This window comes from Poromitra crassiceps, assembly GCF_964638095.1.
Source record: "Poromitra crassiceps genome assembly, chromosome: 5".
NCBI lineage: Eukaryota > Metazoa > Chordata > Actinopteri > Beryciformes > Melamphaidae > Poromitra > Poromitra crassiceps.
In genome coordinates, this window is record NC_139642.1 from 58,155,797 (window position 1) to 58,227,885 (window position 72,089).

The following is a 72,089-nucleotide window of genomic DNA, read 5'->3' on the forward strand; positions in this document are numbered from 1 at the left end:
TGAGGCTATAATGTAGCGTTAGAAATAATGACAAATATTTGAATAGGTGTTGATGCGACAGCCATACGGTGGCAAAATGAGTGTTTTTGCGATAACATATTCCAGTAGAACCAGTAGATCGGGATCTACTGGTAGATCTCAGAGTGCTTACCCGTAGATGCCAAAATAATTTTTGGATGAGTGTAACTTTGTAGTGTCAGTGTCTCGCATTCAACCAGTCAGTCTGTGCATGTTTATTGCAAACAGACAATTTATTAGAAAATATTGCTTATTGTTAGATATTCATTCCATATTGCTTATCATTGAAATTATAAACCGCATCTCATTTATGCTCATGTCTACCCACACTTAATAGTTATGAAGTATGTATGGAATACGAGTTTATGATTTCTTTGATCATCGTTATGATTATGATTATGATTATTATTAGTATTATTATTATTATTGTTGTTGTTGTTGTTGTTGTTGTTGTGTCTAGAAAGTCTAATTATCAGGTTTACTGTTACAGTAAGGTGGGGTGGGTGGACAGGTAGATCTTGTGCTGTTGAAAAAAAAGATCTGAAGTTAAAAACGTTGGGCACACCTGTTACATTCCCTTTCCTTCATTACTGGAGAAGTGCCTGAATGGACGTTCATCTCAAGCGTTTGTATTTCCATACCAAGATGGCCGCCGCCTCCATCGGGGACAGAGAAAACACAGCTTTCATTGAAGTGTGTGTTGTTGTGTCAGACCTTTGAGCATTCACGGTGTGTCAGAGCCAGCAGCCCGAGCACCAAATCGGCAGGGAAAGCGGCACTCTGAGTGTTTCCTCGCAGCGGCCCTGAACGGCAGCGGTTTGTGAGGGAATGTGTGCAGCTTTGCCCACAGAGATAACGGACAGATCAGACGTGAGACAGACGACTGGATGAGCAGTGCTGTTTGACTGACAGTTTAGCAAAAGGCCACAGATTGTGCATCAGCCTGGCAGCTGTCTGAGACGCATCATTATTATTCTGCACTAACCTTTTCACGAAACGCCACAGCGGCTGAAAACAGGACTAGAAACGCTGCAGGTACCAGAGGTTTTTCTGCCTGCCAGGTGTGTTGCAGAGTCCTGCATACAGATGACGTCACAACATCGCGCATTATGATTGGCTGTACTGTACGTCTGAGAACAGCCATCAGCGCGAGCGAGCAGCGGCCAATGTGACGTTAGCTAGATATAGCATTCGCATTAGCAAGCAAGCTAAGTTTACAGTATCTAATATTAGCTAATCCTGACAAGAAAACGTTTTGAGCTTTTATACTCTGTGTGGTTTCTCCTCACGAATGTGACCGTTATTTTTGAAAACTTTTGTATTTTGTCCATCCAGCCGCTAACCTGGCATTGCCAGATGGGGGCGGTATTGTTTTTACAAACCGTGTGTCTCGTGAACACAATACCGCCCCCGTCTGGCAGAGTCAGTCTACCCACCGGCGTCCGCGTAGTAGAGCCTCGCGAAGAGACGTGTCTGCTGGTGTGAAGTCACTTGGCCGCACAGACACTCGCGGTCCTCGTGGATGCGTCAGGTATAATAGAGAGCCAAAGTGAAACGTCACTTCCTGCTTTCTCCTGTACCAGCGCTGCATAAAATATGAATGGCGGTGGACGGAGAATAAGGTTACTTTTTTTTTATCCCGTTTGAATTGTGCCACGGGGTGCCAACGCTAATTTTGTCAATTTAAAACATAACTTTGCATGTCAAGAAAGTCACAGTTTGTCATCAAACTGAAACGTAGGGGTTAGTTTCGTATAAAAACTACATGGCTCGTGGAAGCTCGTGGCATGTCGCCGGTCTTCAGCTTTGCCGGTAGATAAAGTGACGTCACTTAGGCGACAGTGTATGTAGTCTTTATGATTTATAACTTCTAGTGCAACCGTATGGCAACAGTATGGCGACAAACTCGAACGTACCGTTCCCTCCGCTCCTCCACCAGCGCAGGACGCCTCGCCCCTCCTTCACTACGGGGGCTCAAAATCCCGTTCGCGACTCTTCTCGTCCCTGGCACCTCAATGGTGGAACGAGCTTCCACCTTCGGTCAGGACGGCCGAATCACTGCCGATCTTTCGGAAAAGACTAAAGACACACCTTTTCAGGCTCCATCTGGGCCCTTCTTGATCTAACTTCTTTCTCTCTCTTAAAAAAATAAAAAATAAATCTAAACTAACCTTAACATGTACCACTGTTCCTTCAGAAGTTGTAGCTGTCATAGACTGTGTTACATAGTGGATTGCTCTATTGCTGACAAAAATGTGTTATTGTAAGTCGCTTTGGATAAAAGCGTCTGCCAAATGACGTAATGTAATGTAATGTAAACTGCGACTTTCTTGACATGCAAAGTTACTTTTTAAATTGACAAAATTAGCGTTGGCACCCCGTGGCACAATTCAAATGGGATCAGGAATGTAACCTTATTCTCCGTCCACCGCCATTCATATTTCTTGCAGCGCTGGTACAGGAGAAAGCAGGAAGTGACGTTTCACTTTGGCTCTAGGGGTAAGCTACCAGGAGTGAGATATATCTGGCGTCAGCCCTTGTTTTTATACACTACCTCTAATTCAACCAAGTGCTCCTGTTGTACTGCACTGATATTATTTATGAGGCCTGCATATTTAAATGTTTTATTTGTTTATTGATCTGTTGGAGTTCAGCAGTTAAACCCCTCTGTGAGTTGTCAGTTCGATTTTCTTCTTTTCCTCATTAAAAATCACTATAATGATCTAACACAGTGGTTCAACATGGGGTCCGGAGACCACCAGGGGTTCCCAGCAAAATGAATTGTTAAACTTCAGCAGTATTTCATTTTCAGGAAATTAATACAATTGGCGAATGTAACTGTTTTGATCATAATTCCATTGTTATCTCTAGAATACAGATAGTCTTGGAATTCTGGACAAAATCATAATAAAAAAAATATTCTCACATTTGAGTCCGAGAAGCAAAGTCTCATCAAACCAAGGTGGAACCAACTCCCAGGAACTGTTCGGGCCTCTAAATCCCTCGCTGTTTTTAAAACGAGCCTTAAAACCCACCTGTTCCGCTCTGCTTTTTATTAGCTCGGAGCTTTTAGCTGTTTTTAGCTTGTTTTTATTTTATTTTATTTTTATTGATTTATTTTACTATTTTAGCTACTGTAAAGCACCTTGAGATTTGTTTTACATTTTAAAGTGTGCTATATAAATTAAAGCCATTATTATTATTATTTAAATGGGTTAATGAGGACTAAATTAGGGGTCCTTGATATCAAAAAGTTCGATGGTCACTGATTTAACATAATATTGTTTGCATCTTGAAATCATATTTACATTATAATCCATATAAATCCATATATTATATGGATTTCTTGAAAGTCATTTTGTATTTAAATTAAGTTATAGAGTGGCATTGTACCCAAAGTATCAGATTTGAATGCTAACTTCCATGTCTCCTTAAATATCGCATAGCGTTGCGTACCAGAAACGCCAGGAAAAGGGCAAACGTCCAGACCAAATTCTGCATGTACTGAAATAGTTGCGGCGGCAGAGAGGCTCCTTAGAGTCAGGCCAAGTACAGTAGCAAATATGCACATTTCTTGAGTTGCGTGACCTCTCAGTAACTTTGAAATGTGGTGTGGAAAGATGGCTGCTGACCTTCTCGGGGCAGAGCTGTAGCTCGGAGCCCTTTTTTTTCCATCGACTCCTACACACAAGCCCAGAGATGAGCCTGACACCGGGGTCACTCACAGCGCTCCACAGCACCCCGGGCTCCGGTTCACCTGGCTTCGGGATAAACTGGATCCAGGGCGTTCTCTCTCTCTCAGCCAAGACTTTTACAGAGTCAGCTGACCTGGACCTCTCGTGCAGCTCGGCGCCAGGCGAGATGCAATCCAAGAGCCAATAGGTCACCTGAACATTAAGAAACACTTGAAAGTAAAAGAGACACCTCAACCAGAAAGAGCACAAAGTCATCTGTGAAATGGATGGCATTCAAGGTATCACACGAGGAGAGAAATGAGGGAACTTGCCGAGATCTTTACCGGAAGTGTTTTTTGCCGGACGGCGAGCTACAGGGTGACAAGTTCGGCGGCGTCAAACCCAAACCAACAGTTTCACAATATGAAATTAGGCTACAGGCAAAAAGCTGATATGAAAACAGCTTTGGAAACTGAAGTGATTTCAGAGAGTATGGGAATGTGCTGTAGCAAGTACACATGTAGACACATTGAGAAGATGTTGACACGTGCACCAGTGATGAAATCCTGTGATAATGAAAGTTGGCACGATGTCCGTACAGTAGCTGCTAATGGCATCGTTTGCGAAATTGGGACCTATAACTGGCATCAGTTCAAAACAGTTTCCTAAACCGTGCTTAATAGGAAGTTGAATAGTTATACTGTAGGCTAGATAAGATGGTACATTGTTGAAATTCAGGTACCATACAGACAGTAGCACTTGGCTAACCTGATGCTGCCAGATGGTTTGTTACACAGGAACTCGTCCTTGAAAAACAGGCAGGCGTGTTAAAAAAATACCTGGCAGATCACCTCGTCTATCAGCGTCTATCACGGAGCTCGCTTCTCACTGTCGTCACACCTAAGCCCCGCCCGTAGATGCCTCCGGATGCTGATTGGTCTGGCCCACTGCTGGGACGGAGTTAAACCAATAGCTCGGGAGCGCGGAAAGATGGAACAGTGCCAGGAAGGTATTACTTACCTGAACACTCAGTAACACCTAGTAATAATTAGTATGGGATTTACACATGTTTGGGTTGGCAGTGAGCTTGGCCAATTCCCCCTTCTGTCCCGGTCGTTGCCCCGCCCCCTCTGCCGATCTGGGGAAAGTTGTAGACTAGCACACGCTTCCTCCAATACATGTGCGAGGCGTTTCACCGGCAGGATGCAGTGTGTGGGAGGATCATGCTAATCCCCCCAGTTCCCCTCCCCCCGAATAGGCGACCAACCAGAGGAGGCACTAGTGCAGCGACCAGGACACCCACCCTTAATCCACACGGCCTGTATGGACGCCAGACCAAGCCGAAGGTAATGCGGGGGCTTGAACCTATGACCTTCGTGTGGGCAGGCAGAGAATCTACCGCTACCCGGACGGCCGCCCCAAAACACTGCTTCATCTGAATAGATTCTGATCTAAGCTTCGGGCTACATATGTCGTTTGAGTCTCTCTATAATTGAGGGATAACTGTTGTTTCAACATTTTAACGTTACAGCAGAGGTGGTTGTGAAAAATACACACCAAGTCGGCCTCTCTAAGAATAGAAAGAATTTCCTTCATCGAGGGGTGACTGTGAGCCTTATATCCCTTATTGATGGTGCGAAATGCTGAATAACCGCAGAAACGACGGGGACGGAATTACAACAAACCTTCAACAACCGCAGGTTGAACGGTGACCTCAGTAATCCGGGCCGCCACGGCTGCCTTCTCACCGCCTCCTCCCTGTGGCGGAGAGACAAACGTTATCGAGCGGCTCGCCCCGTCCTTCCCGAGCCGATGACAGTTCAAGCGGCCCGTCTGCCGGTGGCTTTTTACGCGACACGAGGTCAGAGGCGGCGGCCGGCGAGCGTCCAAAAACAAGAAGACGGGCTGCCTGTCAGGCCAGGAGCCCGAGGGGAGAGAGGGAGACAGCCCAGGAGCCCGAGGGGAGAGAGGGAGACAGCTCGGCATTTGGAAGGGTAATGAGCTGGGTGGCACAGCCGCGGGGCAGGAAAACACCCGAGGCATGGCGTGTTTTTACAGCATCTTCTTGTCACTCTCTCTCACTCCCGGGGGGGGGGGGGGGGGGGAGGCGACGCCGGCGTTCCCGACGCCGCTCCCTCCCTCCTTCCATCATCCCAATCTCTCGCTCTCCTTCCCCCGGCAGCCCAGACGCGTTAGCGGCTGAAAGGGCAAATCTCCATCATTGGGCTCATGAATACTGAACGGCCCTCCAGTAGTTTTGATTAAGAGGGTTCAAAGGTCGCAGACGGTAATCTCCAGCCGGGGAGGGATTTCGAGGAAAACAGGCCACAGGAACGAGAGGAGAGATTGGAATAATTCATGTTTCATTTTGGAAACTAATTCAAACAGGGCCGGGCCGTGGCTGCTTAATATGGGAGATGTGAGGTATTCACTCCAGGCAGAAGTGAGATGTGAGGTATTAACACCCCAGAGAATTTCCTCAAAAATGCCATTCCCCGATCCTGTCAGAAGTGCTGAGGCAGCAGCACGCAGCATGCAGACATCCTCTCCAGCTGACGCCGTGTGAGAGGCAGAGCGGCTGCCTGGACCCCGCCCCACCTGGGAGATGTTCCCCCCTGTAGAACCGGTGTTGTGCCAAAAAGTGATTTGCTGGCAGAAACTGATTTCGCTCCGCGGGACCGCGCACAGCGCTGCCTACTACCCACCCTGTGAGCCCCATGGTCGGCCCCAGACACCCAGGGCACGGACCCACCCCCACCACCCAGCCTGCCTACCCGGCCCAGCTCCCACCTTCTCTGGGGAGACCATCTCCTGGGGAGACCCCCCTCCAGGACCCGGCGCACTAGCCGAACCAGCACACCCCACACACTAGCCGAACCTGCGCACCCCACACTTAAGCACCCCTCCCCGGGCTACACACAGACTCCCGCCCCTCCAGACCCTCGTTCCCCTGGTAATCCAATTCAAAACGCAAATCACCTTTTGGCACAGGGGGGTCTCCCCCGGCGAATGTGGGCTCACAGGGTGGGTAGAGGCAGCGCTGTGCACTGTCCCACAGAGGGAATTTTTTTGGCAGCAAATCACTTTTTGGCACAACACCGGTTCTACAAGGGTGCAAAAGCATGCACCCTCAGTTTAAATTTGTATAGGCCTAAATAATCTACCTGCTAAAGACGAGACAGTGAGTGAGGAGTGAGTGAGTGAGTGAGTGAGTGAGTGAGTGAGTGAGTGAGTGAATGAGTGAGTATACAAGTATGTTTTTTGCATATCTGAAGAACCGTTTGTCAAATCGACTTCAAACTTGTGTCTGGGACACTGACTTAGTACAATCTCGAATTTGGTGCAATTTGGTCACACCCGACCCCAGATACACTGTGCACAGCCCCACTGGGACACTCCGGAGGTTTAAACAAGTGGACCTCCCATCAGTGCTACAGTCATCGACAAAGCAGATGAAGAAATCTGTGTCTGCTGCATCTGTCTGCTTCAAAATGACAGAGTGCCTCTACTCTGCCTTGTGCTCATAAGCTGAAAATGTTTGAACTTTTAACACAGCCTATCACACCTTAAAGAGTGAGCAGCCCTTTACTGCCTATGAAGGTGCTCACTCTTCTAAAGAAGAACCGAGGTGGACGTGAGATTCCAATATATCACTCTGTTGTGACATGTCAAAGGTAGAGCAAGAGAGAGACACAAGTGTTTGTTTGTGTGTGTGTGTGTGTGTGTGTGTGTGTGTGTGTGTGTGTGTGTGTGTGTGTGTGTGTGTGTGTGTGTGTGTGTGTGTGTGTGTGTGTGTGTGTGAGAGAGAGAGAGAGTGTCATGTGAGTGAGTGAGTGAGAAACAGCAATAATTAGTCTTTAGCATTTGCAGGCCATTAAGTTTATTATGGTCATCCATACTCTCATCATCCATCCACAAATTCTATCTTCTCCCTCATATTACACAAAATATGGAGAAACCTACTGTATACCACATTCATTTATTGATCCAATATGTGCCAACTTTTTTGCATAACTAAAGGAAAACAACCAAATCTAAAGGGAACTTCACCGTTGTAAATATTATGTATAATAAATCACTAAAATTATAAAAACAAATAATTATCTTCATTTTTTCCTGCTGCCGGGCCAGTGAAAATATACAAGGGGCCAGTAAAACTCTGATCTACTGGCCAAGTGGGCCAGTGAGAGAAAAAAAGTCACGTTGAACAATGTGAAGTCTTTTTTCATTCACCATGCACGTGCTTCAATCAGAGTGAACAATGAACATACTCAGTGTTCATTAAACTAATTCAGATCAGCTGTTCTGGAACCGAAAACTCTGAGTTTCCTATCTCAGGGTTAATCAAGTCAGAGCTCAGGGTTAGACTCAACCTGCTTTATGGAATGGAGCAGGTTCCAAACACACATGTTTTGAACGGGCACTGCACTAGTTCAGTTATAATAAAGAGGAGACTTCTACTGCTGCTCTATTAAGGCCCAGGCAGTGGGTCAGAAACAGCAGAAAATATTACAGCTAAAAATATATACAGTAAATATAAGAACTATATAGACCACACAACAGTATATGTTTTCATATACAGCTTATTGACATTCAACTGTTTAATTGGACACAAACAGAATCTGTTTGTTGAATCTCAACTAATAAGCTATTAAATCAACATCTACTGACAATGTGAAACAGTTGAATTGTTGAATGTCAACTAATAAGCTGTACAGATGTTACAAATACCTTAGAGTCTCTGTAGGCGGACGATCTAAATAAAGTACAATGTGTGAGTTTAGATACTCTCTGTCACAGACTCATAGAACACAAAGAAAAGGAAAGTCAAAGAACTCAAACTTCATGAACAGAAAATTCAAGGAAAAATGTGTCATAGTCCCGCCCACACTGTTTGATTGACAGGTGATGTCTGGGAAGTGCAGTGCAGAAACACCACAGCAATGAGGCTCTGAGCAGCAAAGATGGAGACAACAAAGGTCACATGTTGCTGCTTTAACAACTTCCTGTTTACTTGAGCTCACACAACTCAGCAGTGTCTCCAAAATGATTAAACTCAAATCCAGGATAGAGAGGCTGAGTGAAGGTGGTTTGGACTCTGTGAAGGAGAGTCATGCTTTCAGAGACGCTGTAGAAGGACAGAACACCTGCTCTGTGATCCAGGTACACTCCTACTCTGGAGGCCTGAGGGCCTGAGATGGCAGTTTTGACATTGTTATGTATGAATTGATAACTATTGTTGTAATAATCTAATGCCCAAGACTTGTCATTGTATCCAAATAGACTTTCATTATATCCTGTTCTGCTAATATCTTTATATGCGACTGCTATTGAACCTCTCTTCACACTCCACTTCACCTCCCAGTAACAACGTCCAGTCAGACCCTCTCTACTCAGGACCTGCACCCAGCTAGTGAATCTGTCTGGGTGACTAGAATATGACTGATCTTTAGTCAAACTTGTTGCTTTTCTGTTCCCATCAGATAATAACAGCCGTGTGAATGCTGTGTTTGGATCCAGTGTGATCTGACGTGAATATTGTAAGAAGTCAGCTCTGGTCTTGGGCTCTCTTGGTTGTGACAGTAAAACATCCACTTCAGTCACTGTCAGTGAGATCTTAGTCCATTCCTCTGTAAGAACGTCCTGTAGTTTCTCTCTGGCCTCTGACACAGCTGCAGTCACATCCTCAAAGTAGCGCAGAGGACGGATATTGGTGCTGGGTGAGTCTGTAGATTGACTGAGACATGACAGCGAGGGGTAACTGTGTAGAAAGTGGATGTGATCCTCTGTGTGTGAGAGCTGCTCCAGCTCAGCGTCTGTCCTCCTCAGCTCAGAGATGTCCTGCTTCAGCTTCTCCTGAAGTTCTTCGGCCCGACTCACTTCCTCTTTCTGCTGGGATCTGATCTGCTGCTTCACCTCAGAGCTTCTCTTCTCAATGAGATGGACCAGCTCAGTGAAGATCTTCTCACTGTGCTCCACTGCTTTATCAGCAGAGAGATTGATAGCCTTCACATCCTGTTGAAGCACATTCACGTCTTTCTCTCTGACCTGGATTCTCTGCTGGATTTTCTGCCGACTCACCCCAAGCTTGTTCTGCCTCTCAGTCCATTCTGCTGCAGCTGAGACTGTGTCATGGCCTTTATGTTCCTCCATGGAGCAGAGATAACAGATACACTGCTGATCAGTACGACAGAACACCTTCATCACCTCATCATGACGAGAGCAGATGTTCTCCTGAAGCTTCACCGTGGCTTCCACCAGCTTGTGTTTCTTTAATGGAGCTGCATCATAGTGAGGCTGGAGGTGCTGCTCACAGTAAGAGGCCAGACACATCATGCAGGACTTGAGGGCTTTCAGCTTCCTCCCAGTGCAGACATCACAGGCCACATCTCCAGGTCCAGCAAAGCAGCGATCAGGAGGAGCAGCTTGGAGTCCTGTCTTCCTCAGGTCCTCCACCAACTCTGCTAACATGGTACTTCTCACCAGGACAGGCCTTGGTATGAAGGTCTGTCTGCACTGCGGGCAGCTGTGGATTTTCTTCTGATCCTCTTCATCCCAGCAGCTTTGAATACAGCTCATGCAGTAGCTGTGCCCACAGGGAATAGTCACCGGATCCTTCAGTAGATCCAGACAGATCGAACAGCAGAATTTTGCTCCGTCCAGCTGGATTCCTTGCTGCGCCATTTCACTTCTCAGTAACCGTGTGTCAGATAGTTTCACTTGCTGTCAACAGAAAGAAGTTGGGCTCTGATCCAAGCCAAACCTCTGTTATTCATGTTGCTGATCTGCAGTGAATGGGCTGGTCAGCTCTGTCACTTCACAACATGCTGTTTACACCCATCTTTAAACTGGCAGATCTGTGAAAGGGGAGGAAACAGGAAATAAGACTGTGGGCTGTGTTTGGGTCCAGGAAGAAGAGGGAGGGGTTATCAAGCTTTGCTTGATTCCAGGAAGAGGAGCGGTTTTGAAGAGGCTGTGTGTGTGTGCGTGTGTGTGTGTGTGTGTGTGTGTGTGTGTGTGTGTGTGTGTGTGTGTGTGTGTGTGTGTGTGTGTGTGTGTGTGTGTGTGTGTGTGTGTGTGTGTGTGTGTGTAGGTGTGTGTGTGTGTGTGTGTGTGTGTGTGTGTGTGTGTGTGTGTGTGTGTGTGTGTGTGTGTGTGTGCGTGCGCGTGCGTGTGTGCGTGCGTGCGTGCGTGCGTGCCTGCCTGCCTTCCATTATTATACAGGAAATGAAAGTAACATTACAGTCAGATGAACATTAAAAGCAATATTACAGATGTTAAATGTGTTACATCTAAACTATTTAACACCTGTCTCTGAAACTACAGTTCACTTTGTTCTGTAATTCCTCATCGTTTTTCCAATAAAGTCCATTCAGTGTTACTGAGCTGAGGCTTACTATCATGCTGTTATCATCTTACCTTCATCTACTCAAAGATATTAATGATTTATCAAGTTTTACAAGTCTTCATGTTAGAATGACTAGCTGACAGCAACTGCCAACATTTACTGCCATAAGCTAGACTATAACTTTTATTATCTCAACCAGTGGGTCTCAACTTGTGGGTCGTGACCCAAAAGTGGGTCCCTTTTGAGTGGGTTGTGGATGTGTGCATGGAAAAAAGTTCCCCTGAAACTAGAAGATCTAAGGCATCCATTTTTATCAATATGTCATGCTAGCTTGTCAGTAAGGGGCTAAATCACAATCCAAGTTTAGGCTAAATTTTGGTGAGGGAAAAACTGGCATGGCCATTTTCAAAGGGGTCCCTTGACCCTATGGGTACCCACAAGTCTCCCGTTAACAGACATGCCCACCTTATGCTAATCCCATGTCATCTTTGGCAAAAACAATGCTGTATTTTGCACATATTATAAAATGACCTATTGTGACCTCTGGGAAAATCACAGCCTCATGAAACTTTACAACCACAAACTAGAGACCTAGAGCATTCAGAAAAGAGCATCAAATCTGCCTTTTGATTTCATATTTCATACTGTTCCATTTAGATTCTTGAAACTTGATGAGCATCACCAGTCTAAACTTGTTTAAAATGCATATAGGGAAAAAATAAAATAAAAATAAAATTGGGTCGTGACTTAATGACTCAGGAAAAATGTGGGTCGTCGTGAGGCTAGACCAGTTGAGAACCACGATTAGCCATGAAACATTTTATGGTAACTTTAGCTAGTCGACAGAGCACATGAAGAAATCTGTCTGCTGCTGTGTCTGTCTGCTTCAAAATGACAGAGTGCCCCTACCGCACCTTATGCTCATGAGCTGAAAATGTTTAAACTTTTAACACAGCCTATCACACCTTAAAGAGTGAGCAGCCCTTTACTGCCTATGAAAAGGTGCTCACTCTTCTAAAGAAGAACCGAGGTGGACGTGAGATCCCAATATATCACTGTTGTGACATGTCAAAGGTAGAGCAAGAGAGAGACACAAGTGTTTTTGTGTGTGTGTGTGTGTGTGTGTGTGTGTGTGTGTGTGTGTGTGTGTGTGTGTGTGAGAGTGAGTGAGTGAGTGAGTGAGAAACAGCAATAATTAGCCTGTTAGCATTTGCAGGCCATTAAGTTTATTATGGTCATCCATACTCTCATCATCCATCCATAAATTCTGTCTTCTCCTTCATATTACACAAAATATGGAGAAACCTGCTGTATACCACATTCATTTATTCATCCAATATGTGCCAACTTTTATATTTTGCATAAGGTTCATATCCATAACTAAAAGAAAACAACCAAATCTAAAGGGAACTTCACCATTGTGCATATTATGTATAATAAAGCACTAAAATTATGGAAACAAATGATTATTTAAATTATTTTTCTGCTGCCGGGCCAGTGAAAATATACAAGGGGCCAGTAAAACTCTGATCTACTGGCCAAGTGGGCCAGTGAGAGAAAAAAAAGTCACGTTGAACAATGTGAAGTATTTTTTCATTCACCATGCATGTGCTTAAATCAGAGTGAACAATGAACATACTCAGTGTTCATTAAACTAATTCAGATCAGCTGTTCTGGAACCGAAAACTCTGAGTTTCCTATCTCAGGGTTAATCAAGTCAGAGCTCAGGGTTAGACTCAACCTGCTTTATGGAATGGAGCAGGTTCCAAACACACATGTTTTGAACGGGCACTGCACTAGTTCAGTCATAATAAAGAGGAGACTTCTACTGCTGCTCTATTAAGGCCCAGGCAGTGGATCAGAAATAGCAGAAAATATTACAGCGAAAAATATGTACAGTAAATATAAGAACTATATAGACCACACAACAGTTTATGTTTTCATATACAGCTAATCTGTTTGTTGAATCTCAACTAATAAGCTATTAAATCAACATCTACTGACAATGTGAAGCAGTTGAATTGTTGAATGTCAAGTTTTAAGCTGTAGAGATGTGACAAATACCTTAGAGTCTCTGTAGGCGGACGATCTAAATAAAGTACAATGTGTGAGTTTAGATACTCTCTGTCACTGACTCATATAACACAAAGAAAAGTGTTAGCTAAAATGTGTGAGTTTAGATACTCTGTCACTGACTCATATAACACAAAGAAAAGGAAAGTCAAAGAAATCAAACTTAAATTCAAGGAAGTGTGTCATAGTCCCGCCCACACTGTTTGATTGACAGGTGATGTCTGTGAAGTGCAGTGCAGAAACACCACAGCAATGAGGCTCTGAGGAGCAAAGATGGAGACAACAAAGGTCACATGTTGCTGCTTTAACAACTTCCTGTTTACTTGAGCTCACACAACTCAGCATGTTCTCCATGATTTTCAAACCTAAATCCAGGATAGAGAGGCTGAGTGAAGGTGGTCTGGACTCTGTGAAGGAGAGTCATGCTTTCAGAGATGCTGTAGAAGCACAGAACACCTGCTCTGTGATCCAGGTACACTCCTACTCTGGAGGCCTGAGGGCCTGAGATGGCAGTTTTGACCTTGTTATGTATGAATTGATAACTATTGTTGTCATACACTAATGCCCAAGACTTGTCATTGTATCCAAATAGACTTCCATCACCCATTCTGCTAATATCTTTATATGCGACTGCTGTTGAACCTCCCTTCACACTCCACTCCACCTCCCAGTAACAACGTCCAGTCAGACCCTCTCTACTCAGGACCTGACATGTTGTAGTGAATCTGTCTGGGTGACTAGGATATGACTGAGCTTTATACACATATTTTGCTTTTCTGTTCCCCTCAGATAATAACAGCCATGCGTATGCTGTGTTTGGATCCAGTGTGATCTGACGTGAATATTGTAAGAAGTCAACTCTGGTCTTGGGCTCTCTTGGTGGTGACAGTAAAACATCCACTTCAGTCACTGTCAGTGAGATCTTAGTCCATTCCTCTGTAAGAACGTCCTGTAGTTTCTCTCTGGCCTCTGACACAGCTGCAGTCACATCCTCAAAGTAGCGCAGAGGACGGATATTGGTGCTGGGTGAGTCTGTAGACTGACTGAGACATGACAGCGAGGGGTAACTGTGTAGAAAGTGGATGTGATCCTCTGTGTGTGAGAGCTGCTCCAGCTCAGCGTCTGTCCTACTCAGCTCAGAGATGTCCTGCTTCAGCTTCTCCTGATGTTCTTCGGCCCGACTCACTTCCTCTTTCTGCTGGGATCTGATCTGCTGCTTCACCTCAGAGCTTCTCTTCTCAATGAGACGGACCAGCTCAGTGAAGATCTTCTCACTGTGCTCCACTGCTTTATCAGCAGAGAGATTGATAGCCTTCACATCCTGTTGAAGCACATTCACGTCTTTCTCTCTGACCTGGATTCTCTGCTGGATTTTCTGCCGACTCACCCCGAGCTCTTTCTGCCTCTCAGTCCATTCTGCTGCAGCTGAGACTTTGTCGTGTCCCTTATGTTCCTCCATGGAACAGAGATAACAGATACACTGCTGATCAGTACGACAGAACACCTTCATCACCTCGTCATGACGAGAGCAGATGTTCTCCTGAAGCTTCACCGTGGCTTCCACCAGCTTGTGTTTCTTTAATGGAGCTGCATCGTAGTGAGGCTGGAGGTGCTGCTCACAGTAAGAGGCCAAACACATCATGCAGGACTTGAAGGCTTTCAGCTTCCTCCCAGTGCAGACATCACAGGCCACATCTCCAGGGCCAGCATAGCAGCGATCAGGAGGAACAGCTTGGAGTCCTGTCTTCCTCAGGTCCTCCACCAACTCTGCTAACATGGTGTTTTTCACCAGGACAGGCCTTGGTATGAAGGTCTGTCTGCACTGTGGGCAGCTGTGGATTTTCTTCTGATCCTCTTCATCCCAGCAGCTTTGAATACAGCTCATGCAGTAGCTGTGCCCACAGGGAATAGCCACCGGATCCTTCAGTAGATCCAGACAGATCGAACAGCAGAATTTTGCTCCGTCCAGCTGGATTCCTTGCTGCGCCATTTCACTTCTCAGTAACCGTGTGTCAGATAGTTTCACTTGCTGTCAACAGAAAGAAGTTGGGCTCTGATCCAAGCCACACCTCTGTTCTTCATGTTGCTGATCTGCAGTGAATAGGCTGGTCAGCTCTGTCACTTCACAACATGCTGTTTACACCCATCTTTAAACTGGCAGATCTGTGAAAGGGGAGGGAACAGGAAACAAGACTGTGGGCTGTGTTTGGCTCCAGGAAGAAGAGGGAGGGGTTATCAAGCTTTGCTTGATTCCAGGAAGAGGAGCGGTTTTAAAGAGAGTGTGTGTGTGTGTGTGTGTGTGTGTGTGTGTGTGTGTGTGTGTGTGTGTGTGTGTGTGTGTGTGTGTGTGTGTGTGTGTGTGTGTGTGTGTGTGTGTGTGTGTGTGTGTGTGCGTGCCTGCATGCGTGCCTGCGTGCCTTCCATTATTATCCAGGAAATGAAAGTAACATTACAGTCAGATGAACATTAAAAGCAATATTACTGATGTTAAAATGTGTTACATCTAAACTATTTAACACCTGTCTCTGAAACTACAGTTCACTTTGTTCTGTGATTCATCATCGTTTTTCCAATAAAGTCCATTCAGTGTTGCTGAGCTGAGGCTTACTATCATGCTGTTATAATCTTACCTTCATCTATTCAAAGATATTAATGATTTATCAAGTTTTAAAAGTCTTCATGTTAGAGTGACTATAGCTGACAGTAACTGCCAACATTTTACTGCCATAAGCTAGACTATAACTTTTATTATCTCAACCAGCGGTTCTCAACTGGTGGGTCGTGACCATTGACAGTACATAATATCTGGACCACCTTAGCTATATGATTTTGACACGGCAAAATGAAGCTCACTTCCCGATATTGTTTGATTTCGTTTGATTGGATGAATGGATTTTCCTGTTGCATTGTGGGAAATCTGTTCAAACCTGGAGCCGGGAAAACAGGAAAGGGCGTGAGCGTGGACGGGACTCGGGGGAGGGTTTCCTCCGCCACGGCATCCATCTTGTTCATGTTATTTTCCCTGCTAGCCGTTAGCTTGGCTAACAAATGTTGCTAACGTTAGTTGCTATTGCTAGCCTTGCTCCATTGCTCTCACATTGAATACAATAGCCCGAAGAAAAACCAGAGTATTATTTCCTCCAGACCTCGCGCGGCGTCACCAGCCTGCCGCTTGCATCTTCCACAAAATCGAGGTAATCTTATTTTCTAACGTAACGCTAATTACATAGCATGACATTAACGCTAGCTACGTTAGACTAGAGTAGCATAAGTTAACGTTATACAACGTTAAACAGTATTGCATGCTGCACAGATTCGGACGTAGACAGAAAACAAACGCAGTTCTGTTTACCTAGGTTACCTCTTTGAGATGAGGCAGACTCAAAGCATACTCATGATCTACCAGCTATAGCGTTATATATCTAGCTAACGTTAGATCAACTATCAATCAATGAGAGGGAACAAGGGGGTTAAACTCCTCTGGATAGTTTATCCACCTCTGCATTTACAGTATTTACCAATTGCACGTAGTGTTGGGTAAGCAAACGTTAACGTTATACAGTGATTAACAGTGTCTAGTATTGCATGCTGCACAGATTCGGACGTAGACAGAAAACAAACGCAGTTCTGTTTACCTAGGTTACCTCTTTGAGATGAGGCAGACTCAAAGCATACTCATATGATCTACCAGCTATAGCGTTATATATCTAGCTAACGTTAGATCAACTATCAATCAATGAGGGGGAACAAGGGGGTTAAACTCCTCTGGATACTTTATCCACCTCTGCATTTACAGTATTTACCAATCGCACGTAGTGTTGGGTAAGCAGACATTAACGTTATACAGTGATTAACAGTGTCTAATTCGTTTCTTCCAGGGGTAGGCGCCGTCCAGTACCGATGGGACACACAACAGAGGATTATGATTTGTGACGATCAAAGCTATAATATTCTGTTCTCCTGAGATTAACGCTAAACTACATGTTACTGCTGATCAGTTGTTTCAACATAGGAAATTGCCATAACACACAAGCCAAATGCTGACATGAGAGATTTGCTTTGAACAAGTTGTAGCCTAGCTAGTATCTGCCAGTGACCGGAGAATATTGTTATATTTGCTTGTTTTAATGCTTTTGTCAATAAACATTGTCAACAAAGATAGCCTTGTTGTATATTATCATGTATCTGAATGTCGCAAATATGATCGCGCAGAACGATCCATTAGTTGTCTGGTCAGAGGCAGGTTGGATAAAATGATCAGATGTGATATAAAGATTGTTGATGTCGAGTGAACACGAACTACGAACCGAAGATTGGACCATGAGGACATGACGACGGAGAAACAAGCGATCAGCAGTCTGCTTCAATCAACGAATGCTTTATATTTATTGAAATGAAATATGGTGATATCTGGTGGTCTGAAATTACTCTCTCTAGCTAGGCTAACTGGCTCATATTATGTCATATTATTGTAACGTCTGAATCAGCGTTTCATAACTTTATAATAGCCCAACGTTACTGTATAGCCTGGATGACAAATGCTACCATCCTTCCATTGGTGTATGCTGCCTTTAGCTTGTGGTATTATGGTACAGTAATATTGTCTAGCTACTAGACAGACAAGTTTATCTGAAATCAGGGTGACAAGATCCCTGCTGCTAGCTCGTCTGCCTTTCTGTGTCACAGAGTATCTAGCATGTTTACAGTATCTTAACAGACTGCATTACATGCTACACCATGCAAATATATTTCGATATAATTCAAACAATGGTTCCAATCCTTAACCATACCATGGTGGGCTGGACTGTGTATTGCTGTGAAAAAGTTAAATTTGATTGTTTCAAGTGTTACACGTGGTTACACGTTAGGCTATATTTTTAATTGAGCTTTGCGGAATACCTCAACACAATTGTGTATCAGCTTTAAATGTCCAATATATACAGCATTAAACAAACGACCAGCAGCATTCAAATGTGCAAAAACGTTATATTTATTGAAATGTGGTGATCATGTCACAAGTCACATTACATAACGATATAGCGTTAGGTGTTCTTTTGATCAACAGACCTCGGGGGCTCTATACTGTTGCTACGTTGCTAGCTAGCTAGCCGCAGATCAGCTCTGAAGCCCCAACTTCAGAGCTGCCCGTCCACTAAAACCCGATTTCGATATAGCGTTTTAGGTGTTCTTTTGATCAACATACCTCATAACGGGGATCTATACTATTACGTGTGTCTACTAACATCATTAAAATATCATAAGGGTAACGCTGTTTCTGTTATTTTACTTTTAATCTCTGGCTACGTTGCTAGCTAGCTAGCTAGCCTGCCTTGGCAACTGGTTGGAATCATCTGGTTTCCTGTGGCTGGTGTAAATCAAAGAAAATCCCGCCCCCAAAGTTATAATTTTTATCGGCTCTTTTACTCGAAATGGGACCATAATTTAGAAAACGGAGCCCAGGAGAGCATGAAAAAGACTTGAAATTGTTTATTCAGACCATAAGCTCATTCGGAAAATGTTTATTTAAGACACAGAACGAGAGAGAAGTCGGCTCATTTTTACATTGGAGCCAATGTACGTGTCGTCACTTCCGGACCTGACGTGCGCCCCCCTGCGGACTTTTCGAATTAATGGAATTTCACGACTGGCTTCATACATTCCCTAATTCTGTTGCCCACTGGTCGTGACCCAAAAGTGGGTCCCTTTTGAGTGGGGTTGTGGATGTGTGCATGGAAAAAAGTTCCCCTGAAACTAGAAGATCTAAGGCATCCACTTTTATCAAAATGTCATGATAGCTTGTCAGTAAGGGGCTAAATCACAATCCAAGTTTAGGCTAAATTTTGGTGAGGGAAAAACTGGCATGGCCATTTTCAAAGGGGTCCCTTGACCCTATGGGTACCCACAAGTCTCCCGTTAACAGACATGCCCACCTTATGCTAATCTCTTTGGCAAAAACAAAGCTGTATTTTACACACATTATAAAATGAGCTATTGTGAGCTCTGGGAAAATCACAGCCTCATGAAACTTTACAAACACAAACTAGAGACCTAGAGCATTCACAAAAGAGCATCACCAGTTAGTCTGTCTTTTGATTTCATATTTCATACTGTTTCATTTAGATTCTTGAAACTTGATGAGCATCACCAGTTTCAACTTGTTTAAAATGCATATAGGGAAAAAATAAAATAAAAATAAAATTGGGTCGTGACTTAATGACTCAGGAACAATGTGGGTCGTTGTGAGGCTAGACCAGTTGATAACCACGATTAGCCATGCTACATGTTATGGTAACTTTAGCTAACTGCCATGTATGGCTGGTTTCATTGTACCTCCAACTGAACTTCACATTGTCGCTCTGATATTATTGCTTTGATCATTTGTTTGTGTTCTGCTTGGTGGTTCAGATTGATGCTATGTGGCTTCATGGAAGAGAGAATGGAGCACATGTATGTGTCCATGTGGGGGAGTGAACTTAAAATCTTAAATGTTACAATTATCGGACTAGTAAATAAAAAAATAAATAAAAAAATAAAAAAATAAAAAAATTAAAAAAATTAAAAAAATAAAAAAATAAAAAAATACTGAAACTAGTGAAAGGAACTACTGAAAAGATGAAACCATCTGTGAGTGAGTATGTGAATGTTGTCCTTTGCATATCTGGAAAAGCATTCGTCAAATCGACTTCAAACTTGTGTCTCAGACACTGACTTATACAGTCTCGAATTTGGTGCAATTTGGTCACACCGGACCCCAGATACACTGTGCACAGCCCCACTGGGACGCTCCGGACGTTTAAACAAGCACATGAAGAAATCTGTGTCTGCTGCATCTGTCTGCTTCAAAATGACAGAGTGCCCCTACTGTGCCTTGTGCTCATAAGCTGAAAATGTTTAAACCTTTAACACAGCCTATCACACCTTAAAGAGTGAGCAGCCCTTTACTGCCTATGAAAAGGTGCTCACTCTTCTAAAGAAGAACCGAGGTGGACGTGAGATCCCAATATATCACTGTTGTGACATGTCAAAGGTAGAGCAAGAGAGAGACACAAGTGTTTTTGTGTGTGTGTGTGTGTGTGTGTGTGTGTGTGTGTGTGTGTGTGTGTGTGTGTGTGTGTGTGTGTGTGTGTGTGAGAGTCATGTGAGTGAGTGAGTGAGTGAGTGAGTGAGTGAGTGAGTGAGTGAGAAACAAGATTAGTCTGTTAGCATTTGCAGGCTATTGAGTTTATTATAGTCATCCATACTCTCATCATCCATCCATAAATTCTGTCTTCTCCCTCATATTACACAAAATATGGAGAAACCTACTGTATACCACATTCATTTATTGATCCAATATGTGCCAACTTTTATATTTTGCATAACGTTACATATCCATAACTAAAGGAAAACAACACAATCTAAAGGGAACTTCCCCGTTGTAAATATTATGTATAATAAAGCACTAAAACTATGGAAACAAATAATTATCTTCATTTTTTCTGCTGCCGGGCCAGTGAAAAGATACAAGGGGCCAGTAAAACTCTGATCTACTGGCCAGGTGGGCCAATGAGAGAAAAAAAAGTCACTTTGAACAATGTGAAGTCTTTTTTCATTCACCATGCACGTGCTTAAATCAGAGTGAACAATGAACATACTCAGTGTTCATTAAACTAATTCAGATCAGCTGTTCTGGAACCGAAAAATCTGAGTTTCCTATCTCAGGGTTAATCAAGTCAGAGCTCAGGGTTAGACTCAAGCTGCTTTATGGAATGGAGCAGGTTCCAAACACACATGTTTTGAACGGGCACTGCACTAGTTCAGTTATAATAAAGAGGAGACTTCTACTGCTGCTCTATAGACTACATGCACAACTTCTTTACTTCCTGAAATTAGTACAGCTTCTTTATTTCCTGTCCTACACTATTGGATGAACTGATTAATCAGGTGTGCCTGATCATTGTTGTGACTGCAGCACACCTGACATTAATCAGTTCATCCAATAGTGATGACAGGAAATAAAGAAGCTGTACTAATTTCAGGAAGTATTGGAGTTGTGCATGTAGCCCATTAAGGCCTAGGCAGTGGATCAGAATAGCAGAAAATATTACAGCTCAAAATATATACAGTAAATATAAGAACTATATAGACCACACAACAGTTTATGTTTTCATATACAGCTTATTGACATTCAACTGTTTAATTGGACACAAACAGAATCTGTTTGTTGAATCTCAACTAATAAGCTATTAAATCAACATCTACTGACAATGTGAAACAGTTGAATTGATGAATGTCAACTAATAAGCTGTACAGATGTTACAAATACCTCAGAGTCTCTGTAGGCGGACGATCTAAATAAAGTACAATGTGTGAGTTTAGATACTCTGTCACTGACTCATATAACACAAAGAAAAGTGTTAGCTAAAATGTGTGAGTTTAGATACTCTCTGTCACTGACTCATATAACACAAAGAAAAGGAAAGTCAAAGAAAACTCAAACTTCATGAACAGAAAATTCAACGGAAAAATGTGTCATAGTCCCGCCCACACTGTTTGATTGACAGGTGATGTCTGGGAAGTGCAGTGCAGAAACACCACAGCAATGAGGCGCTGAGCAGCAAAGATGGAGACAACAAAGGTCACATGTTGCTGCTTTAACAACTTCCTGTTTACTTGAGCTCACACAACTCAGCACTGTCATAATCATAAAACCTAAATCCAGGATGGAGAGGCTGAGTGAAGGTGGTCTGGACTCTGTGAAGGAGAGTCATGGTTTCAGATACGCTGTAGAAGGACAGAACACCTGCTCTGTGATCCAGGTACACTCCTACTCTGGAGGCCTGAGGGCCTGAGATGGCAGTTTTGACCTTGTTATGTATGAATTGATAAATATTGTTGTTATACTCTAATGTCCAAGACTTGTCATTGTATCCAAATTCACTTTCATTACCTGTTCTGCTAATATCTTTATATGCGACTGCTGTTGAACCTCTCTTCACACTCCACTCCACCTCGCAGTAACAACGTCCAGTCAGACCCTCTCTACTCAGGACCTGCGCCCGGTTAATGAATCTGTCTGGGTGAGTAGGATATGACTGCTCCTTAGTCACAAGTGTTGCTTTTCTGTTCCCCTCAGATAATAACACCCATGTGTGTGCTGTGTTTGGATCCAGTGTGATCTGACGTGAATATTGTAAGAAGTCAGCTCTGGTCTTGGGCTCTCTTGGTGGTGACAGTAAAACATCCACTTCAGTCACTGTCAGTGAGATCTTAGTCCATTCCTCTGTAAGAACGTCCTGTAGTTTCTCTCTGGCCTCTGACACAGCTGCAGTCACATCCTCAAAGTAGCCCAGAGGACGGATATTGTTGCTGGGTGAGTCTGTAGATTGACTGAGACATGACAGCGAGGGGTAACTGTGTAGAAAGTGGATGTGATCCTCTGTGTGTGAGAGCTGCTCCAGCTCAGCGTCTGTCCTCCTCAGCTCAGAGATGTCCTGCTTCAGCTTCTCCTGAAGTTCTTCGGCCCGACTCACTTCCTCTTTCTGCTGGGATCTGATCTGCTGCTTCACCTCAGAGCTTCTCTTCTCAATGAGACGGACCAGCTCAGTGAAGATCTTCTCACTGTGCTCCACTGCTTTATCAGCAGAGAGATTGATAGCCTTCACATCCTGTTGAAGCACATTCACGTCTTTCTCTCTGTCCTGGATTCTCTGCTGGATTTTCTGCCGACTCACCCCAAGCTTGTTCTGCCTCTCAGTCCTTTCTGCTGCAGCTGAGACTGTGTCATGGCCTTTATGTTCCTCCATGGAGCAGAGATAACAGATACACTGCTGATCAGTACGACAGAACACCTTCATCACCTCGTCATGACGAGAGCAGATGTTCTCCTGAAGCTTCACCGTGGCTTCCACCAGCTTGTGTTTCTTAAAGGTAGAGGATTCATAGTGAGGCTGGAGGTGCTGCTCACAGTAAGAGGCCAGACACACCAGACAGGACTTGAGAGCTTTCAGCTTCCTCCCAGTGCAGACATCACAGGCCACGTCTCCAGGTCCAGCATAGCAGTGATCAGGAGCAGCAGCTTGGAATCCTGTCTTCCTCAGGTCCTCCACCAACTCTGCTAACATGGTGTTTTTCACCAGGACAGGCCTTGGTATGAAGGTCTGTCTGCACTGTGGGCAGCTGTGGATTTTCTTCTGATCCTCTTCATCCCAGCAGCTTTGAATACAGCTCATGCAGTAGTTGTGCCCACAGGGAATAGTCACCGGATCCTTCAGTAGATCCAGACAGATCGAACAGCAGAATTTTGTCCCGTCCAGCTGGATTCCTTGCTGCGCCATTTCACTTCTCAGTAACCGTGTGTCAGTTAGTTTCACTTGCTGTCAACAGAAAGAAGTTTGGCTCTGATCCAAGCCAAACCTCTGTTCTTCATGTTGCTGATCTGCAGTGAATGGACTGGTCAGCTCTGTCACTTCACAACATGCTGTTTACACCCATCTTTAAACTGGCAGATCTGTGAAAGGGGAGGGAACAGAAAACAAGACTGTGGGCTGTGTTTGGGTCCAGGAAGAAGAGGGAGGGGTTATCAAGCTTTGCTGGATTCCAGGAAGAGGAGCGGTTTTGAAGAGTGTGTGTGTGTGTGTGTGTGTGTGTGTGTGTGTGTGTGTGTGTGTGTGTGTGTGTGTGTGTGTGTGTGCGCATGCGCGTGTGCGTGCGTGTGCGTGCGTGTGTGCGTGCCTGCCTGCCTGCCTGCCTGCCTTCCATTATTATACAGGAAAAGAAAGTAACATTACAGTCAGATGAACATTAAAAGCAATATTACTGATGTTAAAATGTGTTACATCTAAACTATTTAACACCTGTCTCTGAAACTACAGTTCACTTTGTTCTGTGATTCCTCATCGTTTTTCCAATAAAGTCCATTCAGTGTTGCTGAGCTGAGGCTTACTATCATGCTGTTACAACCCGGTGACAACCGTATACAACAGTATCATCATACCTTCATCTATTCAAATATATTAATGATTTATCAAGTTTTACAAGTCTTCATGTTAGAATGACTAGCTGACAGCAACTGCCAACATTTACTGCCATAAGCTAGACTATAACTTTTATTATCTAAACCAGCAGTTCTCAACTGGTGGGTCATGACCCAAAAGTGGGGCCGTTTTCAGTGGGTTGTGGATGTGTGCATGGAAAAAAGTTCCCCTGAAACTAGAAGATCTAAGGCATCAAAATGTCATGATAGCTTGTCAGTAAGGGGGCTAAATCACACTCCAAGTTTAGGCTACATTTTGGTGAGGGAAAAACTGGCATGGCCATTTTCAAAGGGGTCCCTTGACCCTATGGGTACCCACAAGTCTCCCGTTAACAGACATGCCCACCTTATGCTAATCCCATGCCATCTTTGGCAAAAACAATGCTGTATTTTACACACAATATAAAATGACCTTTTGTGAGCTCTGGGAAAATCACAGCCTCATGAAACTTTACAACCACAAACTAAAGACCTAGAGCATTCAAAAAAGAGCATCACCAGTTAGTCTGCCTTTTGATTTCATATTTCATACTGTTCCATTTAGATTCTTGAAACTTGATGAGCATCACCAGTTTAAACTTGTTTAAAATGCATAATAGGGAAAAAATAAAATAAAAATAAAATTGGGTTGTGACTTAATGACTCAGGAACAATGTGTGTCGTCATGAGACTAGACCAGTTGAGAACCACGATTAGCCATGATACATTTGATGGTAACTTTAGCTAGTCGACAGAGCACATGAAGAAATCTGTCTGCTGCTGTGTCTGTCTGCTTCAAAATGACAGAGTGACCCTACCGCACCTTATGCTCATGAGCTGAAAATGTTTAAACTTTTAACACAGCCTATCACACCTTAAAGAGTGAGCAGCCCTTTACTGCCTATGAAAAGGTGCTCACTCTTCTAAAGAAGAACCGAGGTGGACGTGAGATCCCAATATATCACTGTTGTGCCATGTCAAAGGTAGAGCAAGAGAGAGACACAAGTGTTGTGTGTGTGTGTGTGTGTGTGTGTGTGTGTGTGTGTGTGTGTGTGTGTGTGTGTGTGTGTGTGTGTGTGAGTGAGTGAGTGAGAAACAGCAATAATTAGTCTGTTAGCATTTGCAGGCCATTAAGTTTATTATGGTCATCCATACTCTCATCATCCATCCACAAATTCTGTCTTCTCCCTCATATTACACAAAATATGGAGAAACCTACTGTATACCACATTCATTTATTGATCCAATATGTGCCAAATTTAATATTTTGCATAACATTACATATCCATAACTAAAGGAAAACAACCAAATCTAAAGGGAACTTCACTGTTGTAAATATTATGTATAATAAAGCACTGAAACTTTGGAAACAAATAATTATCTTCATTTTTTCTGCTGCCGGGCCAGTGAAAATATACAAGGGGCCAGTAAAACTCTGATCTACTGGCCAAGTGGGCCAGTGAGAGAAAAGTAACGTTGAACAATGTGAAGTCTTTTTTCATTCACCATGCACGTGCTTAAATCAGAGTGAACAATGAACATACTCAGTGTTCATTAAACTAATTCAGATCAGCTGTTCTGGAACAGAAAACTCTGAGTTTCATATCTCAGGATTAATCAAGTCAGAGCTCAGGGTTAGACTCAACCTGCTTTATGGAATGGAGCAGGTTCCAAACACACATGTTTTGAACGGGCACTGCACTAGTTCAGTTATAATAAAGAGGAGACTTCTACTGCTGCTCTATTAAGGCCCAGGCAGTGGATCAGAAACAGCAGAAAATATTAGAGCTAAAAATATATACAGTAAATATAAGAACTATATACAGTAGACCACACAACAGTTTATGTTTTCATATACAGCTTATTGACATTCAACTGTTTAATTGGACACAAACAGAATCTGTTGTTGAATCTCAACTAATAAGCTATTAAATCAACATCTACTGACAATGTGAAACAGTTGAATTGTTGAATGTCAAATAATAAGCTGTAGAGATGTGACAAATACCTTAGCGTCTCTAAAGAGACTAAAAAAAGAGAGTCTCTAAAGAGATCTAAATAAAGTACAATGTGTGAGTTTAGATGCTCTCTGTCACTGACTCATAGAACACAAAGAAAAGGAAAGTCAAAGAACTCAAACTTCATGAACAGAAAATTCAAGGAAAAATGTGTGATAGTCCCGCCCACACTGTTTGATTGACAGGTGATGTCTGGGAAGTGCAGTGCAGAAACACCACAGTAATGAGACTCTGAGCAGCAAAGATGGAGACAACAAAGGTCACATGTTGCTGCTTTAACAACTTCCTGTTTACTTGAGCTCACACAACTCAGCATGTTCTCCATAATTATGAAACTCAAATCCTGGATGGAGAGGCTGAGTGAAGGTGGTCTGGACTCTGTGAAGGAGAGTCATGCTTTCAGAGACGCTGAAGAAGGACAGAACACCTGCTCTGTGGTCCAGGTACACTCCTACTCTGGAGGACCGAGGGCCTGAGATGGCAGTTATGACATTGTTATGTATGAATTGATAACTATTGTTGTAATAATCTAATGCCCAAGACTTGTCATTGTATCCAAATTTACTTTCACCACCTTTTCTGCTAATATCTTTATATGAGACTGCTGTTGAACCTCTCTTCACACTCCACTCCACCTCCCAGTAACAACGTCCAGTCAGACCCTCTCTACTCAGGACCTGACATGTTGTAGTGAATCTGTCTGGGTGACTAGAATATAAGTGTCCTTTGTATGAAAATGACTGTGGAGACACACATGTAGCTTTTCTGTTCCCCTCAGATAATAACACATTTGTGTATGCTGTGTTTGGATCCAGTGTGATCTGACGTGAATATTGTAAGAAGTCAACAGCTCTGGACTTGGGTTCTGGTCGTGGCAGTAAAACATCGACGTCCGTCACTGTCAGTGAGATCTTAGTCCATTCCTCTGTAAGAACGTCCTGTAGTTTCTCTCTGGCTTCTGACACAGCTGCAGTCACATCCTCAAAGTAGCGCAGAGGACGGATATTGTTGCTGGGTGAGTCTGTAGATTGACTGAGACATGACAACGAGGGGTAACTGTGTAGAAAGTGGATGTGATCCTCTGTGTGTGAGAGCTGCTCCAGCTCAGCGTCTGTCCTCCTCAGCTCAGAGATGTCCTGCTTCAGCTTCTCCTGAAGTTCTTCGGCCCGACTCACTTCCTCTTTCTGCTGGGATCTGATCTGCTGCTTCACCTCAGAGCTTCTCTTCTCAATGAGACGGACCAGCTCAGTGAAGATCTTCTCACTGTGCTCCACTGCTTTATCAGCAGAGAGATTGATAGCCTTCACATCCTGTTGAAGCACATTCACATCTTTCTCTCTGACCTGGATTCTCTGCTGGATTTGCTGCCGACTCACCCCAAGCTCTTTCTGCCTCTCAGTCCATTCTGCTGCAGCTGAGACTGTGTCGTGGCCTTTATGTTCCTCCATGGAGCAGAGATAACAGATACACTGCTGATCAGTACGACAGAACACCTTCATCACCTCGTCGTGACGAGAGCAGATGTTCTCCTGAAGCTTCACCGTGGCTTCCACCAGCTTGTGTTTCTTTAATGGAGCTGCATCGTAGTGATGCTGGAGGTGCTGCTCACAGTAAGAGGTCAGACACATCATGCAGGACTTGAGGGCTTTCAGCTTCCTCCCAGTGCAGACATCACAGCCCACATCTCCAGGTCCAGCAAAGCAGCGATCAGGAGGAGCAGCTTGGAGTCCTGTCTTCCTCAGGTCCTCCACCAACTCTGCTAACATGGTACTTTTCACCAGGACAGGCCTTGGTATGAAGGTCTGTCTGCACTGCGGGCAGCTGTGGATTTTCTTCTGATCCTCTTCATCCCAGCAGCTTTGAATACAGCTCATGCAGTAGCTGTGCCCACAGGGAATAGTCACCGGATCCTTCAGTAGATCCAGACAGATCGAACAGCAGAATTTTGCTCCGTCCAGCTGAATTCCTTGCTGCGCCATTTCACTTCTCAGTAACCGGGTGTCTGATAGTTTCACTTGCTGTCAACAGAAAGAAGTTGGGCTCTGATCCAAGCCAAACCTCTGTTCTTCATGTTGCTGATCTGCAGTGAATGGGCTGGTCAGCTCTGTCACTTCACAACATGCTGTTTACACCCATCTTTAAACTGCCAGATCTCTGAAAGGGGAGGGAACAGGAAACAAGACTGTGGGCTGTGATTGGGTCCAGGAAGAGGAGGGAGGGGTTATCAAGCTTTGCTGGATTCCTGGAAGAGGAGCGGTTTTGAAGAGTGTGTGTGTGTGTGTGTGTGTGTGTGTGTGTGTGTGTGTGTGTGTGTGTGTGTGTGTGTGTGTGTGTGTGTGTGTGTGTGTGTGTGTGTGCGTGTGTGCGTGTGTGCGTGTGTGCGCGTGTGCGCGTGTGTGTGCCTGCGCCTGCGTGCCTTCCATTATTATCCAGGAAACGAAAGTAACATTACAGTCAGATGAACATTAAAAGCAATATTACAGATGTTAAAATGTGTTACATCTAAACTATTTAACACCTGTCTCTGAAACTACAGTTCACTTTGTTCTGTGATTCATCATCGTTTTTCCAATAAAGTCCATTCAGTGTTGCTGAGCTGAGGCTTACTATCATGCTGTTATCATCTTACCTTCATCTATGATATTAATGATTTATCAAGTTTTACAAGTCTTCATATTAGAGTGACTAGCTGACAGTAACTGCCAACATTTACTGCCATAAGCTAGACTATAACTTTTATTATCTCAACCAGCGGTTCTCAACTGGTGGGTCGTGACCCAAAAGTGGGGCCGTTTTGAGTGGGTTGTGGATGTGTGCATGGAAAAAAGTTCCCCTGAAACTAGAAGATCTAAGGCATCCATTTTTATCAAAATGTCATGCTAGCTTGTCAGTAAGGGGGCTAAATCACACTCCAAGTTTAGGCTGAATTTTGGTGAGGGAAAAACTGGCATGGCCATTTTCAAAGGGGTCCCTTGACCCTATGGGTACCCACAAGTCTCCCGTTTACAGACATGCCCACCTTATGCTAATCCCATACCATCTTTGGCAAAAACAAAGCTGTATTTTGCGCACATTATAAAATTAGCTATTGTGAGCTCTGGGAAAATCACAGCCTCATGAAACTTTACAACCACAAACTAGAGACCTAGAGCATTCAGAAAAGAGCATCACCAGTTAGTCTGCCTTTTGATTTCATATTTCATACTGTTTCATTTAGACTCTTGAAACTTGATGAGCATCACCAGTTTCAACTTGTTTAAAAAGCATATAGGGGAAAAAATAAAATAAAAATAAAATTGGGTCGTGACTTAATGACTCAGGAAAATGTGGGTCGTTGTGAGACTAGACCAGTTGAGAACCACGATTAGCCATGATACATTTGATGGTAACTTTAGCTAGTCGACAGAGCACATGAAGACATCTGTCTGCTGCTGTGTCTGTCTGCTTCAAAATGACAGAGTGACCCTACCACACCTTATGCTCATGAGCTGAAAATGTTTAAACTTTTAACACAGCCTATCACACCTTAAAGAGTGAGCAGCCCTTTACTGCCTATGAAAAGGTGCTCACTCTTCTAAAGAAGAACCGAGGTGGACGTGAGATCCCAATATATCACTGTTGTGACATGTCAAAGGTAGAGCAAGAGAGAGCCACAAGTGTTTTTGTGTGTGTGTGTTTGTGTGTGTGTGTGTGTGTGTGTGTGTGTGTGTGTGTGTGTGTGTGTGTGTGTGTGTGTGTGTGTGTGTGTGTGTGTGTGTGTGTGTGTGAGAGAGAGAGTGTCATGTGAGTGAGTGAGTGAGTGAGAAACAAGATTAATTAGTCTGTTAGCATTTGCAGGCCATTGACTTTATTATGGTCATCCATACTCTCATCATCCATCCATAAATTCTGTCTTCTCCCTCATATTACACAAAATATAGAGAAACCTACTGTATACCACATTCATTTATTGATCCAATATGTGCCAACTTTTATATTTTGCTTAACGTTACATATCCATAACTAAAGGAAAACAACACAATCTAAAGGGAACTTGACTGTTGTAAATATTATGCATAATAAATCACTAAAATTATGGAAACAAATAATTATCTTCATTTTTTTCTGCTGCCGGGCCAGTGAAAATATACAAGGGGCCAGTAAAACTCTGATCTACTGGCCAAGTGGGCCAGTGAGAGAGAAAAAAGTCAAGTTGAACAATGTGAAGTATTTTTTCATTCACCATGCACGTGCTTAAATCAGAGTGAACAATGAACATACTCAGTGTTCATTAAACTAATTCAGATCAGCTGTTCTGGAACTGAAAACTCTGCGTTTCCTATCTCAGGGTTAATCAAGTCAGAGCTCAGGGTTAGACTCAACCTGCTTTATGGAATGGAGCAGGTTCCAAACACACATGTTTTGAATGGGCACTGCACTAGTTCAGTTATAATAAAGAGGAGACTTCTACTGCTGCTCTATTAAGGCCCAGGCAGTGGATCAGAAACAGCAGAAAATATTACAGCTCAAAATATATACAGTAAATATAAGAACTATATAGACCACACAACAGTTTATGTTTTCATATACAGCTTATTGACATTCAACTGTTTAATTGGACACAAACATAATCTGTTTGTTTAATCTCAACTAATAAGCTATTAAATCAACATCTACTGACAATGTGAAACAGTTGAATTGTTGCATGTCAACTAATAAGCTGTACAGATGTTACAAATACCTTAGAGTCTCTGTAGGCGGACTATCTAAATAAAGTACAATGTGTGAGTTTAGATACTCTCTGTCACTGACTCATAGAACACAAAGAAAAGGAAAGTCAAAGAACTCAAACTTCATGAACAGAAAATTCAAGGGAAAATGTGTCATAGTCTGCTTTAACAACTGCCTGTTTACTTGAGCTCACACAACTCAGCAGTGTCTCCAAAATTATGAAACCAAACTCCAGGATAGAGAGGCTGAGTGAATGTGGTCTGGACTCTGTGAAGGAGAGTCATGCTCTCAGAGACGCTGTAGAAGCACAGAACACCTGCTCTGTGATCCAGGTACACTCCTACTCTGGAGGACCGAGGGCCTGAGATGGCAGTTTTGACCTTGTTATGTATGAATTGATAACTATTGTTGTAATACTGTAATGCCCAAGACTTGTCATTATTTCCAAATTCACTTTCATTACCTGTTCTGCTAATATCTTTATATGCGAGTGCTATTGAACCGCTCTTCACACTCCACTCCACCTCCAAGTAACAACGTCCAGTCAGACCCTCTCTACTCAGGACCTGCCACCGGCTAGTGAATCTGTCTGGGTGACTAGGATATGACTGTGGAGACACACATGTTGCTTTTCTGTTCCCCTCAGATAATAACACATTTGTCTGTGCTGTGTTTGGATCCAGTGTGATCTGACGTGAATATTGTAAGAAGTCGACAACTCTGGTTGTCACGTCCGTCACCATCAGTGAGATCTTAGTCCATTCCTCTGTAAGAACGTCCTGTAGTTTCTCTCTGGCCTCTGACACAGCCAAAATCGCATCCTCAAAGTAGCCCAGAGGACGGATATTGGTGCTGGGTGAGTCTGTAGATTGACTGAGACGTGACAGCGAGGGGTAACTGTGTAGAAAGTGGATGTGATCCTCTGTGTGTGAGAGCTGCTCCAGCTCAGCGTCTGTCCTCCTCAGCTCAGAGATGTCCTGCTTCAGCTTCTCCTGAAGTTCTTCGGCCCGACTCACTTCCTCTTTCTGCTGGGATCTGATCTGCTGCTTCACCTCAGAGCTTCTCTTCTCAATGAGATGGACCAGCACAGTGAAGATCTTCTCACTGTGCTCCACTGCTTTATCAGCAGAGAGATTGATAGCCTTCACATCCTGTTGAAGCACATTCACGTCTTTCTCTCTGTCCTGGATTCTCTGCTGGATTTTCTGCCGACTCACCCCGAGCTCTTTCTGCCTCTCAGTCCATTCTGCTGCAGCTGAGACTTTGTCATGTCCTTTATGTTCCTCCATGGAGCAGAGATAACAGATACACTGCTGATCAGTGCGACAGAACACCTTCATCACCTCATCATGACGAGAGCAGATGTTCTCCTGAAGCTTCACCGTGGCTTCCACCAGCTTGTGTTTCTTTAATCGAGCTGCATCATAGTGAGGCTGGAGGTGCTGCTCACAGTAAGAGGCCAGACACATCATGCAGGACTTGAGGGCTTTCAGCTTCCTCCCAGTGCAGACATCACAGGCCACATCTCCAGGTCCAGCAAAGCAGCGATCAGGAGGAGCAGCTTGGAGTCCTGTCATTTTACTGCCATAAGCTAGACTAACCTTTATTATCTCAACCAGCGGTTCTCAACTGGTGGGTCGTGACCCAAAAGTGGGGTTGTGGATGTGTGCATGGAAAAAAGTTCCCCTCAAACTAGAAGATCTAAGTCATCCATTTTTATCAAAATGTCATGATAGCTTATCAGTAAGGGGGCTAAATCACACTCCAAGTTTAGGCTACATTTTGGTGAGGGAAAAACTGGCATGGCCATTTTCAAAGGGGTCCCTTGACCCTATGGGTACCCACAAGTCTCCTGTTAACAGACATGCCCACCTTATGCTAATCCCATGCCATCTTTGGCCAAAACAAAGCTGTATTTTGCACACATTATAAAATGACCTATTGTGACCTCTTGGATAATCACAGCCTCATGAAACTTTACAACCACAAACTAGAGACCTAGAGCATTCAGAAAAGAGCATCACCAGTTAGTCTGTCTTTTGATTTCATATTTCATACTGTTCCATTTAGATTCTTGAAACTTGATGAGCATCACCAGTTTAAACTTGTTTAAAAAGCATATAGGGAAAAAATAAAATAAAAATAAAATTGGGTCGTGACTTAATGACTCAGGAAAAATGTGGGTCGTTGTGAGACTAGACCAGTTGAGAACCACGATTAGCCATGATACATTTGATGGTAACTTTAGCTAGTCGACAGAGCACATGAAGACATCTGTCTGCTGCTGTGTCTGTCTGCTTCAAAATGACAGAGTGACCCTACCACACCTTATGCTCATGAGCTGAACATGTTTAAACTTTTAACACAGCCTATCACACCTTAAAGAGTGAGCAGCCCTTTACTGCCTATGAAAAGGTGTTCACTCTTCTAAAGAAGAACCGAGGTGGACGTGAGATCCCAATATATCACTGTTGTGGCATGTCAAAGGTAGAGCAAGAGAGAGACACAAGTGTTTTTGTGTCTGTGTGTATGTGTGTGTGTGTGTGTGTGTGTGTGTGTGTGTGTGTGTGTGTGTGTGTGTGTGTGTGTGAGAGAGTCATGTGAGTGAGTGAGTGAGTGAGTGAGTGAGTGAGTGAGTGAGAAACAGCAATAATTAGTCTGTTAGCATTTGCAGGCCATTGAGTTTATTATGGTCATCCATACTCTCATCATCCATCCATGAATTCTGTCTTCTCCCTCATATTACACAAAATATGGAGAAACCTACTGTATACCACAATCGTTTATTGATTCAATATCTGCCAAATTTTATATTTTGCATAACATTACATATCCATAACTAAAGGAAAACAACCAAATCTAAAGGGAACTTCACTGTTGTACATATTATGTATAATAAATCACAAAAATTACGGAAACAAATAATTATCTTCATTTTTTTCTGCTGCCGGGCCAGTGAAAATATACAAGAGGCCATTAAAACTCTGATCTACTGGCCAAGTGGGCCAGTGAGAGAAAAGTAACGTTGAACAATGTGAAGTATTTTTTCATTCACCATGCACGTGCTTAAATCAGAGTGAACAATGAACATACTCAGTGTTCATTAAACTAATTCAGATCAGCTGTTCTGGAACCGAAAACTCTGCGTTTCCTATCTCAAGGTTAATCAAGTCAGAGCTCAGGGTTAGACTCAACCTGCTTTATGGAATGGAGCAGGTTCCAAACACACATGTTTTGAACGGGCACTGCACTAGTTCAGTTATAATAAAGAGGAGACTTCTACTGCTGCTCTATTAAGGCCCAGGCAGTGGATCAGAAACAGCAGAAAATATTACAGCTAAAAATATATACAGTAAATATAAGAACTATATAGACAACACAACAGTTTATGTTTTCATATACAGCTTATTGACTTTCAACTGTTTAATTGGACACAAACAGAATCTGTTGTTGAATCTCAACTAATAAGCTATTAAATCAACATCTACTGACAATGTGAAGCAGTTGAATTGTTGAATGTCAACTAATAAGCTGTACAGATGTTACAAATACCTTAGAGTCTCTGTAGGCGGACGATCTAAATAAAGTACAATGTGTGAGTTTAGATACTCTCTGTCACTGACTTATATAACACAAAGAAAAGGAAAGTCAAAGAACTCAAACTTCATGAACAGAAAATTCAAGGAAAAATGTGTGATAGTCCCGCCCACACTGTTTGATTGACAGGTGATCTCTGGGAAGTGCAGTGCAGAAACACCACAGTAATGAGACTCTGAGCAGCAAAGATGGAGACAACAAAGGTCACATGTTGCTGCTTTAACAACTTCCTGTTTACTTGAGCTCACACAACACAGCAGTGTATTCTTGATAATAAAACTCAAATCCAGGATGGAGAGGCTGAGTGAAGGTGGTCTGGACTCTGTGAAGGAGAGTCATGCTTTCAGAGACTCTGTAGAAGGACAGAACACCTGCTCTGTGATCCAGGTACACTCCTACTCTGGAGGCCTGAGGGCCTGAGATGGCAGTTTCTACATTGTTATGTATGAATTGATAACTATTGTTGTAATACCGTAATGCCCAAGACTTGTCATTGTATCCAAATCTACTTTCATTACCTTTTCTGCTAATATCTTTATATGCGACTGCTGTTGAAACGTTCTCCCCGCTCCCCTTCACCTCCCAGTAACAACGTCCAGTCAGACCTTCTCTACTCAGGACCTGCCACCAGCTAGTGAATCTGTCTGGGTGACTAGAATATGACTGTGGAGACACACATGTTGCTTTTCTGTTCCCCTCAGATAATAACATATATGTGTGTGCTGTGTTTGGATCCAGTGTGATCTGACATGAATATTGTAAGAAGTCAGCTCTGGTCTTGGGCTCTCTTGGTGGTGACAGTAAAACATCCACTTCAGTCACTGTCAGTGAGATCTTAGTCCATTCCTCTGTAACAACGTCCTGTAGTTTCTCTCTGGCCTCTGACACAGCTGCAGTCACATTCTCAAAGTAGCGCAGAGGACGGATATTGGTGCTGGGTGAGTCTGTAGATTGACTGAGACATGACAGTGAGGGGTAACTGTGTAGAAAGTGGATGTGATCCTCTGTGTGTGAGAGCTGCTCCAGCTCAGCGTCTGTCCTCTTCAGCTCAGAGATGTCCTGCTTCAGCTTCTCCTGAAGTTCTTCGGCCCGACTCACTTCCTCTTTCTGCTGGGATCTGATCTGCTGCTTCACCTCAGAGCTTCTCTTCTCAATGAGACGGACCAGCTCAGTGAAGATCTTCTCACTGTGCTCCACTACTTTATCAGCAGAGAGATTGATAGCCTTCACATCCTGTTGAAGCACATTCACGTCTTTCTCTCTGACCTGGATTCTCTGCTGGATTTGCTGCCGACTCACCCCGAGCTCTTTCTGCCTCTCAGTCCATTCTGCTGCAGCTGAGACTGTGTCGTGGCCTTTATGTTCCTCCATGGAGCAGAGATAACAGATACACTGCTGATCAGTACGACAGAACACCTTCATCACCTCGTCATGACGAGAGCAGATGTTCTCCTGAAGCTTCACTGTGGCTTCCACCAGCTTGTGTTTCTTTAATGGAGCTGCATCATAGTGATGTTGGAGGTGCTGCTCACAGTAAGAGGCCAGACACATCATGCAGGACTTGAGGGCTTTCAGCTTCCTCCCAGTGCAGACATCACAGGCCACATCTCCAGGTCCAGCATAGCAGCGATCAGGTGGAGCAGCTTGGAGTCCTGTCTTCCTCAGGTCCTCCACCAACTCTGCTAACATGGTGTTTTTCACCAGGACAGGCCTTGGTGTGAAGGTCTGTCTGCACTGCGGGCAGCTGTGGATTTTCTTCTGATCCTCTTCATCCCAGAAGCTTTGAATACAGCTCATGCAGTAGCTGTGCCCACAGGGAATAGCCACCGGATCCTTCAGTAGATCCAGACAGATCGAACAGCAGAATTTTGCTCCGTCCAGCTGGATTCCTTGCTGCGCCATTTCACTTCTCAGTAACCGAGTGTCAGATAGTTTCACTTGCTGTCAACAGAAAGAAGTTGGGCTCTGATCCAAGCCAAACCTCTGTTCTTCATGTTGCTGATCTGCAGTGAATGGGCTGGTCAGCTGTGTCACTTCACAACATGCTGTTTACACCCATCTTTAAACTGGCAGATCTGTGAAAGGGGAGGGAACAGGAAATAAGACTGTGGGCTGTGTTTGGGTTCAGGAAGAAGAGGGAGGGGTTATCAAGCTTTGCTGGATTCCAGGAAGAGGAGCGGTTTGATGTGTGTGTGCGTGCGTGTGTGTGTGTGTGCGTGTGTGTGTGTGTGTGTGTGTGTGTGTGCGTGTGTGTGCCTGCCTGCCTGCCATTATTATACAGGAAAAGAAAGTAATATTACAGTCAGATGAACATTAAAAGCAATATTACTGAGGTTAAAATGTGTTACATCTCAACTATTTAACACCTGTCTCTGAAACTACAGTTCACTTTGTTCTGTAATTCCTCATTGTTTTTCCAATGAAGTCCATTCAGTGTTGCTGAGCTGAGGCTTACTATCATGCTGTTATCATCTTACCTTCATCTACTCAAAGATATTGATGATTTATCAAGTTTTACAAGTCTTCATGTTAGAGTGACTAGCTGACAGTAACTGCCAACATTTACTGCCATAAGCTGCTAGACTATAACTTTTATTATCTCAACCAGCGGTTCTCAACTGGTGGGTCGTGACCCAAAAGTGGGTCCCTTTTGAGTGGGGTCGTGGATGTGTGCATGGAAAAAAGTTCCCCTGAAACTAGAAGATCTAAGGCATCCATTTCTATCAAAATGTCATGCTAGCTTGTCAGTAAGGGGGCTAAATCACACTCCAAGTTTAGGCTACATTTTGGTGAGGGAAAAACTGGCATGGCCATTTTCAAAGGGGTCCCTTGACCCTATGGGTACCCACAAGTCTCCCGTTTACAGACATGCCCACCTTATGCTAATCTCATGCCATCTTTGGCAAAAACAACGCTGTATTTTGCACACATTATAAAATGAGCTATTGTGAGCTCTTGGATAATCACAGCCTCATGAAACTTTACAGCCACAAACTAGAGACCTAGAGCATTCAGAAAAAGAGCATCACCAGTTAGTCTGTCTTTTGATTTCATATTTCATACTGTTCCATTTAGATTCTTGAAACTTGATGAGCATCACCAGTTTAAAATAGTTTAAAAAGCATATAGGGAAGAAATAAAATCAAAATAAAATTGGGTCGTGCCTTAATGACTCAGGATGTGTGTCGTCATGAGGCTAGACCAGTTGAGAACCACGATTAGCCATGAAACATTTGATGGTAACTTTAACTAGTCGACAGAGCACATGAAGAAATCTGTCTGCTGCTGTGTCTGTCTGCTTCAAAATGACAGAGTGACCCTACCACACTTTATGCTCATGAGCTGAACATGTTTAAACTTTTAACACAGCCTATCACACCTTAAAGAGTGAGCAGCCCTTTACTGCCTATGAAAAGGTGCTCACTCTTCTAAAGAAGAACCGAGGTGGACGTGAGATCCCAATATATCACTGTTGTGGCATGTCAAAGGTAGAGCAAGAGAGAGACACAAGTGTGTGTGTGTGTGTGTGTGTGTGTGTGTGTGTGAGAGTCATGTGAGTGAGTAAGTGAGTGAGTGAAAGAGTGAGTGAGTAACAGCAATAATTAGTCTGTTAGCATTTGTAGGCCATTGAGTTTATTATGGTCATCCATACTCTCATCATCCATCCACAAATTCTGTCTTCTCCCTCATATTACACAAAATATGGAGAAACCTACTGTATACCACATTCATTTATTGATCCAATATGTGCCAAATTTTATATTTTGCATAACGTTACATATGCATAACTAAAGGAAAACAACACAATCTAAAGGGAACTTCACTGTTGTAAATATTATGTATAATAAATCGCAAAAATTATGGAAACAAATAATTATCTTCATTTTTTTCTGCTGCCGGGCCAGTGAAAATATACAAGGAGCCAATAAAACTCTGATCTACTGGCCAAGTGGGCCAGTGAGAGAGAAAAGTCACGTTGAACAATGTGAAGTCTTTTTTCATTCACCATGCACGTGCTTAAATCAGAGTGAACAATGAACATACTCAGTGTTCATTAAACTAATTCAGATCAGCTGTTCTGGAACAGAAAACTCTGAGTTTCTTATCTCAGGGTTAATCAAGTCAGAGCTCAGGGTTAGACTCAACCTGCTTTATGGAATGGAGCAGGTTCCAAACACACATGTTTTGAACGGGCACTGCACTAGTTCAGTTATAATAAAGAGGAGACTTCTACTGCTGCTCTATTAAGGCCCAGGCAGTGGATCAGAAACAGCAGAAAATATTACAGCTAAAAATATATACGGTAAATATAAGAACTATATAGACCACACAACAGCTTATGTTTTCATATACAGCTTATTGACTTTCAACTGTTTAATTGGACACAAACAGAATCTGTTTGTTGAATCTCAACTAATAAGCTATTAAATCAACATCTACTGACAATGTGAAACAGTTGAATTGTTGAATGTCAACTAATAAGCTGTAAAGATGTTACAAATACCTCAGAGTCTCTGTAGGCGGACGATCTAAATAAAGTACAATGTGTGAGTTTAGATACTCTCTGTCACTGACACATATAACACAAAGAAAAGGAAAGTCAAAGAACTCAAACTTCATGAACAGAAAATTCAAGGGAAAATGTGTCATTGTCCCGCCCACACTGTTTGATTGACAGGTGATATCTGGGAAGTGCAGTGCAGAAACACCACAGCAATGAGGCTCTGAGCAGCAAAGATGGAGACAACAAAGGTCACATGTTGCTGCTTTAACAACTTCCTGTTTACTTGAGCTCACACAACTCAACAGTGTCATAATCATAAAACCTGAATCCAACATAGAGAGGCTGAGTGAAGGTGGTCTGGACTCTGTGAAGGAGAGTCATGCTCTCAGAGACGCTGTAGAAGGACAGAACACCTGCTCTGTGATCCAGGTACACTCCTACTCTGGAGGCCTGAGGGCCTGAGATGGCAGTTCTGACATTGTAATGTATGAATTGATAACCCTTGTTGTAATACTGTAATGCCCAAGACTTGTCATTGTTTCCAAATTCACTTTCATTACCTGTTCTGCTCATATCTTTATATGCGACTGCTATTACACCTGTCTTCATGCTCCACTCCACCTCCCAGTAACAACGTCCAGTCAGACCCTCTCTACTCAGGACCTGACATGTTGTAGTGAATCTGTCTGGGTGACTAGAAGACTGTGCTTCCCTCATGAGTGTTGCTTTTCTGTTCCCCTCAGATAATAACACCCATGTGTGTGCTGTGTTTGGATCCAGTGTGATCTGACGTGAATATTGTAAGAAGTCAGCTCTGGTCTTGGGCTCTCTTGGTGGTGACAGTAAAACATCCACTTCAGTCACTGTCAGTGAGATCTTAGTCCATTCCTCTGTAAGAACGTCCTGTAGTTTCTCTCTGGCCTCTGACACAGCTGTAGCCACATCCTCAAAGTACCGCAGAGGACGCATATTGGTGCTGGGTGAGTCTGTAGATTGACTGAGACATGACAGCGAGGGGTAACTGTGTAGAAAGTGGATGTGATCCTCTGTGTGTGAGAGCTGCTCCAGCTCAGCGTCTGTCCTCCTCAGCTCAGAGATGTCCTGCTTCAGCTTCTCCTGAAGTTCTTCTGCCCGACTCACCTCCTCTTTCTGCTGGGATCTGATCTGCTGCTTCACCTCAGAGCTTCTCTTCTCAATGAGACGGACCAGCTCAGTGAAGATCTTCTCACTGTGCTCCACTGCTTTATCAGCAGAGAGATTGATAGCCTTCACATCCTGTTGAAGCACATTCACGTCTTTCTCTCTGTCCTGGATTCTCTGCTGGATTTGCTGCCGACTCACCCCGAGCTCTTTCTGCCTCTCAGTCCATTCTGCTGCAGCTGAGACTTTGTCGTGTTCTTTATGTTCCTCCATGGAGCAGAGATAACAGATACACTGCTGATCAGTACGGCAGAACACCTTCATTACCTCATCATGATGAGAGCAGATGTTCTCCTGAAGCTTCACTGTGGCTTCCACCAGCTTGTGTTTCTTTAATGTAGCTACATCATAGTGATGCTGGAGGTGCTGCTCACAGTAAGAGGTCAGACACACCAGACAGGACTTGAGAGCTTTCAGCTTTCTCCCAGTGCAGACATCACAGGCCACGTCTCCAGGTCCAGCATAGCAGCGATCAGGAGGAGCAGCTTGGAGTCCTGTCTTCCTCAGGTCCTCCACCAATTCTGCTAACATGGTGTTTTTCACCAGGACAGGCCTTGGTGTGAAGGTCTGTCTGCACTGGGGGCAGCTGTGGATTTTCTTCTGATCCTCTTCATCCCAGCAGCTTTGAATACAGCTCATGCAGTAGCTGTGCCCACAGGGAATAGTCACCGGATCCTTCAGTAGATCCAGACAGATCGAACAGCAGAGTTTTGCTCCGTCCAGCTGGATTCCTTGCTGCGCCATTTCACTTCTCAGTAACCGTGTGTCTGATAGTTTCACTTGCTGTCAACAGAAAGAAGTTGGGCTCTGATCCAAGCCAAACCTCTGTTCTTCATGTTGCTGATCTGCAGTGAATGGGCTGGTCAGCTCTGTCACTTCACAGCATGCTGTTTACACCCATCTTTAAACTGGCAGATCTGTGAAAGGGGAGGGAACAGGAAACAAGACTGTGGGCTGTGTTTGGGTTCAGGAAGAAGAGGGAGGGGTTATCAAGCTTTGCTGGATTCCAGGAAGAGGAGCGGTTTTGAAGAGGCTGTGTGTGTGTGTGTGTGTGTGTGTGTGTGTGTGTGTGTGTGTGTGTGTGTGTGTGTGTGTGTGTGTGTGTGTGTGTGTGTGTGTGTGTGTGTGTGTGCGCGTGTGTGCGCGTGTGTGCGTGTGCGTGTGCGTCTGTGTGTGTGTGCTACCTACCTGCCTGCCTGCATTCCTTCCATTATTATACAGGGAAAGACAGTAAAATTACAGTCAGATTAACATTAAAAGCAATATTACAGATGTTAAAATGTGTTACATCTAAACTATTTAATGCCTGTGTCAGAAACTACAGTTCACTTTGTTCTGTGATTCCTCATCGTTTTTCCAATGGCAGTAAAAATGTGGGTCATAGAGAGCCGCAGGAACGAGTCCGGAAATCATCGATGCTAACACTCCTGGTTCTTCACTGTTTTCGCCTATGGGAGTTTTGAATGGGTTTTTGGCGCGATGCTTCTAATAATCTCTCTGGGCAACGCTGGCTTAATCAAACGCAAACCAGTGTTTAGTAATATCATCTTCACACACGAGGACCACTTTTATGAGTTTTGAAGCTTTTACGTGCCGTTAAAAGGGCGGCTAGCTAGCAAACGGCTAAATGAGACTACACTGTTGAGTCGATGGGTATTATACGTCAATAACGTCACCACTTCAAAGGACGAACACGGAAATTCTCTTTCCCTCACCTGGTTCAGCCCATTCAGCCCCGGGTAATCAGTGCACATCAACAACAGTCCAGGTTGAGTGCTGACGTGACGTGGAAGCCTATGCAACAGTGTGTAGTTCTGGATTAGCTTAGCTCAAGCTTTTTACTTCTAGGGCTCGCATTTACGCTACAAAACTCATGAAAGTGGTCCTCATGTGTGAAGATTATCCGACTGAACTCTGGTTCGCCTTTGAAGCTTGCCTTGCCCATAGACCTTATTTGAAGCATTGCGGCAAAAACCCATTCAAAAATCCCATAGACAGAAACAGTGAAGAACCAGGAAGTCCGGGACTTCCGTGTTCTGACTACAAAAATACATCATCCCTGCGGCTCTCTATTGTGAGGCTAGAGCGGTTGAGAATGAAAGAGGAGAGCCAGCACTCACGGTAGGCTAATTTGAAAAAAAGCCTTTTATTGGGCAGAGACAAATCAGACGTTTCGGCGTAAAGCCTTTGTCAACAATGAGACAACAATGTTTGTATATATTTCTGAAAGTGTCTCTTTCTCATTGTTGACAAAGACTTTACGCCGAAACGTCTGATTTTTCTCTGCCCAATAAAAGGCTTTTTTCAAATTAGCCTACCGTGAGTGCCGGCTCTCCTCTTTCATTGTTATCTATTATCCAGGCACCCGGTCTGTTTTTCATATAAGGAGTTGTGCGCTTTACCTCAATTCTTCTAGAGCAGTTGCGAACCACGATTAGCCATGTTACATTTTATGGTAACTTTAGCTAACTGCCATGGATGGCTGGTTGCATTGTACCTCCAATTGAACTTCACACAAAAAATAAAAAAATAAAAAAAATACATAAATACATAAATAAATACATAAATACTTAAACTAGTTAAAATAACTGCTGAAAAGATGAAACCATGTGTGAGTGAGTATGTGAATGTTGTCCTTTGCATATCTGGAAACCCGTTCGTCAAATCCACTTCAAACTTGTGTCTCAGACCCTGACTTAGTACAGTCTTGAATTTGGTGCAATTTGGTCACACCCGACCCCAGATACACTGTGCACAGCCCCACTGGGACACTCCGGAGGTTTAAACAAGTGCACCTCCTATCAGTGCTACAGTCGTCGACAAAGCAGATGAAGAAATCTGTTTCTGCTGCATCTGTCTGCTTCAAAATGACAGAGTGACCCTACCACACCTTATGCTCATGAGCTGAAAATGTTTGAACTTTTAACACAGCCTATCACACCTTAAAGAGTGAGCAGCCCTTTACTGCCTATGAAAAGGTGCTCACTCTTCTAAAGAAGAACCGAGGTGGACGTGAGATCCCAATATATCACTGTTGTGGCATGTCAAAGGTAGAGCAAGAGAGAGACACAAGTGTTTTTGTGTCTGTGTGTGTGTGGGGGGGGGGGGGGGGGGGGGGAGTCATGTGAGTGAGTGAGTGAGTGAGTGAGAAACAGTAATAATTAGTCTGTTAGCATTTGCAGGCCATTGAGTTTATTATGGTCATCCATACTCTCATCATCCATCCACAAATTCTGTCTTCTCCCTCATATTACACAAAATATGGAGAAACCTACTGTATACCACATTCATTTATTGATCCAATATGTGCCAAGTTTTATATTTTGCATAACGTTACATATCCAGAACTAAAGGAAAACAACACAATCTAAAGGGAACTTCACTGTTGTACATATTATGTATAATAAATCACTAAAATTATGGAAACAAATAATTATCTTCATTTTTTTCTGCTCCCGGGCCAGTGAAAATATACAAGGAGCCAATAAAACTCTGATCTACTGGCCAAGTGGGCCAGTGAGAGAGAAAAAAGTCACGTTGAACAATGTGAAGTATTTTTTCATTCACCATGCACGTGCTTCAATCAGAGTGAACAATGAACATACTCAGTGTTCATTAAACTAATTCAGATCAGCTGTTCTGGAACCGAAAACTCTGAGTTTCTTATCTCAGGGTTAATCAAGTCAGAGCTCAGGGTTAGACTCAACCTGCTTTATGGAATGGAGCAGGTTCCAAACACACATGTTTTGAACGGGCACTGCACTAGTTCAGTTATAATAAAGAGGAGACTTCTACTGCTGCTCTATTAAGGCCCAGGCAGTGGATCAGAAATAGCAGAAAATATTACAGCTAAATATATATACAGTAAATATAAGAACTATATAGACCACACAACAGTTTATCGGGCTTGAACGAAAAATATAGCTGGATATCGTCAGCAAAGCAGTGATAAGAAACACCCTTAAACTGACTGATGAGGAAGCCTAGGGGGAGCAAGTAAAGAGCGAAGAGGAACGGCGCAAGCACGGATCCCTGGGAAACGCCGCACGAGAGGGGGACGGAGTCAGATTTGAAAGGGCCGACAGCCACGGAGAAACATCTCTCCTTAAGGTAGGAGGCAAACCATTTTACAGTAGGGCACTCCCCGAGATGCCTACCCACTCCTTTAGTCTGCCTAGCAGGATTCTGTGGTCCACCGTGTCAAACGCTGCACTGAGATCTAACAGAACCACGACAGTGCATTTCCCGTCAGAGGAGTCAGAGGCCATCATGATGTCATTGGATACTCTGAGAAGGGCAGTTTCGGTGGAGTGGTGTTTTCGGAAACCGGATTGGAATCTGTCTGCGATGTTGTGGTCTGTCAGATAGGTGGTGAGCTGGTTAGCTACCACTCTCTCTAACACCTTTGAGACAAAGGGCAACTTAGAGATGGGTCTATAATTATTAGTTTGGGAGGGGTCGAGGTTTGGCTTCTTAAGAAGGGGCTGAACAACTGCCTCCTTGAATAGGTTGGGACAGAGCCAGAGACTAGGGATCTGTTAATAATAGTGACCAAACTAGGGCCAATAGAGCTAAAAAACCTCCTTGAACATAGAGGTAGGTAGAACATCCAGAGGGCTTGTGGAGGACTTCATGGATGTCACTATATCTAAAAGATCTGTTTGGGAGACAGGGGCGAGACTGCTTAGGGAGGATTGGGTGACTGGGCAGAGGGGAAGGGGGGAGGAGGAGGGGGTGATGCTTGCCCTAACATCAGCTACTTTGTTTACAAAGAACAAAAGAAAACGAATACAGTCTTCATTAGAAAACACCGGAACAGAGGGAGTGGGAGGACTAACTAAAGAATTTATGACTTTAAAAAGAACTCTGGGATTTCGCTTGCTAGAAGAGATCAGGTTTGAAAAATACTCAGCCCTGCCACTATTAACTAGATCGTTGAATTCTGCTATCAGATCTTTAAGATAGAGGCGATGGACTTCGAGGTTTGAGGATTTCCATCTCCTCTCTGTTTTGCGACATTTACGTCTCAGTCCTTGTTCAACCAGGGGGAGACAGGGCGGGTAGAGCGAGTCACAATGGGGGCTACGTCATCTAAAATGGTTGCACAGTGTGCGTTGAAAGCATGAACTAAACAATCCACGTCATCATCAGGCGACAACAACACATTCTGATCGAAATTAGCAGCGAAATTCTCAACAGCTAAGCTGTTGACAATGCGAGAGCTTTTTATACGCTTCTCTGGCACAAAGTCATTGTCAAAGGACAGGTTGAATGAATGAATTTATTTGCACATGCACACACACCCACAAATTACACAGTTTAAGATACATAAAAGATAACAAAAGACAACAAGTAGTCCAGACAGTGCAGGAAGAGGTAGGAAACCCGTATGGGCTTATTTGAGCCTCCACCTAAGAAACAAAAATAATGCACACGTAAAATACATACACTACCTACAGTAAACACTAAACATAAAAACCCTAGAAGTTAAAATAAGACTTTAAAAATAATGATGATCTCAGAACATATTTCCTCAATTACAATTGTACTTTTGCAGCAACTGCTGCCTTAATCTCTTTTTAAAGACAGGCACAGATATTGACATTTTTAAGGTGTCCTCACGTTCATTCCACAGTTGTGGACCTCTGCAAACTATACTAAAGCTCGTACATTTAAGCTTACGCTTTTCCCCCCTTATAATATGTTTCCTTCTTGTCTGATGTGTGTGTGAGTGAACATAAATTGGAACCAGGTCACAAAGTCTGTTGTTTCGTATATGCACCACATCATACATAACACATGCATTGTGAAAGACATTACTTTCGGGCAGCTTCAGAAGACTGTAGCGCTGGAAGAGAGGATCAGTATGGGCATTAAACTTCGACCAAGAAATGGCACGTATGACTTTTTTCTGTACAGTCTGTAGTTTCATAAGATAACTGGGAAAGGTATTGCACCAAATAATATTACAATAGTTAATATGGGGCTCAAACAAGGACCGATATAAGGCTAGAAGTGCTTCCAATAGAAGAAAGTGTCTCACTTTAAAAAACAGCACACATTTGTGGTCGGACACCGTCAGATCTTCGATACAGACGTTGCTATTTGTTAAACCAATTGTGAACACAAGGTCCAGGGTATTTCCCTTATTGTGGGTCGGAGCGGCGACATGTTGGACAAAACAAAGAGACGCAGTAATATTAAGAAAATCAGCAGCAAAAGTATCTGAGCTCTTATTAATATGCATGTTAAAATCTCCGGTTAAAATAATTCTGTCCAAGCAAATGATAGATGCTAAAAAGTCACCAAACTCGGCTAGGAACGAGCTATTTCTGCCTGGAGGGTGGTAGATTAGCACACAGTGAAACGGGTTTATACGTCCAATTTTGTTCATGTGGACTTCAAAGGACGAGTAGGAACCTGCTCACCGTACGAGAGGAGAAACAGTCTCGGTAGAACATGGCAAGTCCTCCGCCTCTCCCAGTGGAACGCGGGCGCAGGAGTAAGCACAGTTTGGCTTAAAGTTTCCGAAATTAACATCCAGTCCAGCTTCTTAGTTACAAAGAAATCGTTCAGGAAGAACGACTTGTTGGTAATGGATCTGGCATTTAATAATCCAAGGCAGATGGAATCGGAACCAGCTCTGCCGAGTGTTGACGCTCGGGGTAGTGGCCGCAGACACCTAGGCCGAGTCCCGGCTTGCCTACACACAGCCCCTGACGCCCCGCTTGTGAGTGGTCGGCGGTGAAACCCAGGAACGAAAGCCGGCAACAGCGACGGAGACGCCGGGAGGATGGGCCTGAGGCAGGATAGCCTTACGTCGGGGATCGTAAACGTGCAGGTGGACAAGGGCACGGCCAGGGAGCGGTCTCGGATTAGCCTTCGCAGCTTTACCGCGGCTCCAGCTCGTCTACCCCGCCGTCTCGCACGCACTGTCCGGGGACAACAGCAGGATGAGGCCCAGATCGTCGCGGGGATCTGAAGACGTAGCGCCCGGTGTGGACTCCACTGATCAGATCGATGGGACAGGGAGCCCACCACCGAATCGCGAATGTTCAGCAAGGTAAGACGATCATACACAGCTACTGATTGTACACTGTTCACACATAACGATGAACAAACAAACAGGACAAACCAAACGAGAATCCGGCACAGACGACTAGCAGCCAGCATAGGCGTGGCCATCTTAGTGCGGAAGCTTAGGTGATTGGCAAGGAAAAAGCCAAACAGAAGACCTTAAAATGTGTGAGTTTAGATGCTCTCTGTCACTGACTCATAACACAAAGAAAAGGAAAGTCAAATAACTCAAACTTCATGAACAGAAAATTCAAGGAAAATGTGTCATGGTCCCGCCCACACTGTTTGATTGACAGGTGATCTCTGGGAAGTGCAGTGCAGAAACACCACAGCAATGAGGCTCTGAGGAGCAAAGATGGAGACAAACAAAGGTCACATGTTGCTGCTTTAACAACTTCCTGTTTACTTGAGCTCACACAACTCAGCAGTGGATCCAAAAGTGCGAAGCTTAAATCCAGGATGGAGAGGCTGAGTGAAGGTGGTCTGGACTCTGTGAAGGAGAGTCATGGTTTCAGAGACACTGTAGAAGCACAGAACACCTGCTCTGTGATCCAGGTACACTCCTACTCTGGAGGACCGAGGGCCTGAGATGGCAGTTATGACATTGTTATGTATGAATTGATAACTATCGTTGTAATACACTAATGCCCAAGACTTGACATTGTATCCAAAAAGACTTTCAACCCCTCTTCTGCTCATATCTTTATATGCGACTGCTGCTGAACCTCCCTTCACACTCCACTCCACCTCCCAGTAACAATGTCCAGTCAGACCCTCTCTACTCAGGACCTGAATCTTGTTAATGAATCTGTCCTTGTTAATGAATCTGTCTTGGGGAGTAGAATATGACTGATTTTGATTCACACGTGTTGCTTTTCTGTTCCCCTCAGATAATAACAGCCATGTGTGTGCTGTGTTTGGATCCAGTGTGATCTGACGTGAATATTGTAAGAAGTCAGCTCTGGTCTTGGGTTCTGGTCGTGGCAGTAAAACATCCACTTCAGTCACTGTCAGTGAGATCTTAGTCCATTCCTCTGTAAGAACATCCTGTAGTTTCTCTCTGGCCTCTGACACAGCTGCAGTCACATCCTCAAAGTAGCGCAGAGGACGGATATCGGTGCTGGGTGAGTCTGTAGATTGACTGAGACATGACAGCAAGGGGTAACTGTGGAGGAAGTGGATGTGATCCTCTGTGTGTGAGAGCTGCTCCAGCTCAGCGTCTGTCCTCCTCAGCTCAGAGATGTCCTGCTTCAGGTGCTCCTGAAGTTCTTCGGCCCGACTCACTTCCTCTTTCTGCTGGGATCTGATCTGCTGCTTCACCTCAGAGCTTCTCTTCTCAATGAGACGGACCAGCTCAGTGAAGATCTTCTCACTGTGCTCCACTGTTTTATCAGCAGAGAGATTGATAGCCTTCACATCCTGTTGAAGCACATTCACGTCTTTCTCTCTGTCCTGGATTCTCTGCTGGATTTTCTGCCGACTCACCCCGAGCTCTTTCTGTCTCTCAGTCCTTTCTGCTGCAGCTGAGACTGTGTCGTGGCCTTTATGTTCCTCCATGGAGCAGAGGAGACAGATACACTGCTGATCAGTACGACAGAAAACCTTCATTACCTCATCATGACGAGAGCAGATGTTCTTCGCGGTGGCTTCCACCAGCTTGTGTTTCTTCAATGGAGCAACATCAGAGTGAGGCTGGAGGTGCTGCTCACAGTAAGAGGTCAGACACATCATGCAGGACTTGAGGGCTTTCAGCGTCCTCCCAGTGCAGACATCACAGGCCACATCTCCAGGTCCAGCATAGCAGCGATCAGGAGGAGCAGCTTGGAGTCCTGTCTTCCTCAGGTCCTCCACCAACTCTGCTAACATGGTGTTTTTCACCAGGACAGGCCTCGGTGTGAAGGTCTGTCTGCACTGTGGGCAGCTGTGGATTTTCTTCTGATCCTCTTCATCCCAGAAGCCTTGAATACAGCTCATGCAGTAGCTGTGCCCACAGGGAATAGTCACCGGATCCTTCAGTAGATCCAGACAGATCGAACAGCAGAGTTTTGCTCCGTCCAGCTGGATTCCTTGCTCCGCCATTTCACTTCTCAGTAACCGTGTGTCAGATAGTTTCACTTGCTCTCAACAGAAAGAAGTTGGGCTCTGATCCAAGCCAAACCTCTGTTCTTCATGTTGCTGATCTGCAGTGAATGGGCTGGTCAGCTCTGTCACTTCACAACATGCTGTTTACACCCATCTGGGCTGTGTTTGGGTCCAGGAAGAAGAGGGAGGGGTTATCAAGTTTTGCTGGATTCCAGGAAGAGGAGCGGTTTTGAAGTGTGTGTGTGTGTGTGTGTGTGTGTGTGTGTGTGTGTGTGTGTGTGTGTGTGTGTGTGTGTGTGTGTGTGTGTGTGTGTGTGTGTGTGTGTGTGTGTGTGTGTGTGTGGGTCTGTGTGTGTGTGTGTGTGTGTGTGTGTGTGTGTGTGTGTGTGTGTGTGTGTGTGTGTGTGTGTCTGTCTGTCTGTCTGTCTGTCTGTCTGTCTGTCTGTCTGTCTGTCTGTCTGTCTGTCTGTCTGTCTGTGTGAGTGAGTGAGTGAGAAACAGCAATAATTAGTCTGTTAGTATTTGCAGGCCATTGAGTTTATTATGGTCATCCATTGATACTCGCAGAGCATGAAAATGACTTACAGTCCATGTTGTCCATTGTTGTTGAATGGTGCTGGAAATGGAGGCTGAGGGTGAATCAAGACAAAACACAAATTGTGCACTTTAGACCTGCACCAAGGCCTAGGAGTTATTTTGTATTTAATTTTGGATCAATAGTATTAGCATATACAGATCACTATAAATATCTGGACTTGACACTGGATAAAGCATATGACATTTAAGGAGGGAGTTAATGTTTTAGCTCAATCAGCGGGCAGAGCCCTGGGATCTGTATTGAACAAGGTTAAATATTGTGGTAATCTTGGTTTTCATACTTACACGCAACTGTATAATTCATGTGTTTGTCCTGTGTCGGATTATGCTTCTGGTGTTTGGGGTTCCCAGGAACACCTAAGCTGTAATAGGCTACTGTGCATTATAGAGCTATCCGTTATTTTTTAGGAGTTCATAAATGCACATCAGTTCTGGCCATCAGTGGGGATATGGGCTGGGAATCTCCAAACATCAGACATCATGGTCAAATGCTGCGATTATGGAACAGACTTGTGAGGATGTCTGATCAGAGACTGACCAAACAGATATTTAACTGGGACATTGCCCATAGACATCCCTGGACAACTGAACTGAAGTCTTTATTCTATGCAAATGATTTATCATTTATTTTCCATAATAGATTAGTTTGTGACATCCGGGAGACCATGAGTAATAGGTGCCTTTTGTATAAAGATAAATGGTCCATTGACTTATGGTCTAAGCCTAAATTAAGAACCTACCGTCTTATAAAAGACAGTTATTCTGTACAGCCTTATGTCAAGTTCGATCTGGACAGAAGAAAAAGGTCCTTGTGTGCACGGTTATGATCTGGAACGTTGCCCTTGGCACTGGAGACTGGTAGTAAACCTACATGTTTATGTAGGTTATCATAGGCTTTATTATGTAGGCTTCATGTTACTGCATGTGCTACCCCTGAAGAAGACAGACTTTGTTCGCTCTGTGACCTGGGTGAAATTGAGAATGAGATTCATTTTCTATTCTATTGTACTGTCTATGATGAGGTAAGGGAGATACTGTTCAGTAAAATGTCCTCTATTTATGATGATTTTTTAAAGATGGACGATTATGAAAAACTTGAGTTGTGTTTTAAGAAAGGGACTTTCTTTATTGGAAACTTTATTTCCCAGGCATGGGAGCTAAGGCAGAATGTTCTGTTCAGAAAATGATTTTTGCTGCTGTGGTGTATGTTATGCTGTGATTTAGTTGTATTACTGCGGCATTGGCGTATGTATGTTGTACTGTATAATGTATACGTGTGTCTTGTAAGCCCATGAGGGCTGGGCACTAGGGGTGTCACGATACACTCAGTTCACGATACGATACGTATCACGATACTGGGTTCACGATAACGATACGATACGATACGATTTTAACAATATTTTTTTAAACTTGAATAATGACAATATATGACTGGAAAAGTAGTATTTTATTTGAAATGCACAAATACAAAACATGCTGTTGTGGGAAATTGTTATTACAATAACAACTAGAAAAAACATGAGATTGGAGATAAGGCTTATCTTGAAATAGAATGAGTTACACCGTCACTTAGATTTACTTTGAACTAAAAGGTTTCTCAGCAGTATAAATTCTCATTATGCATCTTCAGTTTTTCTTCAAACTCAAACAACAAGACTTTTCTTAATCTATTTTTTATGCATCTTCAGTTTTTCCTGTCAAGTAAACAGTTTTGCCAGAAACTCAATTGAATGGTTTCTCTCCTGTATAACTTCTCATGTGTCTCTTCAGAGACTTGTTCAACTGAACTACTTTCCACACATTGAACTTCAACAAACAAAGACGTTTCTTAGTCTATTTTTTGAAAAAAAAAAAAAAAAAAAAAAAAAAAATTTTTTTTTTTTTTTGCGATATGAGATTTCATCTCAACGATACATATCGTGACGTTTTACTATCGCGAAATTTCGTGGGACGATATATTGTGACACCCCTACTGGGCACTGTCAAGTGCATGACACATTAAAAATCAAATCAAATCAAATCAAATACTCTCATCATCCATCCATAAATTCTGTCTTCTCCCTCATATTACACAAAATATGGAGAAACCTACTGTATACCACATTCATTTATTGATCCAATATGTGCCAACTTTTACATTTTGCATAAAGTTACATATCCACAACTAAAGGAAAACAACCAAATCTAAAGGGAACTTCACTGTTGTAAATATTATGTATAATAAATCACTAAAATTATGGAAACAAATAATTGTTTTCAGTTGTTTCTGCTGCCGGGCCAGTGAAAATATACAAGGGGCCAGTAAAACTCTGATCTACTGGCCAAGTGGGCCAGTGAGAAACAAAAAAGTCACGTTGAACAATGTGAAGTCTTTTTTCATTCACCATGCACGTGCTTCAATCAGAGTGAACAATGAACATACTCAGTGTTCATTAAACTAATTCAGATCAGCTGTTCTGGAACCGAAAACTCAGAGTTTCTTATCTCAGGGTTAATCAAGTCAGAGCTCAGGGTTAGACTCAACCTGCTTTATGGAATGGAGCAGGTTCCAAACACACATGTTTTGAACGGGCACTGCACTAGTTCAGTTATAATAAAGAGGAGACTTCTACTGCTGCTCTATTAAGGCCCAGGCAGTGGATCAGAAATAGCAGAAAATATTACAGCTAAATATATATACAGTAAATATAAGAACTATATAGACCACACAACAGTTTATGTTTTCATATAGAGCTTATTGACATTCAACTGTTTAATTGGACACAAACAGAATCTGTTTGTTGAATCTCAACTAATAAGCTATTAAATCAACATCTACTGACAATGTGAAACAGTTGAATTGTTGAATGTCAACTAATAAGCTGTAGAGATGTTACAAATACCTCAGAGTCTCTGTAGGCGGACGATCACTGACTCATATAACACAAAGAAAAGTGTTAGCTAAAATGTGTGAGTTTAGATACTCTCTGTCACTGAATCATATAACACAAAGAAAAGGAAAGACCAAGAAAACTCAAACTTCATAAACAGAAAATTCAAGGGAAAATGTGTCATAGTCCCGCCCACACTGTTTGATTGACAGGTGATCTCTGGGAAGTGCAGTGCAGAAACACCACAGCAATGAGGCACTGAGCAGCAAAGATGGAGACAACAAAGGTCACATGTTGCTGCTTTAACAACTTCCTGTTTACTTGAGCTCACACAACTCAACAGTCATGAACCAATTATTTAACTTGAATCCAGGATGGAGAGGCTGAGTGAAGGTGGTCTGGACTCTGTGAAGGAGAGTCATGCTTTCAGAGACGCTGTAGAAGGACAGAACACCTGCTCTGTGATCCAGGTACACTCCTACTCTGGAGGGCTGAGGGCCTGAGATGGCAGTTTTGACATTGTTATGTATGAATTGATAACTATTGTTGTAATACTGTAATGCCCAAGACTTGTCATTATTTCCAAATTCACATTTATTATCTTTTCTGCTAATATCTTTATATGCGACTGCTGTTGAACCTGTCCCGTTCCCCTTCACCTCCCAGTAACAACGTCCAGTCAGACCCTCTCTACTCAGGACCTGATTGTAGTTAGTGAATCTGTCTGGGTGACTAGAATATGACTGCTCTTTATACACACATGTTGCTTTTCTGTTCCCTTCAGATAATAACACATTTGTGTGTGCTGTGTTTGGATCCAGTGTGATCTGACGTGAATATTGTAAGAAGTCAGCTCTGGTCTTGGGCTCTCTTGGTGGTGACAGTAAAACATCCACTTCAGTCACTGTCAGTGAGATCTTAGTCCATTCCTCTGTAAGAACGTCCTGTAGTTTCTCTCTGGCCTCTGACACAGCTGCAGTCACATCCTCAAAGTAGCGCAGAGGACGGATATTGGTGCTGGGTGAGTCTGTAGATTGACTGAGACATGACAGTGAGGGGTAACTGTGTAGAAAGTGGATGTGATCCTCTGTGTGTGAGAGCTGCTCCAGCTCAGCATCTGTCCTCCTCAGCTCAGAGATGTCCTGCTTCAGCTTCTCCTGAAGTTCTTCGGCCCGACTCACTTCCTCTTTCTGCTGGGATCTGATCTGCTGCTTCACCTCAGAGCTTCTCTTCTCAATGAGACGGACCAGCTGAGTGAAGATCTTCTCACTGTGCTCCACTGCTTTATCAGCAGAGAGATTGATAGCCTTCACATCCTGTTGAAGCACATTCACGTCTTTCTCTCTGACCTGGATTCTCTGCTGGATTTGCTGCCGACTCACCCCGAGCTCTTTCTGCCTCTCAGTCCATTCTGCTGCAGCTGAGACTGTGTCGTGTCCTTTATGTTCCTCCATGGAGCAGAGATAACAGATACACTGCTGATCAGTACGACAGAACATCTTCATCACCTCATCATGACGAGAGCAGATGTTCTCCTGAAGCTTCACTGTGGCTTCCACCAGCTTGTGTTTCTTTAATGGAGCAACATAATAGTGAGGCTGGAGGTGCTGCTCACAGTAAGAGACCAGACACATCATGCAGGACTTGAGGGCTTTCAGCCTTCTCCCAGTACAGACATCACAGGCCACATCTCCAGGTCCAGCAAAGCAGCGATCAGGAGGAGCAGCTTGGAGTCCTGTCTTCCTCAGGTCCTCCACCAACTCTGCTAACATGGTACTTTTCACCAGGACAGGCCTTGGTATGAAGGTCTGTCTGCACTGTGGGCAGCTGTGGATTTTCTTCTGATCCTCTTCATCCCAGCAGCTTTGAATACAGCTCATGCAGTAGCTGTGCCCACAGGGAATAGTCACCGGATCCTTCAGTAGATCCAGACAGATCGAACAGCAGAATTTTGCTCCGTCCAGGTGGATTCCTTGCTGCGCCATTTCACTTCTCAGTAACCGTGTGTCAGATAGTTTCAGTTGCTGTCAACAGAAAGAAGTTGGGCTCTGATCCAAGCCAAACCTCTGTTCTTCATGTTGCTGATCTGCAGTGAATGGGCTGGTCAGCTCTGTCACTTCACCACATGCTGTTTACACCCATCTTTAAACTGGCAGATCTGTGAAAGGGGAGGGAACAGGAAACAAGACTGTGGGCTGTGTTTGGCTCCAGGAAGAAGAGGGAGGGGTTATCAAGCTTTGCTTGATTCCAGGAAGAGGAGCGGTTTTGAAGAGTGTGTGTGTGTGTGTGTGTGTGTGTGTGTGTGTGTGTGTGTGTGTGTGTGTGTGTGTGTGTGTGTGTGTGTGTGTGTGTGTGTGTGTGTGTGTGTGTGTGTGTGCGCGTGTGTGCCTGCATGCGTGCCTGCGTGCCTTCCATTATTATCCAGGAAACGAAAGTAACATTACAGTCAGATGAACATTAAAAGCAATATTACAGATGTTAAAATGTGTTACATCTAAACTATTTAACACCTGTCTCTGAAACTACAGTTCACTTTGTTCTGTGATTCCTCATCGTTTTTCCTATAAAGTCCATTCAGTGTTTCTGAGCTGAGGCTTACTATCATGCTGTTATCATCATACCTGCTTCATCTATGATATTAATGATTTATCAAGTTTTACAAGTCTTCATGTTAGAGTGACTATAGCTGACAGTAACTGCCAACATTTTACTGCCATAAGCTAGACTATAACTTTTATTATCTCAACCAGCGGTTCTCAACTGGTGGGTCGTGACCCAAAAGTGGGGCCGTTTTGAGTGGGTTGTGGATGTGTGCATGGAAAAAAGTTCCCCTGAAACTAGAAGATCTAAGGCATCCATTTTTATCAAAATGTCCTGATAGCTTGTCAGTAAAGGGGCTAAATCACACTCCAAGCTTAGGCTAAATTTTGGTGAGGTAAAAACTGGCATGGCCATTTTCAAAGGGGTCCCTTGACCCTATGGGTACCCACAAGTCTCCAGTTTACAGACATGCCCACCTTATGCTAATCCCATGCCATCTTTGGCAAAAACAAAGCTGTATTTTGCACACATTATAAAATGATCTATTGTGAGCTCTGGGAAAATCACAGCCTCATGAAACTTTACAACCACAAACTAGAGCATTCACAAAAGAGCATCACCAGTTAGTCTGCCTTTTGATTTCATATTTCATACTGTTCCATTTAGATTCTTGAAACTTGATGAGTATCACCAGTTTAAAATCATTTAAAAAGCTTATAGGGAAAAAATAAAATAAAATTGGATCGCGACTTAACGACTCAGGAAAAATGTGGTCGTCGTGAGGCTAGACCAGTTGAGAACCACGATTAGCCATGCTACATTTTATGGTAACTTTAGCTAACTGCCATGTATGGCTGGTTTCATTGTACCTCCAACTGAACTTCACGTTGTCGCTCTGATATTATTGCTTTGATCATTTGTTTGTGTTCTGCTTGGTGGTTCAGATTGATGCTATGTGGCTTCATGGCAGAGAGAATGGAGCACATGTATGTGTCCATGTGGGGGAGTGAACTTAAAATCTTAAATGTTACAATTATCAGACTAAACTCCGGCTGGCACCCCAAAAAGGCCCCAAAAAGGCACCCCAAAGAGGCAATCCACTACAGCAAAATGGCTGTTGCTGGAAAAATAAATGAATAAATAAATAAATAATGAAACTACTGAATTCACTTACTACTACACATTTCTCCAGCATAATCTGTTCTGGGAACACCCCTGGGACCCCTTTAACACCTACACTATCTTCTATTGCTGTTGCCAGCATTGTAGCATTGCATTGTAGCTCCTAGTGCCCCGCCACTCATTTCAGATGCACCCTCAGTCATTTGGCTGTGGAGCCCGGAGGCATCAGAATCACTTACCGGGCTGTACCGGCACTAAACATGTGACCGGGCCTCCAGCTCCAGTCATGACCCGCTGGCTTCTGCTCGTCTTGCTGCACCGTAGGCAGGAAGTCTCAGAGGAGCGCTGGCTCTATTTGACCCATGAAGAAGAACAAAATCCGAGTGAACCTGACCTCCTGACCTCTCTATTCACCCCAAATATGAAATCCCAGGTTGGAACAATGCCCACATGCTAGATCTTCATACAGGAAGAACAAATGGGATGGGATGTCTATTTGATGCCTTATTAGCTCCAGAAATGTTGAAGTTTGGTACTTAGTGTGAATATTGAATATTAAATTGAATTCATCAGCCTGTGGCCAATGCATTTTGATGAAAGCCATGTTATTCCTTTCCAATACACACGTGGCTCTGTCCAGGCCGATGTCAGCTATGGACAGGGGTGGGCAACGCCCACTCAGACATGAGTCTTGCCCACCCAATCAAAAGGAAAATATTGCAACAAGCACAGGTAGAGAGTTGACCTCTGTTTTATTAGCAGATCCTGTGCCATGGTACGAACATTTCAACATTGTGAAGCAATGTAATTAACATGTAGAACAGCACTATTAGTCGACACATAACATTGCAGATAACTAACATCACACATATAGAACAGGAAGTGCTTTAACTAACCTCCCAAAGCACATTAATAAACACATCTACCCCAGAGCATGCTGGGAACTCCGCCTACAATATATTTATTTTCACCCCAAACCAATGGAGATATTCAGTATGTTGCAGCCAGAGATTTCAGGCAGATTTCTGGACTTTTCTCTGTCTGGCTGCACGTTCTCTGCTGCTTGACAACTGCTGTGTTAGCTACAGACTGCTACGTTGTTCAAGACTACTTCTTCTATCCCCTTTACAACAGTCGCCACTTGCTCACAGGTACCCCGCCTTGTGGCGAGAATCGTGTAGTGCATTCTCACACACCAAAGTACTTGTCTCAACTGTCAACTGTCCTAAATGACTGTCTGTCTAGTGAATGCTTTCCACAAAATCATGAACAATGAAGAAAACCAGGACTACAGTTCCACTTTTACCAAATAAAACCAAAATAGATGTTCTGCGACAAGTTATATCATCCTGAAAACCCAAATATTTGAAATGAGTAAAATTATAAAATGATCTGTCAGTGCAATAAGGCAAATAAAATAAGTTGTTGGCCCCCCATAGTAAACATAAACATTATAATGACATCTTCCCATACCTGTCAACCTGTCACAAAGTGGCTGACTCCTACTGGAACTATTTGGTGTAGCCTACCCATTACACTTAACTCTGGAAATGGCTTCTACACCCTGCTTCAAATCCTTCTTTATAAATTAGAATATAATGCAACTACTGTAATGCAACCATCCCTGGCCTGAACCGACAACCTCTGGCAACCTACCGCCAAAGTTGCCCCCTACCAGCCCACCCTAATGTAGCAGGCTAAAATGGGGCTTGGGCTCTGTCAAAGACCAACTAGGCTACTGCTGAAATGTAATCTTAATGATCCACAGACTTTTTGGTAAGTTGCTTTAAAGCAGAAGTTCACCCTAAAATGAAAATTCAGTCATTATCTGCTCACCCCCATGCCGGTGGAAGGTCGGGTGAAGTTTTTTAGTCCACAAAAACATTTGTGGAGTTTTCCTGGAAAACAGTTACAGTAGGCTACAGTATTCTCCTAAACAATTATAGTGAATTGTGACCAACTTTCTGAACTGAACTGTTAAAGTGCACGGGGTGGGGGTGGGGGGTGGGGGGGGTAGCGTGCCGTTTACCAACCAACTTGCCAAAAATGCTAATAAACAGCTTAAATTTGGGAAAATTGAAAAAAATGCCTTTGGCTTTGTCAGTCCCTGCCTAAGCCAATGCTCAATGCCCATGTGCAGTTTCAGATTGGCCAACCTGTTAAGGAGAAAAATGGAGGCGGATAGACAGAAAAAAAAGACAAGACAGAGTTTTAACACATTATAAGTGATTGCATGTGCAAATGAACAAAGAAAATGTCATAATATACAAATTCATCATACATCTTGTATAGCCGGTTATAGTCTAAGAGCTAACTAACAGTCGTAGCAGCTTTTGGATGACATTTGTTATACTGCACACTGTAACTGCTACATGACATCATGTTGTAGCAGGTTTTGGATGACGTGTTATGCACATATACAGTAATAACTACATGACATCATGTTGTAGCAGGTTTTAGATGACGTGTTATGCACATATACAGTAATAACTACATGACATCATGTTGTAGCAGGTTTTAGATGATGTGTTATGCACATATACAGTAATAACTACATGACATCATGTTGTAGCAGGTTTTAGATTATGTGTTATGCACATATACAGTAATAACTACATGACATCATGTTGTAGCAGGTTTTAGATGACGTGTTATGCACATATACAGTAATAACTACATGACATCATGTTGTAGCAGGTTTTAGATGACGTGTTATGCACATATACAGTAATAACTACATGACATCATGTTGTAGCAGGTTTTAGATGATGTGTTATGCACATATACAGTAATAACTACATGACATCATGTTGTAGCAGGTTTTAGATGACGTGTTATGCACATATACAGTAATAACTACATGACATCATGTTGTAGCAGGTTTTAGATGACGTGTTATGCACATATACAGTAATAACTACATGACATCATGTTGTAGCAGGTTTTGGATGACGTGTTATGCACATATACAGTAATAACTACATGACATCATGTTGTAGCAGGTTTTGGATGACGTGTTATGCACATATACAGTAATAACTACATGACATCATGTTGTAGCAGGTTTTGGATGAGGTGTTATGCACATATACAGTAATAACTACATGACATCATGTTGTAGCAGGTTTTAGATGACGTGTTATGCACATATACAGTAATAACTACATGACATCATGTTGTAGCAGGTTTTAGATGACGTGTTATGCACATATACAGTAACTACATGACATCATGTTGTAGCAGGTTTTGGATGAGGTGTTATGCACATATACAGTAATAACTACATGACATCATGTTGTAGCAGGTTTTAGATGATGTGTTATGCACATATACAGTAATAACTACATGACATCATGTTGTAGCAGGTTTTAGATGATGTGTTATGCACATATACAGTAATAACTACATGACATCATGTTGTAGCAGGTTTTAGATGACGTGTTATGCACATATACAGTAATAACTACATGACATCATGTTGTAGCAGGTTTTAGATGACGTGTTATGCACATATACAGTAATAACTACATGACATCATGTTGTAGCAGGTTTTAGATGACGTGTTATGCACATATACAGTAATAACTACATGACATCATGTTGTAGCAGGTTTTAGATGACGTGTTACATATACTGTATCTACATGACATCATGTTGTAGCAGGTTTTGGATGACGTGTTATGCACATATACAGTAATAACTACATGACATCATGTTGTAGCAGGTTTTAGATGACGTGTTATGCACATATACAGTAATAACTACATGACATCATGTTGTAGCAGGTTTTAGATGACGTGTTACATATACTGTATCTACATGACATCATGTTGTAGCAGGTTTTGGATGACGTGTTATGCACATATACAGTAATAACTACATGACATCATGTTGTAGCAGGTTTTAGATGATGTGTTATGCACATATACAGTAATAACTACATGACATCATGTTGTAGCAGGTTTTAGATGATGTGTTATGCACATATACAGTAATAACTACATGACATCATGTTGTAGCAGGTTTTAGATGATGTGTTATGCACATATACAGTAATAACTACATGACATCATGTTGTAGCAGGTTTTAGATGACGTGTTATGCACATATACAGTAATAACTACATGACATCATGTTGTAGCAGGTTTTAGATGATGTGTTATGCACATATACAGTAATAACTACATGACATCATGTTGTAGCAGGTTTTAGATGATGTGTTATGCACATATACAGTAATAACTACATGACATCATGTTGTAGCAGGTTTTAGATGACGTGTTATGCACATATACAGTAATAACTACATGACATCATGTTGTAGCAGGTTTTAGATGATGTGTTATGCACATATACAGTAATAACTACATGACATCATGTTGTAGCAGGTTTTAGATGACGTGTTATGCACATATACAGTAATAACTACATGACATCATGTTGTAGCAGGTTTTAGATGACGTGTTATGCACATATACAGTAATAACTACATGACATCATGTTGTAGCAGGTTTTGGATGATGTGTTATGCACATATACAGTAATAACTACATGACATCATGTTGTAGCAGGTTTTGGATGACGTGTTATGCACATATACAGTAATAACTACATGACATCATGTTGTAGCAGGTTTTAGATGACGTGTTATGCACATATACAGTAATAACTACATGACATCATGTTGTAGCAGGTTTTAGATGACATGTTATGCACATATACAGTAATAACTACATGACATCATGTTGTAGCAGGTTTTAGATGACGTGTTATGCACATATACAGTAATAACTACATGACATCATGTTGTAGCAGGTTTTAGATGACATGTTATGCACATATACAGTAACTACATGACATCATGTTGTAGCAGGTTTTAGATGACATGTTATGCACATATACAGTAATAACTACATGACATCATGTTGTAGCAGGTTTTAGATGATGTGTTATGCACGTATACAGTAATAACTACATGACATCATGTTGTAGCAGGTTTTAGATTACGTGTTATGCACATATACAGTAATAACTACATGACATCATGTTGTAGCAGGTTTTGCATGACGTGTTATGCACATATACAGTAATAACTACATGACATCATGTTGTAGCAGGTTTTAGATGATGTGTTATGCACATATACAGTAATAACTACATGACATCATGTTGTAGCAGGTTTTAGATGATGTGTTATGCACATATACAGTAATAACTACATGACATCATGTTGTAGCAGGTTTTAGATGACGTGTTATGCACATATACAGTAATAACTACATGACATCATGTTGTAGCAGGTTTTAGATGATGTGTTATGCACATATACAGTAATAACTACATGACATCATGTTGTAGCAGGTTTTAGATGATGTGTTATGCACATATACAGTAATAACTACATGACATCATGTTGTAGCAGGTTTTAGATGACGTGTTATGCACATATACAGTAATAACTACATGACATCATGTTGTAGCAGGTTTTAGATGATGTGTTATGCACATATACAGTAATAACTACATGACATCATGTTGTAGCAGGTTTTAGATGACGTGTTATGCACATATACAGTAATATCTACATGACATCATGTTGTAGCAGGTTTTAGATGACGTGTTATGCACATATACAGTAATATCTACATGACATCATGTTGTAGCAGGTTTTAGATGACGTGTTATGCACATATACAGTAATAACTACATGACATCATGTTGTAGCAGGTTTTAGATGACGTGTTATGCACATATACAGTAGTAACTACATGACATCATGTTGTAGCAGGTTTTAGATGACGTGTTATGCACATATACAGTAATATCTACATGACATCATGTTGTAGCAGGTTTTAGATGACGTGTTATGCACATATACAGTAGTAACTACATGACATCATGTTGTAGCAGGTTTTAGATGACGTGTTATGCACATATACAGTAATAACTACATGACATCATGTTGTAGCAGGTTTTGGATGACGTGTTATGCACATATACAGTAATAACTACATGACATCATGTTGTAGCAGGTTTTGGATGATGTGTTATGCACATATACAGTAATAACTACATGACATCATGTTGTAGCAGGTTTTGGATGATGTGTTATGCACATATACAGTAATAACTACATGACATCATGTTGTAGCAGGTTTTAGATGATGTGTTATGCACATATACAGTAGTAACTACATGACATCATGTTGTAGCAGGTTTTGGATGATGTGTTATGCACATATACAGTAATAACTACATGACATCATGTTGTAGCAGGTTTTAGATGATGTGTTATGCACATATACAGTAGTAACTACATGACATCATGTTGTAGCAGGTTTTGGATGATGTGTTATGCACATATACAGTAATAACTACATGACATCATGTTGTAGCAGGTTTTAGATTATGTGTTATGCACATATACAGTAATAACTACATGACATCATGTTGTAGCAGGTTTTGGATGACGTGTTATGCACATATACAGTAATAACTACATGACATCATGTTGTAGCAGGTTTTAGATTATGTGTTATGCACATATACAGTAATAACTACATGACATCATGTTGTAGCAGGTTTTGGATGACGTGTTATGCACATATACAGTAATAACTACATGACATCATGTTGTAGCAGGTTTTAGATGACGTGTTATGCACATATACAGTAATAACTACATGACATCATGTTGTAGCAGGTTTTAGATGACGTGTTATGCACATATACAGTAATAACTACATGACATCATGTTGTAGCAGGTTTTAGATGACATGTTATGCACATATACAGTAATAACTACATGACATCATGTTGTAGCAGGTTTTAGATGACGTGTTATGCACATATACAGTAATAACTACATGACATCATGTTGTAGCAGGTTTTAGATGATGTGTTATGCACATATACAGTAGTAACTACATGACATCATGTTGTAGCAGGTTTTAGATTATGTGTTATGCACATATACAGTAATAACTACATGACATCATGTTGTAGCAGGTTTTGGATGACGTGTTATGCACATATACAGTAATAACTACATGACATCATGTTGTAGCAGGTTTTAGATGACGTGTTATGCACATATACAGTAATAACTACATGACATCATGTTGTAGCAGGTTTTAGATGACGTGTTATGCACATATACAGTAATAACTACATGACATCATGTTGTAGCAGGTTTTAGATGACATGTTATGCACATATACAGTAATAACTACATGACATCATGTTGTAGCAGGTTTTAGATGACGTGTTATGCACATATACAGTAATAACTACATGACATCATGTTGTAGCAGGTTTTAGATGACATGTTATGCACATATACAGTAACTACATGACATCATGTTGTAGCAGGTTTTAGATGACATGTTATGCACATATACAGTAATAACTACATGACATCATGTTGTAGCAGGTTTTAGATGATGTGTTATGCACGTATACAGTAATAACTACATGACATCATGTTGTAGCAGGTTTTAGATTACGTGTTATGCACATATACAGTAATATCTACATGACATCATGTTGTAGCAGGTTTTAGATGACGTGTTATGCACATATACAGTAATATCTACATGACATCATGTTGTAGCAGGTTTTAGATGACGTGTTATGCACATATACAGTAATAACTACATGACATCATGTTGTAGCAGGTTTTAGATGACGTGTTATGCACATATACAGTAGTAACTACATGACATCATGTTGTAGCAGGTTTTAGATGACGTGTTATGCACATATACAGTAATATCTACATGACATCATGTTGTAGCAGGTTTTAGATGACGTGTTATGCACATATACAGTAGTAACTACATGACATCATGTTGTAGCAGGTTTTGGATGACGTGTTATGCACATATACAGTAATAACTACATGACATCATGTTGTAGCAGGTTTTAGATGACGTGTTATGCACATATACAGTAATAACTACATGACATCATGTTGTAGCAGGTTTTAGATGACGTGTTATGCACATATACAGTAATAACTACATGACATCATGTTGTAGCAGGTTTTGGATGACGTGTTATGCACATATACAGTAATAACTACATGACATCATGTTGTAGCAGGTTTTGGATGACGTGTTATGCACATATACAGTAATAACTACATGACATCATGTTGTAGCAGGTTTTAGATGACGTGTTATGCACATATACAGTAATAACTACATGACATCATGTTGTAGCAGGTTTTAGATGACGTGTTATGCACATATACAGTAATAACTACATGACATCATGTTGTAGCAGGTTTTAGATGACGTGTTATGCACATATACAGTAATAACTACATGACATCATGTTGTAGCAGGTTTTAGATGACATGTTATGCACATACAGTAATAACTACATGACATCATGTTGTAGCAGGTTTTAGATGACATGTTATGCACATACAGTAATAACTACATGACATCATGTTGTAGCAGGTTTTAGATGACGTGTTATGCACATATACAGTAATAACTACATGACATCATGTTGTAGCAGGTTTTAGATGACGTGTTATGCACATATACAGTAATAACTACATGACATCATCTTGTAGCAGGTTTTAGATGATGTGTTATGCACATATACAGTAATAACTACATGACATCATCTTGTAGCAGGTTTTGGATGACGTGTTATGCACATATACAGTAATAACTACATGACATCATGTTGTAGCAGGTTTTGCATGACGTGTTATGCACATATACAGTAATAACTACATGACATCATGTTGTAGCAGGTTTTAGATGATGTGTTATGCACATATACAGTAATAACTACATGACATCATGTTGTAGCAGGTTTTAGATGATGTGTTATGCACATATACAGTAATAACTACATGACATCATGTTGTAGCAGGTTTTAGATGATGTGTTATGCACATATACAGTAATAACTACATGACATCATGTTGTAGCAGGTTTTGCATGACGTGTTATGCACATATACAGTAATAACTACATGACATCATGTTGTAGCAGGTTTTAGATGACGTGTTATGCACATATACAGTAGTAACTACATGACATCATGTTGTAGCAGGTTTTGCATGACGTGTTATGCACATATACAGTAATAACTACATGACATCATCTTGTAGCAGGTTTTGGATGACGTGTTATGCACATATACAGTAATAACTACATGACATCATGTTGTAGCAGGTTTTGCATGACGTGTTATGCACATATACAGTAATAACTACATGACATCATGTTGTAGCAGGTTTTATATGATGTGTTATGCACATATACAGTAATAACTACATGACATCATGTTGTAGCAGGTTTTAGATGACGTGTTATGCACATATACAGTAATAACTACATGACATCATGTTGTAGCAGGTTTTGGATGACGTGTTATGCACATATACAGTAATAACTACATGACATCATGTTGTAGCAGGTTTTGCATGACGTGTTATGCACATATACAGTAATAACTACATGACATCATGTTGTCACATACTGTTTGGATGGGGTTTCAGGTGCCGCATTATTCTCTGTGTTCCTCTGGGAAATGGCCTTAACTCAACCGACAGAATAGAAGATTATCTTCTGAACATACAGTATATAGTATAGTATACCTAATGAGTAGAATATTGATGACAAGGCTTCAAACACCTATTTTTCATTTAGAGGCATTGCAGTTGTGTGACAAATCTCAAAGCAACCACAGCTGGTTCTATCATGGATGTCCATTGGAGGAATTGGCTGTGCACAAATAAAGTCTAAATCCATAACAAACAAGCTATAGGAAAAGAGAGATAGGCTACTTACTCCATATCCAAAACCTTTTTGTTTTTCTCAACTGCTCAAGTCCTATTTAATGTCAAGCTCATTGAGCTGAATGACTGGATTTCAGGTTGTCGGTTCAAATGTAAATCTGTATTTTGAAAGTCTAGATCCCAAGTAAAGAGTGAGGAGCTCTGAGGAACACCACATCCAACATTTTGACCCTGTTGCTCAGAGGTCAGGACAGCTGCACCAGTCTGGAGGTTGCGGGTTCAAGTCTCACTGAGAGCTTGGTTTTGCAGAACTCCCCAAGTGAAGAAACGACATGACCTTGTAAGACTCAATGGCTCACAGAGTTTGACAGCTGCATGGGCGTTTTGAGGTAGCTTTGAGCCTCAGTCACTCATACCCAGACGAAAGACTAAAAAGCTCGGAGATACATCTGTCGAAAGCGTGCTGACCCAGTGGCTCAGAGAGTTGGATCGCTGCCACCAGCTTTGAGCTTGTGGATTCAAACCTCAGATACTTTGAGGTCGTGGGTTCAAGCCTCAGTCAGTTTTGAACGGCGACAGCCAGAGGAAAGCGTGAAAAGCCAGAGAAAACCATTTCTTAAGTAGAGTGGCTCAGAGAGTCTGATAGCAGCACCAGTGTGTAACTTCTTAGTATTTGTGCCTCAGTGGGTTTGAGCCTCAAGAACTTTCTTCCCAAATGAAGATTGAAAAGCTCTGACAGAAACTCCTTGTAAGACTAAGTGGCTCACAGGGAGGGTTTGACAGCTGCATGAAGGTTTGGAGGTTGTGGGTTCGAGCCTCAGCCTGTCAGGAGTTTGAAAAGCTCTGATAAAATTATGTCTTATGAAGTATTGCCCAGCGGCTCAGAGAGTTGGTTTGCTGCCCAGTGGGTTTGTGAACCTCAGTCAGTGTTGAGGTTGTTGGTTCGATCCCCAGTCAGTTTTGAACAGCGACAGCCACAGGAAAGAGAAAAGTGCTCAGACACTGCCCAACACTGTCCATGAAGTGCTGAAAGTGTCCTTGAAGGATGAGGGAGAAGCCAGATCTAATCTACTGAGTGATCAATATTCAATCTCATATTTTGATATCGGTGAGGAATGTGCTTTGCCTTTTGCCCTTCAGTTAACTCTTGACTTGTGTGTGTTCACATAAATAATCATTAACGTTTTAATGAAGGCTCTTTCTCACATTCCCAGTACAAAGTACAGACGGGCTGAGGTTTATTGAAAGATGGTTTGATAACACTTGAGTTGTTGGTGACAGTAAAGATGGTTTGATAACACTTGGGTTGTTGGTTACAGTGCAGCGACCTTGAATTGGCACTCCCGGCTTGCCGTATACCAAAGAGCTGACCTTTGACACCGTGAGGGACATTTCTTTAGAGAGAAAGTAAGGACATGTGGTTTATTAACTCACCATTGTCCTCTTCTCCCTACCTATAGACAGTTTTAACTTGACAACAATAACAACCGTCACAACCCACCTGAATATCCGGTTTACTTCCTGTATACATAGCTGAGCGCAGGCTGATATTCGGCTCATATTAAATGTTAACGTTAGGCCATGTCTCCGACAGACACATTAACAAGGTAGCCTATTTCGGTCTTTATGTCTTGTAGTAGTTAGTAGTAGTTGTTGTTGTTGTTGTTGATAGTTGCCATAACAACCTCCCCTGTCGGAAAGACGTGCACACGCTGGGTAGGAAGCGTTGTTGTCCCGGAGGCGATATTTTCTTTCGTATGATGGCGAAGGCTATGCGAAGGCATAACCCGCCCCTCTCTGCCTCTGATTGGCCTAGCGTCAAACTTCCATCCAAACACATTCGCTTGGCTATCCTGCATTACATCTCTTTCTGCAGTCTGTGGTCAGTACTTCATTTGAATTTGATTATAGTACTGTGTTCATTTGGCACCCCTAAATTAGTGGGTGCAGTAATTCCAACAAAATTACCATGGCATTCGGCTACATTGAACAGTTCTGATTGGACATGAAGTTATGGCGTTGAACTTGCAATGATTTCACAACAGATATGTGGAACGAGACGTGATTGGAACAATTAGTGCCAGTGTTGCATTTAATCCGACATATTCAAGTAACAAGCACAAATGCGAAGTAGCTGCTACAATGTACAGATCCTTTCCAAAAAATTTGCATATCATGGAAAAGGTAGTTTTTTCCATAATTCCTTTCAAAAAGTGAAACTTTCATAGATTATAGATTCATTACACACAAAGTGAAATATCTTTAGCCTTTATTTGTGTCATTTTTCATCATTTTGGCCTACAGCTCCAGAAAACCCCCAGAACAGTATTTCAAGAAATTAGAATAGTGTGAAGAAAATCAGCAGTTACTTCTCAGTTATGACTGACTCCAGCCTCAGTCCACTACCTGTGAATCTCCGCCAAATTTTTTAATCGTCTGCTTGACAATCCGCTGAAGCCCATGGTCATCCATGGTATTTCCATGATATTCAATTTTTTTGAAAGGATCTGTATGTGTATGTACATTAATTCAAGCTTTCTCTCTCACACACACACTTTTGTAACATTCATGGTGGCAGGTGCAGGATCCACTCTACTCTGCCACCCTGCAGTTATTAAATATGGCCCCCATTGCCCCCTTTTTCCGTCAATTGACATGAACACAAACACACGCGCACACATGACACGACTACCTTGCCTCATTTAACCTGTGTGGTGAAATTGTTGGGGACCGGCCAACCGACAGAATGACCTGCTGAGCTGCTGGTCACAACTCTTAAATTAAATAGGATTTGAACATTTAATAACTTGTCAAATACTTTCCATTGACATTTGTCTGGCCATGTCTGTGCACTGTGCAGGTGATGTCAACGCAAATGAGCGTCTTTCTAGGACATGGATCTACTGGCTCCACCCCTGTACGATCTGCTTCCAGCTCTGCGAGTAAGTCCTGCCCTGCAAGGCCTGTCATGTTTGGTATTCACCATCGACTTATATAAACATATTCATATTATAACTCAATGGTATTCACCTCTGTAAATCAGTCCTCAGATTGACTGTTACCTTTTCCATTCCATACACAGGACGGAGAATTCAGGACTCTTTCCGAAGAAGAACATTGAACCAACCTCAAAGAGGCAATTATTTTTATTCTTTTTTAGTAATCTCTGGTGAAATGTGTATTGACGAGCAATAATGACTTGAAATATGTTTAACTTAAAGTGGAACTGTCATGGTGAAGCCCATGCCCTATAATAGTAATATGCCAAACAGTAACATTACCTGGATGAAATTAGTATTTGTTTGTAAATATTGTAAATACATTACACCTTGGGGGCTACACAAGAGGTGGTGGTTAAGTGGAGCACTGTTTGGGTTGGAGATGTGTGTCTTCACTGTAGTCTGTCGCCCATGTCACTGCAGCGTCTCAGCCGTGCGGGGAAGCCTTCCTGCCTGGGCGATAGTTAACACTCCGTGTGCTGTGTCCACGTAATCCTGCAATCTCTCACGTTGTAAAATCCCTTCAAACAGTTAAATAACAACACAGAGACATTTTATTAGCTAATGACTTTATTGGGAAACATTGTGCAAAATGTTTGTACCCCCGTGTGTTTTGTCACCTCTTCTCAGTTCTCAGTTTCCTGGTCTGGACTGAGGAGGCGAAACGGAGGCAGATGGGTCCAACCCATGGTCCAACCTCACTTGTAGACGGGGAGCAGTGGAACATGCCAAGTGTGATTCAGTAGGGGGGTTTAATTGATTACAGTTTTTCACAATTGCTTAAACATATTTCCTGATAGACTACCTCACTTTCTCAAAACCCGAAACACAAATCTCAAAACTCACACACAAAATGCAAAATCCTACACTTCTCTTGCAAAAGCACACTTTGCCCTCAAAACAGTGTTAACTCTTCACTAAATGGTATTTTCTTTTCAAATGACAAACACATACATCATATGAGTATATATTTCTATGCACCCATTGAACACTGGTGTGCAGAATGGAAAACACTATATGAATGCTTTATCAGTAGAATTATGCCTTTGCATGTTCAGTTTGAGGTTGTGCACATTGTGTCTAATGTGTTTAAACAATTGTGAAAAACTGTAAAACCAATTTTTGAGGGGTTAAACTACTTGGAGTCATTATAAATGATGACGTATGGGAAAGTCAATGTAATAATAGTTGTGTTGAAGGGGACTCTTGTTGTATTGTGTGGTTAATTGAAAACTAATTATGTTTGTCTCTGCATAGGAGGGGCTGCATCCTTCAATGGGGGATTCATGTCCCTGCTTCTGACAGGGGAAGGCACCAGGACTGCTGCCTACATACTGTAACTAGACCCATTTGCAGGGGCTTAGCCTACTGTATGTGTTTGGTTTAGTTCAGTCTTGTCTTGTCAAGTTTTGAATAGTGATCTGTTTATTAAGGACAATAAAACCTTTTCGAGTCGTTTGTTGGGGAAAGCCATAACAAAACTGCCTAGAGATCCATTGTGGGGGGTGAGAGAGAGGACAAGGCAGGAGAGAGAGAGGACAGGGAGAGAGAGGCAGGAGAGAGAGGACAAGTCAAGGCAGGAGAGAGAAGAGAGAGGACAAGGCAAGAGAGAGGACTTCAAGGCAGGAGAGAGAAGAGAGAGGACAAGGCAAGAGAGAGGACTTCAAGGCAGGAGAGAGAAGAGAGAGGACAAGGCAGGAGAGAGGACAAGGCAGGAGAGAGAGGACAAGGCAGGAGAGAGAGGACAAGGCAGGAGAGAGGACAAGGCAAGAGAGAGGACAAGGCAGGAGAGAGAGGACAAGGCAAGAGAGAGGACTTCAAGGCAGGAGAGAGGACTTCAAGGCAGGAGAGAGGACAAGGCGAGAGGACTTCAAGGGAGAGGACAAGGCAGGAGAGGACAACCAGTCCATCCCCCCCGACCTCTCCTCCTGTCACCGCTCCTCAGCCCTTCCTTCTAACTCCCTCCTGTCTCCCTTCCCGTCCTCCAACAAAATTCCCTCCTCTGCCATCTATGTATGTATCTCCCAGCCTCCTTCCTCTCACCCTGTTCCCACTCAACCACTCTACTACCATCTCTGCAGGGACTGACCCGCAGAGGAGAGAGGAGAGCAGGCACAGTCCCTGCAGAGATGGTGAGAGTGGTTGAGTGAGAACACGGTGAAGGAAGGAGGCCGGGAGATGGCAGGGGAGGGAGTGGGGGATGGGATGAGGGAGGGGGGCCAGGAGATGGCAGGGTGAAGGAAGGAAGCCAGGAGATGGCAGAGGAAGAGCAGGGTGAAGGAAGGACGCCAGGAAATGGCAGAGGGGAGACCAGGGTGAAGGAAGGACACCAGGAGATGGCAGAGGGGAGAGCAGGGTGAAGGAAGGAGCCCAGGAGATGGCAGAGGGGGGGATGAGGGGGGGGAGGGAGGGAGGGGTGGGGAGACGACTTCAAATCCCCTGCAGGAATCGAACCTGCACTTCTCCGCATACAATGCGGTTGTTAAGGTGACTGCCTTAACCCCTAGACCATCAGCCCAGGTAACTTACAATGGATCTCTAGGCAGTTTTGTTATGGCTTTCCCAATGAAAGACTTGAAAAGGTTTTAGTGTCCGTACCGGGATTCAAACCACAAACCTTTGGGTTGGAAGGCATGGTCTTTCACCACTGGACTACAGCCCAGCTCAAACACACAGAACATGCAGCAAGTCAAATAGATGTGCTTAAGATTAGGGTTTTCTTAACCACGACCATACCCTAACCCAATTGATATGGTGGGGGTGGGGGGGGGGGGGGGGGGGGGGTATATATATTTTTTTTAATATTGTTTTCAATTATTAATATTATTATTTTCACATTTACTAATCATTAACCACTCTATTCAGGAATTGACCGACTAATCAGCAACTATCTAATGATTAAC

The 72,089-nt window shown here is 42.7% G+C and overlaps 5 protein-coding genes across 5 annotated transcripts; all 5 read right to left on the reverse strand.

Annotated features, from left to right (window-relative positions):
- Nucleotides 1-7,676: 7,676 nt before the first annotated feature.
- Nucleotides 7,677-36,333, reverse strand: LOC310776640 (uncharacterized protein; the record flags this gene model as incomplete). Its single annotated transcript, XM_083636813.1, has 8 exons — nt 7,677-7,808; nt 12,346-12,951; nt 21,244-23,153; nt 27,807-28,142; nt 31,575-31,696; nt 32,144-32,276; nt 34,387-34,411; nt 34,670-36,333. The coding sequence occupies 6 exons, from the start codon at nt 36,331-36,333 to the stop codon at nt 21,762-21,764; spliced, it is 3,672 nt and encodes a 1,223-aa protein (XP_083492939.1). The 3' UTR covers nt 7,677-7,808; nt 12,346-12,951; nt 21,244-21,761.
- On the reverse strand, nt 7,802-15,113 carry LOC310777473 (E3 ubiquitin/ISG15 ligase TRIM25-like). Its single transcript, XM_083637809.1, has 2 exons — nt 12,965-15,113; nt 7,802-8,235 (listed from the first exon to the last, which is right to left on the reverse strand). Exon 1 carries the CDS (start codon nt 15,101-15,103, stop codon nt 13,433-13,435), a length of 1,671 nt encoding a protein of 556 aa, XP_083493935.1. The 5' UTR covers nt 15,104-15,113; the 3' UTR covers nt 7,802-8,235; nt 12,965-13,432.
- On the reverse strand, nt 8,231-10,382 carry LOC310777476 (E3 ubiquitin/ISG15 ligase TRIM25-like). The gene has a single exon (XM_083637812.1). It carries the CDS (start codon nt 10,374-10,376, stop codon nt 8,703-8,705), a length of 1,674 nt encoding a protein of 557 aa, XP_083493938.1. The 5' UTR covers nt 10,377-10,382; the 3' UTR covers nt 8,231-8,702.
- Nucleotides 36,334-38,088: 1,755 nt separating the features above from the next.
- On the reverse strand, nt 38,089-40,884 carry LOC310777474 (E3 ubiquitin/ISG15 ligase TRIM25-like). The gene has a single exon (XM_083637810.1). The coding sequence runs from the start codon at nt 40,877-40,879 to the stop codon at nt 39,215-39,217; it is 1,665 nt and encodes a 554-aa protein (XP_083493936.1). The 5' UTR covers nt 40,880-40,884; the 3' UTR covers nt 38,089-39,214.
- Nucleotides 40,885-47,614: 6,730 nt separating this feature from the next.
- On the reverse strand, nt 47,615-54,746 carry LOC310776641 (uncharacterized protein; the record flags this gene model as incomplete). The annotated part of the gene is made up of 2 exons (XM_083636814.1): nt 47,615-49,295; nt 53,083-54,746. The coding sequence occupies 2 exons, from the start codon at nt 54,744-54,746 to the stop codon at nt 47,615-47,617; spliced, it is 3,345 nt and encodes a 1,114-aa protein (XP_083492940.1).
- Between the last annotated feature and the right edge of the window lie 17,343 nt (nt 54,747-72,089).

Excerpts from the sequence above, each read along its gene's own strand:
- LOC310777476 (XM_083637812.1), bottom strand. The coding sequence starts at position 10,376 with ATGGCGCAGCAAGGAATCCAGCTGGACGGAGCAAAATTCTGCTGTTCG.
- LOC310777473 (XM_083637809.1), bottom strand. The coding sequence starts at position 15,103 with ATGGCGCAGCAAGGAATCCAGCTGGACGGAGCAAAATTCTGCTGTTCG.
- LOC310777474 (XM_083637810.1), bottom strand. The coding sequence starts at position 40,879 with ATGGCGCAGCAAGGAATCCAGCTGGACGGAGCAAAACTCTGCTGTTCG.